The sequence below is a fragment of the Pseudochaenichthys georgianus genome, chromosome 8 (genome assembly GCF_902827115.2).
Source record: "Pseudochaenichthys georgianus chromosome 8, fPseGeo1.2, whole genome shotgun sequence".
NCBI lineage: Eukaryota > Metazoa > Chordata > Actinopteri > Perciformes > Channichthyidae > Pseudochaenichthys > Pseudochaenichthys georgianus.
The window spans coordinates 13,331,474-13,402,263 of record NC_047510.2 but is presented as its reverse complement, the minus strand read 5'-3'; the positions used below and the strand labels follow the sequence as shown (position 1 = coordinate 13,402,263).

The 70,790-nt window shown below is 41.0% G+C and overlaps 5 protein-coding genes across 14 annotated transcripts in view; 3 read left to right on the top strand and 2 right to left on the bottom strand.

The window, feature by feature from the left end:
- LOC117451597 (uncharacterized) overlaps positions 1–1,038 on the top strand; it is a 2,062-nt gene extending 1,024 nt beyond the window's left edge. The window contains exon 3 of the mRNA XM_034089984.1: positions 418–1,038. Within this exon, the coding sequence (XP_033945875.1) occupies positions 418–847 (430 nt within the window). The 3' untranslated portion in view covers positions 848–1,038. The remainder of the gene's footprint in view (positions 1–417) is intronic.
- An 824-nt stretch (positions 1,039–1,862) lies between these two features.
- Positions 1,863–3,442, top strand: apnl (actinoporin-like protein). Its single transcript, XM_034089963.2, has 3 exons — positions 1,863–1,947; positions 2,420–2,538; positions 2,646–3,442. The coding sequence occupies exons 2-3, from the start codon at positions 2,438–2,440 to the stop codon at positions 3,100–3,102; spliced, it is 558 nt and encodes a 185-aa protein (XP_033945854.1). The 5' UTR covers positions 1,863–1,947; positions 2,420–2,437; the 3' UTR covers positions 3,103–3,442.
- Positions 3,443–14,919: 11,477 nt separating this feature from the next.
- On the top strand, positions 14,920–43,316 carry ezh1 (enhancer of zeste 1 polycomb repressive complex 2 subunit). 8 transcript variants are annotated; one of them, XM_034089278.2, is made up of 20 exons: positions 14,920–15,056; positions 31,364–31,547; positions 31,675–31,800; positions 32,400–32,522; positions 32,889–33,006; positions 33,197–33,430; positions 34,492–34,594; positions 34,870–35,033; positions 35,313–35,404; positions 35,509–35,665; positions 36,733–36,917; positions 38,369–38,460; positions 38,743–38,771; positions 38,854–38,979; positions 40,950–41,128; positions 41,226–41,321; positions 41,414–41,495; positions 41,587–41,667; positions 41,746–41,830; positions 41,959–43,316. In XM_034089278.2, exons 2-20 carry the CDS (start codon positions 31,368–31,370, stop codon positions 42,017–42,019), a joined length of 2,313 nt encoding a protein of 770 aa, XP_033945169.1. In that variant the 5' UTR covers positions 14,920–15,056; positions 31,364–31,367; the 3' UTR covers positions 42,020–43,316. The 8 variants fall into 8 exon arrangements, with proteins under 8 accessions (XP_033945169.1, XP_033945168.1, XP_033945173.1 ...); XM_034089277.2 differs by lacking the exon at positions 14,920–15,056 and adding an exon at positions 29,597–29,717; XM_034089282.2 differs by lacking the exon at positions 14,920–15,056 and adding an exon at positions 29,598–29,717 and having other exon boundaries at positions 31,463–31,547.
- On the bottom strand, positions 21,256–25,688 carry ramp2 (receptor (G protein-coupled) activity modifying protein 2). 3 transcript variants are annotated; one of them, XM_034089287.2, is made up of 5 exons: positions 25,482–25,688; positions 24,823–24,879; positions 22,881–22,919; positions 22,567–22,744; positions 21,256–22,469 (listed from the first exon to the last, which is right to left on the bottom strand). In XM_034089287.2, the coding sequence occupies exons 1-5, from the start codon at positions 25,639–25,641 to the stop codon at positions 22,220–22,222; spliced, it is 684 nt and encodes a 227-aa protein (XP_033945178.1). In that variant the 5' UTR covers positions 25,642–25,688; the 3' UTR covers positions 21,256–22,219. The 3 variants fall into 3 exon arrangements, with proteins under 3 accessions (XP_033945178.1, XP_033945177.1, XP_033945179.1); XM_034089286.2 differs by having other exon boundaries at positions 24,823–24,882; positions 25,482–25,686; XM_034089288.2 differs by lacking the exons at positions 24,823–24,879; positions 25,482–25,688 and adding an exon at positions 23,149–23,783.
- Positions 43,317–43,376: 60 nt separating the features above from the next.
- On the bottom strand, positions 43,377–62,321 carry cntnap1 (contactin associated protein 1). Its single transcript, XM_034089275.2, has 24 exons — positions 61,861–62,321; positions 57,699–57,800; positions 56,599–56,792; positions 56,158–56,311; positions 55,650–55,853; positions 55,308–55,492; positions 55,006–55,155; positions 54,637–54,898; positions 54,408–54,557; positions 54,155–54,329; positions 53,747–53,853; positions 53,502–53,624; positions 52,504–52,707; positions 52,263–52,419; positions 52,050–52,177; positions 51,775–51,948; positions 51,122–51,340; positions 50,776–51,015; positions 50,427–50,666; positions 50,119–50,246; positions 49,834–49,927; positions 49,403–49,633; positions 49,272–49,316; positions 43,377–46,695 (listed from the first exon to the last, which is right to left on the bottom strand). The coding sequence occupies exons 1-24, from the start codon at positions 61,919–61,921 to the stop codon at positions 46,496–46,498; spliced, it is 3,927 nt and encodes a 1,308-aa protein (XP_033945166.1). The 5' UTR covers positions 61,922–62,321; the 3' UTR covers positions 43,377–46,495.
- Between the last annotated feature and the right edge of the window lie 8,469 nt (positions 62,322–70,790).

Below are 70,790 nucleotides of genomic sequence, written 5' to 3'. Positions count from 1 at the left end.
TAAAACAAAACAATAAAATACAGAAACGACCCATGTCTATTGGAATTCCTACCATACCTCCACATTTATCTAGCTGAGGCAGGACAGACCATATCTTGGATGGGTGGTTTTCATGTGTGACATCACTTTGCTGAGAACATCCACCTATCCATCATGCAGCGACACACAACGCCTCATTGCACATTGCATGCAGGTACACTCACTGTTGCTTAGAAGTCCACAGCAGTACTGGCACAGTCACACTCCATCCATCAACATATATTTCCGGGTACCCTGGAAAGCCCACCACTTGAAAAGTACACTGACAATGTCCAAAGAACTTGCCAAACTCTTGTTTTTCATCAAAAGTCTTGTCAGAGTGACATGTAAGTTATCTTCATTGTGACAGTAAGGGTTGTCTCTGGCTCTTTTGTGTAGGGTATACATGTCGAGTGGGTTCTGTCAGCACCCGCCCCAGCCTACGGTCCGGACTGGAAAGACCGAAGTGTGCTCCTTCACCAAGGACGACAACACTGCCACGGGCTCCGTCGGCCTGCTGACCTACGACCTGTTCCATATGCAGAGCCGGGTTTGCTCAGAGCGCCTAGCCGTCATGTTCTCTGTGCCCTTTGACCAGAACCTGTACAATAACCGGCTGGCCGTGGGCATGGTTGAACAATCCAATGCCTGCGACAAGCAGCTGTACAACATGCTGTACGATGGGAAAGACCTCACTAAGTTTGTCCGCTCAGAGACACACGGCTGTGGGCTGGAATACCATGCTACATATGTTGATTTGAGGGCTACAATGTCTGCTATCGGCAAAGCAATTGTTAAACTGGAGCTCTATGATAAAATGGGTCGTTAGTTTTGTGCTTTGTAACAGAATAAATAAACTTCATTTGATTTGCTTCACGTGACATCCATAGAAACATAGAAGGGAGAGGAAGACTGATTTTGCTGTCATCTTCTATTTGTGTTCACGGAAAGCTATCAATATCTGACAGCCAGCTCATTGATTCTCCATTAGCTTACTTCTTGGGTTTATGTATATTGTACTCTCTCTTTTGATCTGATTATGATAATAAAACATTTACACCCAATGCCTGTGTTGTGTGGGATATGTTCTCACTCAGTATGCTTTCATGATGAACAATAATCATTCTTTAATGTCGACGCTGGATCCATCTCATTCTAATGTGTGGAAACAGATGGAATATCTGCTTAGAGGGTTTTTTAATTGGCATGATAAGAATACTGCTCTTCACTGGCTTTGACACTCTCCATCTTTTCTAGTGGTTATTGTGTTGAAAAAAACACGAAACTGGTTAATAACCGGGGTCTGACCCGCTGTAGGATGTCCAGAAAGAACTTCATTTCTGACCAGGAATGTATATTGAGATACCAGATGAAAATATGAAGTTGTATGTTATTCTGTTTACATGGCGCCACGTTTTTACTGGTGCCCCTAAGGTACTAGAAATTACAACTATAACAAAACTGAAATATAAGCATAGTCCCTCAAAAGGAAATTACAGTGACAACCGTTTCTTTCAGAGATGTCTGTCTCAACCTGTTCAGTTTGCTTTTGTCTGTTTTTGCGCCATTCCACTGAGATTACCAAACCACCTCAGTCCATGTAGCAGCATTTCTGTAGGAGAAAATGGATGTGCTGAGTTAACGATCCCGGCTTACAAAACAGGTTTGGGATCCAGGAAACTGCTGGAAACTTTTCCACAAACTAAGGTGTGGCCGTTTCATCTCACAGGCAAAAACACAGGAGTATTTCCAAAGAAATGTGTTGGAAGAGGGCGGTTGCTTTCCAACTTGTATTGTGTTACAAGTGGGAGGGTTTGCTGGGGGGTGGAATATGTCCTTGTAGGAAAAGAAAAAAAACTGCGGGCAACTCCCTTCCAGGTAACTTTTTGCATTTACGGACTTAGGAGGATCAACAGAGGTTCTTAGCAGGTAAGTCAGTTATTTCATTTTTGGAAAGTACTTTATTAAAAGAACTTGATTTGACGCAGTCCAGAAAATGACTTATTAGATTAATACAAAAGCAATTTGTCGAAGCATTCAGAAGCCTGGAGGGGCATTTGTTTGATGTGTATCTTATCTGTTGATAAAAGGGCCGATCATTTTCTCCACAGTTTTCACTCTAACTTCATTATTGCATGCTACTCAGTGCTATAATTGAAGTGGTAATAACATAGACAGTCTGCAGCTATATTCAGATTTTTCACAAATCTTTTTGAAATATCATCAGCCTCTGAGTTTAGATTGCACACCCCCATGCCAGTTTAGGTGCAAAAGAGCGGTCAGGAAGATATTTAATATTTAGTAAGTGTGATCCTCCTGGTTGGAGGGGAGTGCTATTCACAGCTGGGATGTTGTTTATTTCAAATGTCTAACACCTAAATTACCTTTGCTTTGTGAGCAGATCTCATATTCCAACATAATGGAGTCAGCTGAAGCTGTAGCGGCCGATGTGCACAGCAAGAGAAGTGTTACCATTGAAATCTCAAACGTCACTAACAACTACTGCCTCATCAAACCAAGGTAAGTCCTGATATTTTCTCATGACTTGAAAGACTTGTTTGAAAAGTATGTTATAGATCCTAAATACTAAGTGTAATACATGTGTCTGTTGTATGTGCTGCTTATAGAGTGTTCCTTGAGAATGGGGAGACATACAACCCACCCCAACCTACAGTGCGCCCTCTAAAGACAGAAGTGTGCACTTTCTCTAAGTCGGGCGGCAAAGCGACCGGTGCAATTGGTGTCATGACCTACGACCTGTTCGAGAGGTCGCAGAACGACTACATCGAGACGCTGGCCATCATGTTCTCGGTTCCATGGGACTACAACCTGTACAAGAACTGGTTCGCAGTGGGCCTCTATACAAAGGGCCAAATCTGTGATAAGGAGTTATACAAACAAATGTACTATGAGAAAAAACAGAATGAGCACGGGTTTGTCAGGGAGGAGTCCACTGGGTCAGGTATCAATTACGTGGGGAAATATCTAGATGTCAAGGCCACCATGAGCCCTCTGGGTAACGCTGTGATGAAGGTGGAGCTGTGGGATAAGCTTTTCACACCCATGGGCCAGCAGTCGTACTAAAGAGCCATCATAACTAATATCTCTGTCACAGACTGCAAAGTTATTCCCTCCACCTCCACATTTACCCGGCAACACGCATGATTTAACAGATGTATTGTTGCTGACATGTGTCTGTATACCCCGGGTATTACCTCTCAGTAAATCTGCTTAAGATCAGAGTTTGGTTTGTTTATAAATCCAGATGGCATTATCCCCTCCTTTAAAGCCAAAGCCTCTGTCTGTTTCTATAGCATCCGTTTTTAAAATGGCATCTTTAGAAATGAAAATCAAAGGATGAGTCACCCGAGAACGAGGGCACGTTGCTTAATAAATCACACCAGGAGATGTTTCTGTATTTACCTTGACACAGTAGGAATAAAATAAACCTTTTCACTCCAGCTATTTGTGTTTGCGTGTGTGATCATTTATGACATGTGTGGATACAAATTATGTTATGTTGTGCATGGGTACAATCCAAAGAAAGAGTGTTTGCAATTGTTTCAGCTGGATAATTCTGAAGTGAAACTTAGATCTGAACAGAGATAAAGTTTTCAGGTTTTTTTGTATAGGGGCTGAATGAGAGCAGCATAGAGACACACCCTGTCTCTATCTCTATTTCCCAACAGAACACCAAATGTGTAAATGTAATTCCAAACTAATTTTGTAGAGTTTGGTGTAGCGTGCATTGTTGTAAGTTTCTGCCAAAGCATAGCAGACAGTGAATTATAAAATCCCGAACAAAAGGACAAATATCTCCCAAATAGTGTCTCAACAAACACCTACATGAAAACAGATAGTAAAGTCTGAACCCTTTTGGTCATTAAAATCAGTTTGAGAGCGTAGTTTAGAGAGGGAACACTAAAACAGAGTCACTTAAGTGGCTATTGTTCAAAACACATTCCATTTTCATTTTTGTGAACCAGTAAACTAAGAGAAAATTACTGGATTCATTTGCTCGTTTTTTTACATTATGATCCAGGCAGGGGCTATGAGTAAAGGAATGGCTTTAGGTACGACTGCTCATCATCTCATCACACTTACATCAAGCTTTATAATTCTTTATTTGGGGGGAATCTCTGTGTGTTAGCTCACCATCTAACAACTTGTTTTGCAGTGTTGTCAAAGCCAATTTATTTGCAGATAAAGTCATTGACGTCATGATAATGTAGGGTTTCTAAGGCAGGAGGCAGTATGAGCTCTTAATTTACAACAGAAGCAAAGTTATCCGGTTACCCTAATTCTATTCACAATTTCAACATTGCATTCCTTCGTCAGATTCATGATGCTTCTGCTGCTTTAACTGTCAGGCCACAAAGAATCCCAGATCAAAGGTTCACCATGCATTTGCATAAAGGCCATACATAATAAGGCATCAACTACGCCTGTTTAGGCTCAATCCCTGAGGCATTGTTGAGTAGTGGATCAGAGAAATAACACACATTCTCTATATACAGATGAGGGACACAAAGCAGAAACTTTTGTTTGCCACAGCTTTAAAATACGCTCCACGCAGTTTTCCTCTCTGTTTACTATACCTGCACATAAGTCTTCGTTCATGTTTTAAATGATATTGTTCCCTGTGTGTGTTTGTGAGGGATTGCCTTTGTGTTTGTTTCTGCGTTTGCATGTACAGTAAATGTGTTTGCACACTTTTGTGATGAGCATCTTTGAGTTTCGATACAGTTCCCTTGAATGCAGCCATGGGTATTTTATATCAAATGCATTCTGTTTTGTGCCATGGATTTGTCTGAAAAAAATCTTTCAAGAACCAGGCAGACAGGAGACAAAAGATATGTTACGAATGTATTTTCCTGTGTAGATAAACTTAAAGCTCCGCATTTGTGGATTAAAACTAATGCTATTTGCAACTAAACAGGACTGAATCTAGCTGTTGTCATGGTAAAATGCTGTCAAAACCCTTCAAGGATCTTAAAAGGAAAGAAAGGGGGATAGTTGCACCATTGAAGGTTTGTCTTTTCATGAAACAAAAATCAGCTGACTACACATAGCAACAGATATAGCCACTGCAATCTTGCAAGTATTTTTTGTATTTTGACAACGCTGTTGAACTGTTTCCCCACTATAAAAAGCACAAGGCTGAAGAGTGAGGTAAACATAACAACGTGCATCTCCTCTCTCTTTGTACTTAAAATCTCTTTTTGCTTCCCCTTATCATTGTTGTTATTATTACAACCTGTTACGAAGGCTGTACAGTGGCTGTGTATGTTCAAAGCATGAAACACTCCTTTAGTGAAAACAAAACTCATTCAGTGCATTTTCTGTGTGAGCCTGATCACTATTGCATTAAATATTTAGCTTCAAGTTTGTTTGAAACCCAGTTGTTCTATTTGTTTTGAAACTAAGCATTCATGCAAAATCTATTGTACAGTATATTGACTCAAACTGGGAGTGTCCAAACAGAAGCAAGAGATTATTGAATTTGAATGACCTGCGGTTTGGGTGTGAGCGGTAACTCTTTAAACAGTTGAACACACTGCTTTGCCATGCCTAAGGGTACATTCAGCAACATGATACATACTTCTTTCATCAAAGTGAATGGAAGAATACTTTAAAAGATGCCATTGTTGTGGGCCATTTACTGAATATGCTCTCATAGACTGCCATCTAGTGGCACATTCTGGTATCAAGTGTAAAACACTTGTTTAGAGCAAGTCTTGAAGAACTCATTGTACACGGATACTACAGTGACAGTAAAATATAATCCGAAGACATAGCATATAGGACATGTCCCTACCAATATCCAGTGAATTGGTTTGATTTTGAAATAAATGTAAATACATCCACTGATTTAGCGATCATGTGTGTCCAACGTCGAAAAAAAACCTTTTAAATAAAGTACAGATTCAGAGTGTTGAATGACTGGTTTTAAGCAGTAAGACGGTCTTTACCTCTTTGTTATCAGCAGACAGTTGTACTTTATTTATGTGACTCACCCTCTTCTCCTACTGGCCCTTAACAGGTAACTGGCAGCAGTACACTGTGTGTCTGTCCTGATGTGTGTCAGGCTGCCAACATACTCCTGCAGCCCCATCATCAGAGTTCAATTGCAGGCCTGGATATCGGTCAGGTCCACAAGGTCAAAACAACATAGTCACATATGTTTAAGAAAAAGAGTTGCATTGTTCTGAATGTTTATTTTTTTCCTGCGGGTCATATTTTGCACACTGTTCAACATGGTCTTATCCTGTTAGATTGTTATTTGGAACTTCTCATCTTGCAGATGTGTATCATGTACAGACAACCTGAGGGAAGACCCTTTTAGTTTTCTGCAGTACTCGTACATTATTACAAGAATCTGACCTGCCATGACGCTTCTTTCTTAATTCCTCTAAGGCTGTAGAGTTGGTGAGTTAGTAAAAAAAGAACATTGTTTACATTATCAGATTGAGCATTTAGCAGCTAAAAAGTCAGACATTTCCCTGAAGGTCTATATTATTACATGTCATTTGTTAGACGCTTTTATCCAAAGCGACTTACATACATTCAGTACTGTGGACAATCCCCACAGGAGCAATTTGGGGTGAAGTGTCTTGCCCAGGGATACAACGACATTGGGACACGAACTTGCTATCCCCTGATTCAAAGTCCAGCACTCTATCACTGAGCCACAGCCGCCTGTATGTGCAGTATGTGTCAATAGGAAACTGATTGCACACAAGTTTGCCATATTAACTGTTAACAGTGTTGTGTTCACTGCTCTTTTCCCCTAAAGTAAAGACAAAATGAATTAAACAGGATAATAATGATTCTGATTTAGCCAACCCCCTCTTGTTGTTTCCCAGGTATTTTAATTGGTCCAGCTGCAGCTCCAGGCCTTTTTTTCACGGATAAATCTCTCAGGATCTTCTTCAAACTGGGAATGACCTTCACGGTGCATGCAGGGAGAGATGCCCTGCTCCTTTTCCTGTTATTGTCGGAAAACTAAAGAATATTCCTGCCTCTCGTCACTCTGGCATGGGTTGTTCATGCTCTGTATTTCTTTGAGTTTAATGTGCCTAATCAAGCTGCAGTTTTGATGTCAAACCTACTTGAAAGTACAGTGATCTGCTGCCAGCGTGGTGTCATCCAGCTGCAGGGTCAGCTCTGACACAGCGGTGCCAGCTGCTGGATCTCACACAACAAACTAATTACTCATGTCACACGCAATGACTCGCATCGATGGGTGCAATCTTTTCATTCTCATCAAGAGTGGCACGTCTACAGTCTGCAAATGCTCAAAAATACAACAGGTAGTGAGACAAATGTATAATGCAAACATGAATGAATACATCTTTAAATCTAATTAGGTATCAATAACTCATCAATAGCATCTCCAGGAATCTGACTGACTAGCTACCAAGTAATGGTTGACCTGCTGTCACCGATGTTACCGAATGCTCCTTCATATGAAGCAGTGAAGCCACCTCCGTCCCCAGCCACACCACTGAGTCTGTCAAAGGAAGCAGCGGTTGATGTACAGATGCCATTACCCGCTGTCCTTCCATCCACTCTGCCAGATCCCTGGGACATACCAGTCATCGGCTCCTACTGGGAGAAGACCTGGAGGCCCTGACACGCTCCAGAGCCAAACGTGCACCTGGAGACGCAGCTGCTGCTCTGGGAGAGAACTGCAGAGATCACACCCAAACATTTCCCTTCTAGAATTGCAAAGATAACATATGTAACCGGTGTTGATACGCAGTGTCTGCATTGTGCTTCTTTTGTTGGATGAGACCCGAGTCAGCATACCGTTGAGCCGATCTCCGTTTATTTACTGACAACAGATATATAACAAATCAGTCGTTATAGTTTTCCCTCACACTGACTCCTCTCAAGTGGAACACATTCACAAAACGTGAGGGACACAATATGAAGGGGGGAAGTCCCCACAAAAAATCTTCTGTGTGCAGTGACTGCATTTTTGAGGTTCCGCCCACTGATTTCAGACCTAGTCAGGTATTTAAAGTTTAGCAAAGGAAGAACACAGAATTATTCAATACAAAACACTGTGTGAATATAACAAATTAATTACAAAGAAATATTTGACACCAAACAACACTGCATATTTACAATTGTTACACATATCCATTGTGTCATTAATAGTTTCTTATCTTTTGACCACACGGTAAAACTGAAAGGCTGTTAAGCCTTGGTTTTAAGCTTAGATTTAAAATGAATAACTAATTACACCAATTAATTCAGTATCTGTTTTTTTTAAATATTTACTTTTTCTTGTCAATAAAGTTCCCAAAGTTCTACATATTCCTAGTTTCTTTTCCCCCATTTTTCCTATCTTGGCTACTAACTTACTGTCAGATTTTACATAACAAAATATATCTGGAGGACTTCAGATATGCTCCCTGGTCCATTTCAGAAAGCAGTTTCAACCCCACAGCATCAAGTCGCCCTCTTCGGTGTCAGCTCAGATCATTGAATCTGAGGCCCATGGGATTGTGTTCAGATCAGAAGATTAATATCCAAGTTGAGGCATCTCAAAATGTTATGTAATTGCGCTGTGGCATAGCTGAAGGACTGGAACATAACCTATTGACCTCATGTACTCCCTTGAAGGATTCCTAGTGATATAAAACTTCACAGCACTGTTGCAAGAGATAGACAGATCTATCAAGCACACCAGTGTTTATATAATAAGCTTTACCGGTAGCTAACTTTTTAATTTATTTTCTTTTAGATTTGTACATTCCTTAAACCCTAGAACTGTCTTTAAATCATTATGTGGTTTTCTTCAGAATTAAAATGATCCCACGATAGTCGCCTGTACATCCATGTTCTCAAAAACAATTATTATTATAATAATTATATATTATTATATATTACTATTATTTAGTTTGAAAACCGATTTCAGTTTGCCAAAATGTAAATAAATGTAATGTTTTAGTCCAGCTAACTCACTGTCTCCATGTCAACAGTATACATCCTGAGTAGACAGGGGGAGTGCAGTTGTCTATGGACTAAGAAGGACTTAATATACTACAGAACATACAGTAGGTACGTTTATTCTCAACTTTATTTACTAGTTTACTGTTCTTCCTTGACCGCCATGCCATGCTGAATGCACAACATATTTTCTATATAAAGAGCTATTTGTATGTTGTAGCAATATTGCTCAAGTTGTCCAGTTAACAATGACTGAAATGACAGTCATGTTAATAATCATAATAATAATACATTTTATTTAAGTGCGCCTTTCATGACACCCAAGAACACTGTCGAATTTAATAAATACTCTAAGAAGTTAAAAGCAAAAGAACATGTTAAAAACACCAACAGGCAATCATGGAGGAGACAATCAAAGTGGACACAAATGATAGGGACAGGTGGGCACTAAAGTGAGTAGGCTAATTTTAACAAGTGGGTTTTTAATTGGGATTTGGTCGGTTGCTTAGTATAATGGAAGACCACTTCTGTCACAATATCACCTCACACCACTAGAGGGCAGGGTTTCCTGACTGAACACAAACTCGTACATTGTAAATTAACTATGGGTTTTTCACAAGCCGCAAACTCTGGGGAAGAGCCGGGACGCCAATACGGAAGTGCCACACACTGCAGTTCATATATTGGCCGTTAGGGACTGGCTGCAGAAAGGAGCAATTTCCATTGACCCCCATGTTAAAATGCCCAAATTTACAGCAGAAAAAAACATGTTTCTACCCATGGATGCAATAAATATTATTATGAATATAGTTAGGTTCCACCTTCATGATTATGGATCTGTGAGTGAATTGTTTTCTAACACGACCCTTTTATTTATATTAGGTCTTAAAGTGTTTGCATAAATTAGGGCGTGGTCACATTGAGTGACGGCTCTGTCAAGTGACTGCTGCTGTTAGCTTCTTGTCTCTCTACTAGCTGCTCCGTGAAGCTAGCTACAGGGACTCTGCCTGCTCAGCTGATCCAGGGAACACAACTTGACCACGGCCATGTTTGTTTGTTCTTCATGCTTATATATCGGACTATTGTGACTCGCGCTGCGGTTAAAACAGACGGTGCATGCATGCGGTTTTGCGGTAAGTGAAAATCGAGTACTTATTTATGTGTTAATGATTTTAATCGGCTACGTAATGAATGTTAAGGCTTGGGTTAGCATGTAAGCGAGTGGTAGCTACATCGGTGCTAACGATGCTAACCGTAGCCTACAAGTTAAAATCATAGACTGTATATATAAAGGTTAAAACGAAATAGACAAGTGTTAAGCGTTAAGTGGGATAATACTGTAGAACAAACGGCTTCTGTTTGAGGTTGATAAAATAAGGTCATCCTTGTAACTTAGAGAGATATTTTATTATGTAGGTAGGAACTGTATGCATCGCTAAGGTTAATTTAAATTGGCTATGCTCAATGTAGACAAGCTAACGTCGAAGTAGTGTATGTGAAATCAACCTCACAATAAGATGTGTGTATATTACAATTATTAATGTCATATTGCAAGATGATTACTTAGATATTACAATATGGTTGGTTGAGCTGGAGTTCATTATTGAGCTTACACGTTAATATCATAGTCATCTGAAGAACGAACCCAAACCTTGTTGTTTTTATTAATTGCATTACTAAATGGGTATCAAATAAACAGTAAGCATTGGTAACACAAAGTTACAGTAAAATAAAAAGGACCCTGACTCGGACAATACACAATCCAACATGTTCAACAGAAGATAATCAGTTATATTGTTTGTACACATGGTACTTTACATATATATATATATATATATATATATATATATCTGTTTGTTTAAGGTGTCCAGGTGATGCAGACAGGCTGGACCAGAGAGTGAGAGGCAGAACTGGACTCCTCACAGCAGTGAACTTCAGCTCAGGTACAAAGACTCTTTTTTTCATATTGTACAAAGAATCAAGAAAGATATTGGTTTAAATCAGGGGTCTCCAACCTTTCACTTTGAAAAAATGAAAGTGGCCAAGAGCTACTTGCATCGCATCGCTTACATTTATTCACATAGCACTCATCAGCTACTTTTGTGTGAAATTGCAATACCTAAAGCTTATCTAAAATCTTAACTTCACATCAAGGTCCAAGAAAACGACAATTTCTCACATATTAATATGGACAACATAGTAAGTACATCACTGAAGATTCACATAAATGTCCAAGAGCAAATTACAATGTTTTCACTTCTTATTATGGCCCACATAGTAAATACATCGCCTTAATCACCACCTTGCAAGCATCTTATGGCACGTGTAAAATAAGTGCATTCACTCTTTTTTACAGTTAGTGAGATGACTGGCGCTGCATGGAGTCTACCATACAGGTGTATGCTGGACCCACTTAGGTTCACTCTAATAGAGTTATTTACATGTTCATCAGTCGGTCTTGTTCTGTATTTAGATTTCATGACATTCATGCCAGAAAAAGCTGCTTCACAAAGGGATGTATACAGAACCAAATAAAGCAGACATGTTCAGTGCTGCTTGGTGAATGTTCTTATAGTTTTCTGGGTCTACAAGGCTCCAGAAATGTTGTGAGTTTTGCTGAGACTTAAGCTGAACATGATTTTGGAGATTTATAACCTCCATCACCACAGGATTGACACTGAACAGTGCAGTCATCTTTTCAATTGTATAGGTCTAGCCTCCCTATATCTGTGTGTGACATTTTTCCATCCTCAAAAACAAAAAACTAATACTTCTGCAGTCTAGCTGCAGCTTCAAGCAACGGTCTTCTGTTAAAAAAAGGACACTGAGTGTCTTGAATGAAGCATCACACACAGGACTTAAGTCTGAACACAGCAGACAACAGGAGTATTTACAACAGCATTATAAAAACAAAAATAGTGCATGTGGGTGCACACTTACATTCTCTGTCTTACTGTTACATGAATCCCATGAATGTATGAGATTAAATTAGCTTCATCATCTCAATCAGTGATTAAGTGAATAATAAAGTTTCTATCAGGTCACTATCAGCCTGTCACTCTTATTAGTAGTTATTTTTCATGGGGGGCGGGGTTTGGAGGAACGGAGAGGAGACGGTGATCGCGGAAGCTTTTCTCCTGCCTTCACAAACATTACACGCGTATTTATCAACTGAAAATAGCAAGAGGACATTCATACTCTGCAATCCAAGACTTGATTAAATCCACTAAAAACCTGACATTACGATAACGAGTGTTTTTCAAAAACACAAATCCCTCCCTGTGTGTCTCTGAGCCGCAGCGACGCGGACTGATTCAGAGCGGGTCATTCTGCCGTTGGTCCTGACTCCTGACTGGTGCTGCTGGATAAAGCAGACTGCTCTGTGTGTGGTGTCGCTGTGCCGCTGTCACATCTGCTCCTTGATCTCTGCGTCACGGACCAATTTTATATTCGTGTGACAGAAACCATTCTAAAATAAAAACACTTTATTGTCCGGCCGCGGCCGAAAAATCAAGAAGCAACGTTATTACGCTATAATCGATAATCGAGCGGCGAGCTACTGAAAAGCTGCCGGTAGCTCGCGATCGACGTGTTGGAGACCCCTGGTTTAAATGAATGAAGTATTGACTTTAATACACTGATATACATTCCATTAAACAATGCTAAATACTAGATCACCTACACATCAGTTAAGTTGAGGGTTTTTTCCATGCAAAAAGTTACATTTTAGATATTTAGCAATATGACTTTGTCAGCTTTCTAATTTAATGTATTAAAGGCAAAGATATTTAACACATAGTGAGAACTGCTACTATTTATCTCTCAATATTGTCTGTAAAAAACATGGTAAAAGTGATTCTTTCAGTGAGACAACAGAGCAAGCTTCTACAGTTGCACTACATTTTGATAACAGTTAAATATTATTTTGTTAATAATAACATATATTTCAATGTTGATGAACTTCATACTGTTCATTCATAATCTTATTGTCTTTGTAGCTCTGTTGAAATAAAAAGAAAACATTACAATTACAAAATAATTATATCTACAGCCTCTAAACACACAAACCCACCGCTTTCATAAATAACACACTTGTTCTGCAATAATATGTTTTATGTTTCCTGTAATTTTTGTTAGGAAAGGACATGCCTGAAAGACACAACATTTTCTCCTTCTCTGAGGGTCAAGAAGAACATCCAAGAGGAACATTAAAAGCTGATGTTATGAGATTTTAAGACCAGTAGGACATTCACTAAGAAACTACTTTTATTGTGAAAACACATCTATAACCGCCCGAAGGGATTTTGACCCCTCATATTATGCATAATGCTGCTGCTGACAGAGACACGCAGCCAGGCCCGGTTCTACCGGGGTGCATGAGAGTGCATTGCACCCTCAGTTGAGTCGTTTTGCACCCTCATTTGAAAAATGAAAACTGAAAGAAAAAATTTATCTTTTGGTATATTTGGCTCCATAGGAACACTTTGATGCACATTCAGTATCAGTGTGTGAGGTTGTGGTTGCGATGCCGATATCCGGACGCGTACAGCGAGGACTACAAAATGACAATGAGGTGACTGGGGATGTCTGTTCAACACATTGCAAACGTGAATAAATCATTTCAAATATGTATTTGTCTCCGACTGTCATTTGTACATCGTTGTTAATGTGATGTTTAGTAGCTTTAATAGCTGTCCATACCTCCAGACAGCCTAAAAGTAAGACACAAGTTGTTTACTCACAGCCCGAATGCAGCATCGAGATCCCTGGCCAGCTGTGATCCTCTCGATTAACTTGTGACAGGACTTCTGTAGCTATTCTCCAGCGAGAAAGGTTTTTATTAAATACCTCCATCCCTCTCGTCACAACACGACTCTACACTGTGCAGAAAAAAACAACATAAATGAAAATAACCTTGCTGGATAGTTTAGAATGAAACAAACAAACTATCTTCCATGGCTGATACTGATGTCACAGTGACGGGTAAACCACATACTAGTCTAGCGGGGGGGCACACGTTGAATTCATATAATGAAATTGTTATTTTATATATGTATATATATATAGGCCTACATATATATATATATATACATGCTATATATATTTATATGTATTTCTATCCTACATTGTCTAGGCTATATAAACTGGCGGAAGTGTCACAAAGTTCTTGGTTTGTGATTATAGAGAGATAGACATAGAGAAAGATCGGCTGTGCGTAAGTGAGTTGTGTGTGTGTGTGTGTGTGTGTGTGTGTGTGTGTGTGTGTGTGTGTGTGTGTGTGTGTGTGTGTGTGTGTGTGTGTGTGTGTGTGTGTGTCTGTGTGTGTGTGTGTGTGTGTGTGTGTGCGTGTGCGTGTGGTGTGTGTGCGTGTGCGTGTGTGTGGGAGAGAATAGCTGTAGGGCTAACCAAGAGGGGATGGATTCAGGAGTTGTTAAACAACTGATGGATTTTATGATCCACGATATTTATGCTGATGGCTTGGAAAAAAGAAAATTGTTGACAATTATCCTTTATTATCTTGTATGAATATATCTGGTATATTGCTCATTTTTCATAAAAGAAAAACATTTATTTGAGTTTTATCTATCTCTATCTGTCTCGCTATCTATCTCTGTCGCTATTTCTCTCTCTTTATAATCACAAACCAAGAAAGTTGTGACACTTCCGCCAGTTTATATAGCCTAGACAATGTAGGATAGAAATAAATATAAATATATATATAATATATATATAGCATGTATATATATATATATATATGTATATACATATATAAAATAACAATTTCATTATATGGATTCAACGTGTGCCCCCCCCGCTAGACTAGTATGTGGTTTACCCGTCACTGTGACATCAGTATCAGCCATGGAAGATAGTTTGTTTGTTTCATTCTAAACTATCCAGCAAGGTTATTTTCATTTATGTTGTTTTTTTCTGCACAGTGTAGAGTCGTGTTGTGACGAGAGGGATGGAGGTATTTAATAAAAATCTTGCTCGCTGGAGAATAGCTACAGAAGTCCTGTCACAAGTTAATCGAGAGGATCACAGCTGGCCACGGATCTCGATGCTGCATTCGGGCTGTGAGTAAACAACTTGTGTCTTACTTTTAGGCTGTCTGGAGGTATGGACAGCTATCAAAGCTACTAAACATCACATTAACAACGATGTACAAATGACAGTCGGAGACAAATACATATTTGAAATGATTTATTCACGTTTGCAATGTTTTGAACAGACATCCCCAGTCACCTCATTGTCATTTTGTAGTCCTCGCTGTACGCGTCCGGATATCGGCATCGCAACCACAACCTCACACACTGATACTGAATGTGCATCAAAGTGTTCCTATGGAGCCAAATATACCAAAAGATAAATGTAAACAACAAAAGAAGCGATCGAAATGTGTATCTCCTCAAAGTACACGCCCCATTCCTACCGTTAACGTAACGTAACGACTTCCCCGGTGTAACCAGTTAAACGGTAACACCGGCACTAAAGTACCACGGCACTAAATCCGCCAGGGGGCTAGTGCCAATCGCATTCACACCGCAGTACTTTCCCTGAGGCACGATTACGCTGACGTCACTTCGTCTTCTTCTTCTCTGGGTTTACTGGCAGGCCGCAAAACCACTTCACGGCGAGTACAACAAAAAAACGAGAGAAGAAGAACTACACGGGGGAGGGGGTATAAAGCCCATCCGCTGTATGAGGCGTTTGTTTACTTTCCGACCTCAGACATGATGGAGTTCATAAGGGTAATTTACAAATAAAATACCCCATTATAACAATGGACTTTATCTTTATGTATTTATTATATATTACCCCCTCAGGCTGATTTTGGAAAAGGACATCAACCCTTGTTTGGTGTTTTTCCCTTATTTATCTAAAACAAATGACATGATAAATTACTTGTGTTTATGTGTGTAAAACTTGTGTTTCTGATAAATTCAACCACCGACACCTGTCTGCTCTCACATTCTTCTATTCTGCAAATTTGGGGTGGGACACAATAAATAAAGCTTCGCCAGTTTGTTTGTTTTATTGCACAGTCAAGACATAACAATAACAGCATCATGCTGTTCCAGGTGTGTCGTATGCATGTAAATTGAAGTTAAATAACAGTGTGAAATGTAAAATAAAGTGTAAGTAGTTTCAAAACAATGTAACAGTGGCAATATATATAGCAGCAGACACGCCTTAGTGCAAGTTAGGTGTCAGTATTAAAAAACAGTGGCAATATATATATATAATAACAATAGAAAATCGTTACCACTCTTATTATTGTGGTCTTTCATTTTTTTATAGTCCTGCCTGAGTTTCTTTATTTTTACCCGGCATCCGTGTGCACTGTGCACGATTCCCAGCTCAAGTAGCGAACATCGCTCAAAACATTTGGAGTTGGGAACTGCTTTCTGTAGAAGATGCTGCATCCCGTCCTTGGAGTAAATTGCCAGAAGCACCGACACTTCCTCATCATTCCACCGCTCCGGTGTTGTAGTACGTGTGGTCATAACTGCTTTAAAGTACAAAAAAACGACTCGCTCAGGTGTGGATGTGGTTTTGTAGCGAGGAAAAAAATGGCTGCCTAACAAAACAAATTCAGAGTCTAACGGGGCGTGGTTTGCAATTCGCCCAGCCAATAGAAATAGAATAGAAATTGGCACTCTTTTGTCACCAGGGGGGTATACTGCGAAGCAGGATTTTCGCTTAGCCGGCTAAATTCAGGGAAAACTCCGGCTTTCCGGTCCTACGAAGCTGGTTCTCTTTTTAGCAAGCTAGATCTCCATGGTAATATATGCTAAGCAGCTAACCTGGTCGGGACCAGGTTAGGTTGCAGGCTAAGAGCTCAACTCAGTGAAAACACCGCCTGCTGACCAATCAGAGCTCAGTGTGCGGAGTTTAAAGCGATCAAGTCATATTACAGGAGAAAGGAAATACAGAAAAACTGCCGTCGCAGGAAAGACGGCCGGCAAAAATCACCGACTGTGTGAACGTGAACATTAATAGAATATCACCTCCCATCTTCAGAGCAATCTGACTATTATAACATTAGCGTTAAGAAAGCTTACTTAAATATCGGCCACAACATAAGTAACCGGATCAGAGTACATTAAGTACAGTCCGCGGCATATCACTTCATAATGTATCATATCTCCTTATCTGAGTCAGCTGAGCCGTATCTGGCCGTGCAACACTCACAGTGTCACATACTGTATGCAGAAGTATTATTTTAAGCAACACATAAGTTGACGAAACACTCGAGACAAATGTAATTGAAGTCAGATCGTGTTTTAGACGGGGCAGTGATATCATAAACCTGTTAATGTACGCATTCAAACACTTTTTCTTTTACCAGCTGTATTCACCTTGCAGGTGCAGCTATGTGGCTTTTATCCTGGATAAAGTGTTTAAGTCATGGATGTTTAAAGTTTAACTTCTTCATTTTTGACTAGTATTAAAGTTCACTTTTAATTCAGGAAGTATGACGCTGCGCTGTCAGTGCGCTTCTCCATGTTTGTGATTGGTCGAATGCTCCAAATACCACCCCTTTCATGTGAACGCGCACCTAACTAGATAGGACACGGCTGGCTTGAGCGATCCACTTGATAACCAGCGTCGTAGTACAGTTTAGCGAGAGCGCGTATGTTTTGGATTAGGCCAACCGGCTAACTCAAACATATCCAGGTTAGGTTGAACCAGGTTCGCAGTATAGGCCCCAGGTATCGCCAGCAGTAACACTGCATCTACTGCAGGTAATAACAGTTCAGATCATGGGGACATTACGTTACCCGTGTAGGGCTGTGCAATTAATCGTATTTTAATCGCGATTACAATTATGGCTTGCGACGATTATGAAAACAGCATAATTGACAAAATACGATTATTTTGCTGGGTGCGCTTTCGCCCCTCCCTAAAAGCCCACTCGGCCACGTGGGAGTGACATGTGTTGTGAGTGTTCAGCGCGAGCGAAGATGTCAGAACAAGAGCAGCAACTCGTTAAAAAGCAGGGTACAACTATTTCCACTATTTGCCATTACATTTCACATCGCTAAAGATATGTGCCCAGTTAGCACTGTTAGCAACCAGGGCTTTAAGCAACTTGTCAACACGTTGGACAAGCGTTACGCGATGCCGTCTCGGTATTATTTCAGCAGGTCTGCGCTGCCTGCACTATATGACAAATGCCGTGGGGAAGTTGAGAGAGATGTGGCTTCAGCCGACTACTTTGCTACCACAACAGACCTATGGTCTAGCCGAGGGGTGCCCAACCAGTCGATCACGAGATGTGTCTAAAAATAGAACAACAATATTCTGTTTTATCGTTAATGTCCTGTAACATAATCTTCCTGTGCCAGAATAATGCACTTGAACGCATCAAAGCTTTGTGATTGGCCGGCGTCACCCCATGTGTCGGGGCGTGGCTGAGGGTCTTCAGTACAGGTGGCTTGTCACCTGCCTGCGCTCATCTCTGAAACCAGACCATGTCAACAGGCTGGTGTTTCTTGCAAAAAATCTTTAAGAGATGACATGAGCAGCCCTACCAGCATTTGCCATGGTGTCCTACATTTTTTTATTTGGTCTTAAATTGTAGTTCAACATTTATTTCCTGTTACTTCTGGACCATGACGGTTGGCCAGCCTTCAACGTTTAACTGAGTGGAATATGTTGAATATGTTTTACAAAAATGTTGGCTATATGTTAAGGAGTTTTCAGTAGGTTGTGACAGTGCACTGCATCATATTTGATTTAATTTATTTTGGTCTAATTTATTTTTATTTATCATATTAATAATATATGTTTAGTATGGTTTTGGAAGTGCGCTCCAACATATTTGTTGATCTTGTTTATTGGTAAAATATTATTTGTTTTAAAGTTCAATAAATGGTCAATGAATAATCGTCCCAAATAATCGTGATTATGATTTTTGCCATAATCGCACAGCCCTACCCGCAGCCACTGTCGTGGACAATAACGCCCGACTCGTCGGCTTTTCCCGCCTCGCCCACAGAGGCGGAGCAGCCACAGCCGTCTTTGTTGCCCCAAACACCGCCACCCCTCAGCGGCCCGCAAGTGCCAGAGGACCTCGGCAAAACAGAGCCTGCCCAGGTATATTTAAAAAAGTGCCCAACTCGCCTGTCGGCTACTCATTTTGCAGCTCATTGTTTCAAAACAGAGATTGGCTGGAATATTCATGTAAAAAAGATGCCATCTTCTGCTATGCATGTAGACATTTCGGTTCAAGTAAGTCAGATGTCTTCACCACAACTGGCTACAACAACTGGTGCCATGCTCTTATAGGCTACGTGATAAGGGACTGGGAAGGCATGAATCAAGCAAAGAGCACATAGATCCATAGATCTCTTCATTTTGCTCTAAAAGTGCACCAGATTGATGCTTTTAACTTAAAAAAAAAAAATCTTCCCGGGGGAGCATGCCCCCGGACCCCCCTAGAGGAGGTGAGGACCCTCCTAGAGGAGATGAGGACCCCCTAGAGGGTGTTAGGTCCACTCCCCACTTATAAAAATAGCACTTTACCACTGCACCCTCTCTAATCTCAGATGCACCCTGAGTCATTTTGTTCTGGAACCGGGCCTGCACGCAGCTCTGCCGGGTCACAGCTCCGCCGCTGTGACGGACTGGTGAGCAGAGCAAAAAACACACTGTGTTAGACCTAACACACTTTTATCTACTCTGGAACTAGCTAAACTAGTTATAAATATGTTTATTCTTTACTGCCGGGTCACTTATTACAGGTTCAGCGAGCTGCATGAGGCTGTCAGGAGAGGAAAAGAGAGCAGAGTTTATTTTTTATTTTATTATCCAAAATGACTGTAAACTTTTGAATAGTAGTTAATCTACTATTAGTAGTTTGTTTAAATGTATTACTTATGTTGTTTTTTTCATTAACATAAAATAAATCTCACGTAGCCTACCCCCTGCAGTACTCCAACGTACCCATAGGGGTCAGCGTACCCCCATTTGAGAACCACTGGTGTAGTGGCTACTGCCCTGAATGACAGACTTTTTTCCCACTCGTAAAAAAAAAAAGGCGTATTCGTCGTGTGACTCCATGCACGGAACCGTGACGTCCGAACCGTGACGGTACGGGATGAATACGGATACCGTTACACCCCTGTGAGGCAATGTGATTAATATTGTTTTCACAACCACGTGATTGGAAATGGTTACTGACTTGCTGGAACAATAAGCTGTAACACTGAATCAGATGATATCAGAAGGGGGTGGGAACGAAGATGACCCAACTTCTAGAGAGGAAGAAGGTCACCAAACACACTTTCCCACCCAGCCCTGTCAGACGCACACTCACACGTACACACCTTTATATATACAGTCTATGGTACACTAACACAGGCCCACCCTGCAGTGTTGTGTTTGCCAGATGAGGGTGATACATGACTGCTGTCACTGCTTCCTTCACTACAATCAGCACTTGCTCAGCCAAGCAACTGCACCCCAAAATACTGCTCACATACAGTGAAACACTACCTGAAGCACAAAACAATGCCATCTGCACTCAAGGGAAACGGGTGTTTAGTCAAATACTGACAAAGGTTAAAGGGTGTGTTTGCCAGAATGATGTGGCAACTCTGTTGTATCTTAATGAACACGAGCTGGAATTAATCAGCCTTCTTTTATGTCATGACGGCTAGTTTGGTTAGTTTTCCTTTCTCTGACACTCTAGATAAGTAAGAATAAGCAACAGCCACAATCCAACAGTATATTTAATTGCTTTAAATATAAAAAAAGTATATCAAAATACATACAGTAAATGGTTTGAGAGCAGTCTGAATGTGTTTTTTTCAGAGGGTAAAGTAAGGACAATATATAAAACAGTATATAAATACACATTTTGTTACAAATCTGAAAGCCATTACATTGACTTTATCGTCATTCAAGATTGAACATTACACACAAATCATGATTCAGGTGAAAGATAAGTATTTTATCTTTGTGTCTTCTCTCAGTGTTTATCGCCATGCTGCACAGAATATTACTCTGTCTGTCTGTCTGTCTCTCTGTCTGTCTGTCAGTCTGTCTGTCAGTCTGTCTGTCAGTCTGTCAGTCTGTCAGTCAGTCTGTGTGTGTGTGTGTGTGTGTGTGTGTGTGTGTGTGTGTGTGTGTGTGTGTGTGTGTGTGTGTGTGTGTGTGTGTGTGTGTGTGTGTGTGTGTGTGTGTGTGTGTGTGTGTGTGTGTGTGTGTGTGTGTGTGTGTGTGTGTGTGTGTGTGTGTGTGTGTGTGTGTGTGTGTGTGGTGTGTGTGTGTGTGTGTGTGTGTGTGCGTGCCTGTCTGTCTGTCTGTCTGTCTGTCTGTCTGTCTGTCTGTCTGTCTGTCTGTCTGTCTGTGGTTATGTTAATAATGAGTACGCTTCAATTAGCTCATCACATGGTCATGAAGATTATCGCTGTTGGACTGGGGAAAGTGCTGAAGGGTTTTCAGCTGCTCAAAGATATACCCGGAAATAAATCCCCCTTTCTCATGGTGTCCCATCAGTAACCTAAAACCATGCCTATATACAGTAATGACTCACATCACCAGGTCCATACATCACACTATACTTATTTACCTGTCTTTCTTTTTACACATATAGATTACCCTTTTCCTCTGCATAAACACGTTTGAATTAGTGGCTCAAAGCAGGGTAGAAAAAAAACTGCATAAGAAGAGTTCCAGAGTTCAGTACTAAAAATGACCTTGTCTTTTATCAACACAACTGCTATCCAACATAATGCGGAATGTCAATACAAATACATTTTGACTTTTGCAAGCCCCGAAGCTTTTGTCATCATAACCCTGAATTCTGGGTTTTCCAGTAAAAAAAATCTAGCTCTGTTTTCACAACAGTAAATTAAGAGCAACAGATACATGTTCAGATATCGAGTTGGTAGGTTGAAAACAACAATTTTGTCACAGAATGGTACAGAATTATAACATAGATTTGATCACAGTGTTCCTGTCAGCATCAGGGAGGTTGTTGTTAAACAGAATCAGTTATTTTGATGATATTCAATCTACATCAGTGTCACCTTCTCGGTTTCCTCTGCGGCGTATATCTTAGATTTCATTTGAATTTTGGAGTGCAGAAAGGTTCAGTCCTCTGCAAGGTCACTGGTGAGATGAAAGTGCATCTGAAGCTTTTCTGAAAGATTGCTTTAGTCCTCAGGTTGGGATAGGAGGGTGAGTGTAGGTCAAAAATATGATATCCTTCGAGCAGAGCTGACCTTTAGGAGCTGCCATCCCCATTCTTGGTCTTGAGCACTACTAGGCTAACCATGAGAGGGATCAGGCAGATGGGAGTTATCACCAGGGCCATGACAATGACTGGGGGGGGGTCACTGAGCTCCTCCGAGGGACATTCCTTGAAAAACCTGGAGTGGATGTCCACAAACGTCTGTTCCACAAGTGGGTTTGGCCATGGGATCATGAGACAGTCAGATATCTCCTCCGTGCAATGGCTTAGGTTACTATAATAGCTGCAGACATAAAACATGATTCAGACATCAGCACATATTTAAAAAAATATATATATAAAAAAAGAAAATACTCCTCAGATAAACACATAATACTCACTTGCTCACATTGCCCCAAGTGCACCAGTTAGGGCTTTTCATTGATGTCATTGCGTTATCGAATTTGGGGATACACATATGTTCAAGCAGAGTGTGAAGGCACACCATTGTTGGTGCACCGAAGTATTGCTGACAGATGCTGCAATACTCCATACAACTGTGAGCATTAGTCCCACAAGCTGCATGAGTGAAAAAGAATAGAATGAGAGCGAGTTAAAGAGATGTCGAAGTTGTGGGAACATTTTCAGAAAAACTTATATGGTGATGATACAATTTGTGTGAGTATGTATAGGGCTACAGAGTTAGTTCACCTACCAAATGACAATGGTAGGGGAATGTCTCCATGAGTGGTATCTAAAACAGAGAAAAGTTATATTTAAAAAACTTTAAATCAGACATTATTGTTGACTGTTGGCAGTTCAGGCAAAACCCTCTGCCAGTTCAGTCCATTCAATAAGTTATACAATAAGACATACAGTACATAATAGCAGTCTTCAATGCAAAGACTCATGTCATGAGTTACTTTGCATGTCTTGTACTAAAGCAGGCATTTGCAGCTGTGGAAGAGAGACCACACACTTACCGCAGAGAAAGGAGAGGAATACCCCAATGAAACCAAGTGCTCCCTTCATGTCAGAAAAATAATAAAGGTGCGTTTTCCCCAACCGGCAACCATGTATAATAAACCTAAACTTGTTAGACTGTGTACAGCGAGGCATAACAGGAAACCCGACAGGATGGAAGAGTCGCAGTGTAACCTTCGGTTACCAGATGTCCAAACAGTGTTACCCGCGGTTACCAGATGTTCTGCGAAGATCTGTCTGACGGGCCTGCGCCTTGGCATCAGCTCTCTCCAACACACGTTTCTTTAGGATTTTCTTTCTTTTTAAAGGGGTGGAGGCAACAAAGATTGTCCTCTCCATTCTCCCAAATAAAAGGGAGCACACCCAAGCTGGGCTGGACTCACATCTGAAAACCCTTTACTCTTTAACTCTTGTTCTGCTTTTTAGTCTCAGTTTCTCACAGTCGAGGGCCTGGCCAGCTCACAGCATGTGATTTATTTGCCTTTTGGGCTGCCTCTGCCAAATAGGAAACATAAGTAAACATTTAGGGCTTAGCGTTTTGGGGTGGATGTAATCATGACTCTTCAGGGTGTTCTGTGCAGACAGCCATGAATTCGTTTTTAGGTTAACTTTTCCCAACCTGGAAGAAGTTATTAGTCATAGCTAATGAAGTGTTTGAAGGGCCAACTAACGGATATATTTCTCCATAAGTGTGGGAAACCTTGAGTGTGCTACATCTGTAAGGTAGTTTCTCACTGTCAACACTTGTGACTTTAAAGAGCAGTGTAAGAGAGTTAGTTTCATTGATTGAATGAAAAGTGGAATCCATGGTTTATGTTTTCTCACGACAAACTTGTCCATTTATGTCACTAAATCCACATGTTGGGCCTCTCACAACATCTGTTTGCCGAGCAGCATTTTTGATTTAGTAATGACATCAGGAAATGTGTCTTTTCAGCAGGGGAGGAGCTCAGAGTTGGGGGGAGTTGGCAGGGGGAGGGAGGGGGACAATCAGGGGAAAGAAAAAAAGGGAAGGCACTGGAGGAGGAACAGTGAAAGGGGCGCTGCTCCAAAGTTCCAGTTGTTTCACAACCGAGAGTTCATGCGTGGATCAGACCCGTTGCATGGGGTGAATGACGGACACATTCAGGAAGTTCAGCCAGGTGGGGTCTGTTCATAATGAGGTTTGAGTTAACCTCTGGTCCCAAACCACTGTGGGCCCCGTGTCTACTGCTGTTGACCCTCACCGGTGGAGACCTCCCCAAGAGTTGTTTTTGGATTCTCATGATAGGACACACGAGGAGATCTTGGCAGAAACCAGGATCACTGTGCTCTGCTTTCTGTGTTTGTCAATTTCAGGCCAAGCTAATTAATTTCAAGAAATAAGCCAAAAGAATCCCCCAGTCGACACAAGTATATAATCACTGTTTAAAGAGTCAAATAAAGCAGCCTAAATTGTATTCATGTATTTCTGTTTAGTTATTTAGGTAAGGTTACATCAAGAGCAGACCATTGACAGAATCACCTTCGGAGACTCAGACATGTAGTTTAGTCTATATGGTCAAATACAAAAACAAAGTTGAAACTTACTGGCAACAGTCTCATCTGTTGACAATAGCCGGGAGAGAAAGGGGGTCATGTTACTCCAAGTAGTTGTGGTTATGTATTATTATTTTTTCTTACAGTACACGTACCTATTGTTGGTTGTGCCGTTAACTTCTCATCCACCAGACAAACCACTGATGTACACCCTGCTGTGACAGAAATACAATAAAGTTAGAACTGAATATAGGAATAAATGTGTAAAAGTAAAAAATAAATAAAGCAGTCCAACAGCAATCATGAAATGTATTTAGACAATTGTGTATACTAAAACTGCAGCACCCAAGAAGAGTGGGAAAAGGAAATAACAAAAAAATAAACAGTAGGAACTAGGAAGTTAACAGGTCAAGGCATCCTCCCTTTGTCTGCTACTACTTTCAGGGAAATCTAGGACACAAAAACATGGTACCCTCAAACAAGAAAAAAAAATCTTAGTTAATAAATGGGAGCACCAAATGATGCCTTGATCATTAAACAAAATGTAATATTATAATGGTAATTCTAAATAACAACAACTATCATTATTAGTAAAACACACATTTGTTCATCAGCTGGCTCAAAACTATTCGATGACCCTGAAACCAAACTGTTTAACGTTCAAACTCAATCACGAGACTTGCTAAGCTCCTTTCTTAGAGCCACTCAATCACTGAAAGCCCCCCAGCATTCCTCTTGAGAGGTGAGAGAGAGGGCAAGTAAAGAATTGTAATCATAAGTGTGTAGAAATGGACAGCATAAATCGTCTACTTACCCCAGATGAGAAGAGTCACAAAACAGCCAGAAAACCTAAGTGAGGAACTAGTGGCTGTCATTTTGCCTGACAATGCTCTGTCCGTCTTCCCTGGTGGGTAGGGATTACATATCTCAACCTTTCTGCAGGAAGGCTCTATAAAACAACAGGAAGCCCTCATTTCCTAGGATGGGCGGATTCACACAATGGGACAGAAAGCCTGTGATAAGGTTGGAACTACTGTGGTCCACCATCACCCTCTCCCCCTTTTTATCTATTTATTTCTCTCATCCAACCCTGTGCTTTCAAAAAGAGAGCCCCACCCTCTCATTTAGCTCTCTCCCCCTTTATGTATTTAGCTTTTGATACATACTTTTATAAATATGTGCAATACTTAGATGTCATTAATGTGATCTCACACCGAATGGGACTAAACAAATGTAAGGCGCTGGACAAAAAAATGATTTATAATTTATTGGAATATCTGATAACTTTCTTATGTTGTGAATGTTTTGCTTCAAGTGTTCCTTGGACCAATAATTGTGTGCTGAGTAATTCTAACAACATAAAAGATATGCATGATTCTCAATTATTATGAGATATTTGTTTTTTTTATCCAAAGAGCTCCTGTTGGAAAGATGTTAAAGGTCCCATGTCATGCTTTTCTGGTTACCCGTCCCCTTGTGTGCTATGTAGGTTTTTAATGCATGTAAACGGTCTGCAGAGTCACAAACCCTCAAAGTACACCCTGTAGCGAGTAAAACTCTAACACACAAAAGACCCGTCTATGCTGCCCCAGAACGCCTCGTTGGAGATTTCTCTTTTTCCATTGTTTTCCTCTTGGGGATAGTGACGTATTTGGGTATAGTGACGTTACGTCCGCAGAGCCGTTACGTTTGGACTTCCTCACACACACACACACACACACACACACACACACACACACACACACACACACACACACACACACACACACACTCGGGACGTTGCGAGGCTCGCTGCTGCGAGGAGCGGACAGTGTGAGTTGGCTCACTGGTGTAGGGACGGCGAGACACCGCGGAACTCAGCCTGATAACACACACAAACTCCCAGCCAGGCTGCGGGTGTGTGTGTGATTCGGGCTGGGTTTCGCTGTGTCTCGCTGTCTGACGGCCACTGGGCTCACAGGGGGGGGGGGGGCAGGAGCTCCAACAAGCCGCTTAGGACAGAGAGTGAATACACATACTATACAGAGATGCTGTATGAGAAACCAATGTGAGTTTGGAAAATTGCACAATGTAAATCTATTTTAGTAGACCTCAACAATGGAATTATGATCAGTAGAAATGGCCATGACATGGGACCTTTAATGCTGTGTAACGTCTTGATTAGCAGGCTCTTAATTTCACAACTGATCATAGAGATTTTACATCTTAAAAACCCATGATGCATAGCCAATTAATAGTACACGTAAACAAGTTAAATATCAAGCATATACAAAAGCTAACAAGTCACATTTATACATATCTATAAAGGAAAGTTTATTTACATAGCACCTTTCAAGGTTCAAGGGTTCAAGGTTCTTTATTGTCAACACAAATTCACAATTCAAAGTGCTTTACAAAAAGGAAAAAAGGAACGAAAGAACATTTTGAGATAAAAAAGTAAGATAGAAATGGTCTGGCTAAATTGCCATAAATATATATCATAAGCAGACTAATATACCACCCCTGTGCTCATTAGTCAAAACCTAGTTAGAAAATACATTAAGTACTTAGAAAAATGTATAAATCTACACATTAAGGCTACAGTTACAAGTTAATGACAAAAGGTATAAACAGTATAGTGTACGACTTTGTAAGACATTTTAAATGAGGGCTCATGAGATATATTGTCTCGTTTATCCATTTTCTTTCCATGTCAAAATGTTGCTCCTACACTACGCACAATGCAACTCAATCGCAGCCATTTTGGTTGGATGTTTGGTTTGTTACAGAATATACATTTAAACAAATGCCTAAATGTAGCACAAACCCTAAAGCGAAATGAGGAGTAACATTTTTAAACTTCCAGCCTCAACAGTCACTGACTCAAGCGATATAACTTGAGGCGATAGATCATATCTGGGTTGGCTTATATTGTTATTTCTTGTAGAGCATGATTTATTCTACAGTGTAGTGCTAGTGAGTGAGGAATATGTCTTTCATATCTGTGTTGTGTTGCACCATCTGATGACAAGCAACCAGTCCCCCCCACCGCTGTATCTGACGTCAGTCGGTCTGGTAACAAGAGGCGTCAGGGATCTCCATTATGAAAGTGTTGCACTCACTCACGTCACTGAAGGATGAATGCTCTTTCTCAGCTGCTGGACCTGGGACTGAGCCAGCTAGCTCTGGAACAAAATTGCTTCCACATTTCATTTTAGAAAATGGAGGCCACTTTTCTATGCAACTGGTTGAATTTTTAAAACCCAACACACAGACAGTTAATACATTTGCATTACTCTTCAGTATTAGTGCGTAAAATAATAGAATGGATTGCCTGCAAGGAGGGGACTACTATTGAGAGCTAAAATAAGTGAATGTTTACTTGGCACATGTCTCATGAATAAATACTTCCTACATTGAATACAATAGTTGAAATTACTTAAGTATGTCATCAGCTACTTTGCAAACCTTTTTTCTGCAAGCCTTTCTCACAGATCATAAAAGCTGCACTACATTTGATCTGAGTTCCACAATAGACAAGTGCCAAGACCAACAGACAATGTTTACATTAACCACATATAAACACTTTCCACTGATCATGATCAACAGCCATGCTCTCCAAACTTATCTTCCTGTGTCTGTTTGCTTTTGTTTCACGTGTCGGTATCAACATGGCACGAGCTACTGTGGACAGGCCAAACATACTGATCATCTGAAATACTTGTGATCACTGCATGCATAATTACTAACCAATAATGCATGCATAAAGCAGAGAACCGAGAGGAGGAATTATCAACAGAAGCATGGTATTCAGAGAGAAAAGCACAGAGGCAGTCATGGTTAAGCATAACATAAGACTTAACCATGTCAAGTTTGTGTATCCAAATAAGAACATGTGTATGACATGTTGTGTCATGGGATGAAAAAAGCTGGATAGCGCCATCTTGTGTGCCAGACGAGTAGCATCTCTGTGTTTCCTTTGATCGATCAGGCTAAGGGTTTATTTTGCAAAAAGGACATTTAGAACTGTTGTGAATATTCATCAATTACCATCCATATTTTCACAGTCTTTATGATATGATTCAGGGTTACATTTTAAAGTAAAGCCAATACCCTACATTGATATTTGAATGTTTGCACTTGTATATCAACACCCAAATAAAAAAATAAGTTGAATTTAAAAAAGAGAGTAACGGTTATTTGCAGAACACTTAAAAGGAGTTGACTTGTTTTCAAATGCCACAAAGGCTAAGGTTAAAGAAAAAGTGATATATCTTATATTAACAATACATTAAACTCAAGTTGTTGTGAAGTTCCCTGTTTCTAGGTCTATCTTCCTCACCAATTGAACATGAGACATATCTCGATTTACCTAAAACTTATTTTAAAAAGTCAGGTCATTTCTCAAACACTTTGCATATTGCGTATGTTGCTATTCTCTTTGAGGTTTAAAACTAAATATAGCTTAGTCACTTTGTACTGTAAAATTAAACATGGTCTTGTTTGTGATAGTATAGTATTATGTTATATGCCATTTTGATTGTAAGTTCCATGATTTATATTATGTACCAGAACAGGCTCTATACGTTACAATACCAATTTTAAAAAATATGTATTTTTTTTTTTAAATGTTTGAAGAATTATAAAAGACAGAAATACCTATTTGAAATATTACTGATCTATTTAAAAAATGCAACATTTTAGTTAGATGGAAAATACGTGTGTTAAATATTGCTTTATGAAAAAAATATATTTCCTATTTTACACTGCCACTTTAAGATGTAGGCCTATATTGTTTAAGATGTTAATTCTGTCTCTAAATTATGCTGCTCATTATACTCATTTTTATATAACATACATTTACAATGTGCTTTCTCAAGTTTGCAGCTCAACTAGTGTAAATTAGGATGTTACGTAATTTACGTGATGGCATCAGTGGCCCGAAGACCAGCCCTCTCTCTAAAAAGAGAACGACATGCGTCGGGCTCTCCCTGGAGGAGGAATGCAGAACAACAGCGGCACTGTTTTCTAACCCATTCAACTCCACTCCACTGTAGGAGTTTTCAACTAGGTATTGATCATTTTTTATTCTTAATATGTATGTATGTATAGTTTGTTATTTGTACACAATGTGCACAGCTGGGGTAATTAGTCCTAAAGTATTTTCCAGTTGTGGAGCAGTTAATTTGTTTTGCTATTTGATAAAATTCAAAAATATTCCTGTGATATTCTTTTTTAATATTTTAATAATATGGCATTTATTCTCCGATCAAACCGAGCGTCATGCCCTCACGCATTTAGATGGCGACATATCACTCTGGACAGTTGCATCAGTTCCTGTGCATGCGTGTGAATCGCTGTGCTGTGGCTGCTGCTCCACGCTACTTTTTATTCCCAGGACGCATAATAGTAATGAATCCTCCTCGGCTAGGAAAAGGCTGTGGTCATTAAAAAAGACGTCACCCTCCTGCACGGGTTGGCTGGACAGAGCCAAGTGCGCAGATATTTGTAAGCTACAACAACAACAACCTCCAGCAGCACCATGCCCATGGATAACGTAGGGATTTCTCTGAGATCCCCTCGCCGCGCGGAGACGGTATCTGTGTCAGATCCATAGCAAACTCACAGCCTGTAATTGCTCCAGATTTTTCGACTGTGTAAAAAAATCTGACAGTGACTTGATCACGTTGCAGTGTCTTCGCACGAATAGGAAGCAAGCCGTTGATTTGAAGGTATTTAATAACTGCGACACTGGGTGAAGGCTGGAGGTAGACGTGCACACGCGTCCACTGGAATAACGTGCTGTCATTGTGGAGCTCGGTGCGCACGTCTTTGTACATTTAAATGGTAACTGTGTTGTCTCAAAGGGGCTGCGGCTACAGGACGCAGCGCGCTTCATAGCTGTGGCTGAAACGTGTGCACGATTCGTATCCAGGAACGAAATGCACTATAGCAGTTTCCCGAGCTCAGTTTGGTCTTTGTAGTTATTTTCGATTGTCTTTTTGGGCCGGATTTGAAACTTGATGTTCACTAAGGTGTTTTTGGAACACAGGAAAACTGTAGGCTACTACGCACTTTCTGCTCCGCTTCGCTTCATGTTGTTTTTTTGAAGAGGCACGCCCACTCCTAGGCAATGTTTGCAATGCTTGTTTGTGTATGCACGCCATGAGTCAATTTGTTCCTTATTTGATCCATTGCTATTCATTATTGGATCGAAGGAGAAACGGCAATCGTATATGAGCAGTTTAAAGCACCAGTGTGGAAGTATATTTGTTGCCTTTATGTCAGTTTTATTTTGCCTACAGAGAGGGGCACTCTTTTCAAATGTACTTCCAGTGAGGGGGGAATGGGGAAGTGTTATGCCTGTAATGTAGAGGGACAGTATGTTGCACTTAATGTGTGTAGTAGACTACTAATTTAAAATAAATTGCAGAAAGTCACAGGTAACGTTTGGAAACGGATGGATTGAATTACACTTTTTCACTTACAATTGAGCACCATGGACTTGTTTTAAAGCCTTGTATATTATTAGAGATTCCTTAAGGAATTGTCCAAACTTAAACATTATTCTAACATTGTCACTTGCTCCTAAACACAATTTAGGCATCTGAAAGCCTAATTTAACAACATAATTCAGCCTGTTTAATTATCTTGATGCATTGTGTACCGCAGTGATGTTGGACTTGTTTGCCACAAAGTATCTCTGTCTTTTTAAAGTGTCATGGAGGAAACAGCTACAGCAGCTCCATCCCCTGGTACCGGGGCTGCCCCCCCAACCCCAAAACCTGAGCCTTCCTCCTTTGTACCCTCCCGCAGCCTGCTAGAGTGGAGACGGAGGGTCAAGTCTGAGTACATGCGCCTTCGCCAATTAAAACGCCTTAAAAAAGTAGAAGAGGTCAAGGTGGGTCAACAAAAATATTTGTACTGTATGGGATATTATGCTGTTGTGGGTTTCATATGCTGCACTCACTACCTGTTTATGCTTTATAACAGTTTTTGTGACATGCTCTTTGTTCTGATGATTCCAGGCCCTGTTCAATTCCAACAGGCAAAAGATTGAGCAAAGGACAAATGTCCTGAATGAAGAGTGGTCCCGGCTCAGGATCCAGTCCATCCCTCTGTCAACGTCTGCAGGAATTGGGGCCAACAAGAAGGTGTGTGTGTGTGTGTGTGTGTGTGTGTGTGTGTGTGTGTGTGTGTGTGTGTGTGTGTGTGTGTGTGTGTGTGTGTGTGTGTGTGTGTGTGTGTGTGTGTGTGTGTGTGTGTGTGTGTGTGTGTGTGTGTGTGTGTGTGTGTGTGTGTGTGTGTGTGTGTGTGTGTGTGTGTGTGTGTGTGTGTGTGTGTGTGTGTGTGTGTGTGTGTGTGTGTGTGTGTGTGTGTGTGTGTGTGTGTGTGTGTGTGTGTGTGTGTGTGTGTGTGTGTGTGTGTGTGTGTGTGGGTGTGTGCGTGCGTTATTCCATCATTACGTATCCTCTTCACCCGCATCAGTGTTCTGCTCTGATTCTCACCTGGCTGTCAGGTGTTACTGAAATATCTCAGGACAAAGCTGTGTGCTAGAACAGAATCATATGGCAGCCAAGGAGTAGTGCTGTAAAAGTTAATATTACACATAGCCTGTGGTCCAGACAGCATTCTCTCCTCTCTCACGCTGTCGGGGTTAATCTTATCAAGGGTGGGGCGGCATGTCATCGATTATACAGTTATATAATTGTCCAATAATGCTGACTCAAACTCACCTCTGGTGTTGTTGCAGATGTGTACAGTGGAGTTTGGCTTCCCAGAATTCAAAGCTCAAGCCATTGTCATGAGACCTCTGTCAACAGTGGCAGCGATCCCCTTCATGTACTCCTGGTCGTCTCTGCAGCATAACTTCATGGTATGACATGAACCATACTGGGTTGTAGGTGATGCATTTACAGTGCTGTTACAGGTGCAGCATCTCACATATTATTCAACATGATCCTCTCTGAGATTAAATGGATGGAACATCTAAACATGAGTAAGTCAAAAACACACGTCATGAATCTAAATGCTCCAACAAATATTTTATTTTGAAAACATATAGTTTCACTGGCAAAATGCTCTTGTAACACTATTTTATTTATTTCTTATATTTCCAGATCAGGACCACATGCACATTTTAGGAACTACATGTTAGCTGTACAGTAGATCACAGTTGGTGGTGTGACGTATTCCATCATCAGGTCTCATTGGTGTCTTGACGTGAGGTTTTGTTTCTTAGGTGGAGGATGAGACATTTCTTCACAACATCCCATATATGGGTGACGAGGTGCTGGAACAGGATGAGGCCTTCCTGGAAGAACTCATCGACAACTACGATGGTGTCCATGGTGACAGAGGTATGTGTTGAATTCTCTTATCACATTACAGTTTCTGCACACAACCCATAATATAACACCTTGTAATTATGTATATCACTGCAATATTCAGGGACTTTGGTTTAGTATATGCTGATGATGCAGCTGATTTTCTCAAAGTGTGTTGAAAAGATAAATATTTAAGGAATTGGCTTTTTTATATGTATTCCAGAGGGGGGGTTTATCAGCGATGAGGTTTTCAAAGAGCTGGTGGAGGCCTTGTGCCAGTACTCTGACCACGAGGAGGAGGAGGAAGAGGAGGAAGCAGCAGGGGCGGTGGTGACGGTGGAGGTGACGGGGAAGAAGGAGGACGAGAGAGTGATGAGGAGCTCAGTGGAGGGCTCAGAGGAGACTAAACCTGGTACTGGGGCATTTACCAGGAGGAAGAGGAGGAGCACTACTGAGGGTGAGCATTTATGTTGAGTGTGTGTCTTTAGACCCGGCGGCAACATTCTCTGTAAACATTGTTCCAATGAGATGATGGTCTCAATTGCTAGTTTCAAAGTAAAATATAGTCCCATTTAGGGTCAAGTAGTAAAGTATACAATTAAGCAGTTCTTGCTTTATGCTATGTTGATACTGAGAGCAACAAGTAACAGGATACATGTTATTTTCATGAAAGTAGTTGACATGTAGTTACAAAGTCCAATCAGATCACGTTTTCAGCACTCCAATGACATGGTAAAGCAACACAGGTTTTGTTTAACTATCACTGGTCCCCTTTTCCCCCACTATTCCATTCCTTTAAAAAGTTGAAGAAAGTAGCTAGCCATTAGCCAGTACATTGTGCTTTTACGTGGTATGGTGTGTATGATAATGAGCGTTTGGGCAACACTTCAAAGTTGTCTCTGAAATAATGTATCTGGCCATGCTTGGCTATTTTGCCGCTTGTAGAATGGGCATGGCGTTAGGGTGGGTCTACCTTGTGATTGACAGGTTTCTACCACAGCCAAGGCTTCAACACTGTAGTCCTGAAACCAGTGACATCACAGTGACTATGTCCACATCTTATATATGGTCAATTGTTGAGGGTTGCAGCATGAACAAGGCTGTTACTGTTCCTCTCATCACACTGTCGAGCTGCCACAAGGTCGCCCTGCCACAGCAGCCCTTGCAAAGGCATTGTTTACTTCAAAGCTGTCCCTGTGTCCCAGCATGGGTACTGTGTGTGAGGGAACCTGTTTGTCTACGACACAGATATGGCTCTAATTACAGAACCTAATGGCCTTTGGTACCAAGCGTTATGGGACTAAATGTAGGCACACCTGGCTACACAGTCATTCAGGAACTGGTACACAAACACATCCATGAATGAGGGGCTTCATGAATAAAAGATACTGGGAAAAAACGTCTCTACCATTGCAATATATTTATACGATTTTAAATAAGCTCCGTTTGTGAATCTGTATGAAAAACTGATGTGTAATAGGTTGTTTGCATAACCAACTTTCTTTCTGTCTCTCAAAGTGAGGGACATGTCCGGCAGCAAGAAGGTCCCCAACGATAACATATTTACAGCCATCGCCTCAATGTTCCCTTACAAGGGCACCACCGAGGAGCTGAAGGAAAAGTAAGAAAAGTGTAGTGCACACTGAGAATCTATGTCCACAATGCTGAACAGGCCGTTGCTTAGTGTTCACCATGGAGACGCAAGCTGTCAGGAGGGAAAGTAATAATGGTGGCTCCCTCTCAGGCTCTCTGACTGAAAGGAGCAGTCGCATCAGCATCTGAAAGAGCTTTACTGGGGGGGGAAACAACTTAAACCAGGAACAACTTTAATTGATACTTATACCGTGGTAAAACTACATTTGTGATATATTGCCAGTAAAACTGTCCCCTCCACAGGTACAAGGACCTCTTGGGTCCCCCCCGCCCTGTGATGCTGCCCCCTCTCTGCACCCCCAACCTGGACGGTCCATTCGCTAAGTCTGTACAGCGGGAGCAGTCGTTGCACTCCTTCCACACACTCTTCTGCAGACGTTGCTTCAAATACGACTGTTTTCTCCACCGTAATAGTTTATATTACATATTACGATCTTTTTTGATTTCCATTAAGATTTTGATTAATAACTTGAAATCGTTATATATGTCTTCCCCGACTATTTTTTGTGCCTTAGGTGTTTTATTACATTAGTTCATTTGTGAACTAATTACCTGAGGTAGTATTCCGATTGGGTCAGATGTTGTACACACATGTGCATGTCATTTGTATTAAGCAAGTAATTACCTTTCAAAGTATTCTCAACCCAAAAAAGAGAATCACTATATTTGTGTTTCTTTTCATAAAGCTTTCCATGCTACACCCAATGTTTACAAGAGGAAAATAAAAGAGATCCGCATAGAGACTGAACCATGTGGTGAAGACTGCTTCCTGTTACAGGTATGCCAACGTTACAATTGTTATCTTCCTTCATTTCTGTAGCTCATGCTATATGTTGTTTTCACTCTTTGTTGCTCTTTCCATTCCCTGTGTTTCTTCTGAAGAAAGGGGCTAAAGAGTTTGTGGATCAGAATATGTTGCGGTCACAAAGGTCTCGAGGGTGCCGAAGGCAGCAGCGTCCCACCAGCTCCAGCTGTCCCGGACCCTCTGTGTCTGCTGAGGAAGTCCAAGAGAGTGACCATGGAACCACCTCCTCCTCAGGTAGGACTCCGATCTTCCAGGTGCTGCTTTTCCGATCACAACAATTGACAAGACAAAAGGAAGTATCGGAAAAGGTTCAGTGTAAAATGTTTCATTCTAGTTTTTCTTTTACAATTACTTATTGCTATATATTGCGTATTCATTTGAGATTTCTGTGCCTCATACAGTGTAGACACAGTTATTTAAATGTGTTTCTGAGTCACTGTGTGACGTATTGGATGCATCATTTACCATAACCTCCCCCAAATCCCTCCTTTTCTGGAAGGCTGTCTGCCCCAACTGACTGCAGCCCTTTAAAAAACGGAATGTGGCCGAAGATCTTAGCCGACAAGTGATATGCTGCTGTGTCTCCCCTGTTCCAGCTCTCTCTTGCCAGGCAAAATAAACCAGCCATTAGTTTTGCATGCTTCGGCCCTAATATAAACACTTTGTTCCCGCTCCCCCTCCTCCTACTAGGTTTTTGTTTAGCTTTTGTTTAGCCTTTCTGTTGAAATGTACATGTGGAGAGCAGCGGGAGGGAAATGAGAGCAATCTCCTCTTGCTCTTCATTGTCCCCCTCTCCTCTGGAGCTCTCAGGTTGTTGTTCTTCGCCATCAGTGCCTCACTGGAAGTCTCTGTTAGTTTGGGAAAACGCTCGTGCTCAGCCAGTGACTCAGCAGACTCTCTTGCACATGTTGAGATAATATGGTAAAAACAGATTGTCGAGCAGATTAATAAAGATACTCGGTGCTCCAGCATGTGGCCACAGCATTGCTTCATTCAGCCTGTTGCCAAGCAACATTCGGCTCTCTTCCTCGAGCTGTGGGTGTTTGAGCATCAGTATTGAATATTCAAAAAGCACACACACACATTCAGATACTCAAACAATTGTTTTCCTAGTAAAAGCCATATGTGTCAGTAGGGTTAAATGATCATGACTCGTGTGTCCGTGGGCAGATATATAACTGTTAAAAGCCTTATGCCAAAACAAAGTAAAAAGTGTGTGCAGATTAAACAAATATCAAACAGACTCTTTGCCAAGAGTAGTTGGACAGTGAAACCAAATTGTTTGTCTGTTTTTGTAACAGAAGAGAATTCGCGATGCCAGACTCCCACCAAGCTGCGTCCAGCGGTTGATAACGGGGAGCAGCAGGCGAGCTGTGCGGTCCAGTGGAGCGGGGCGGAGGAGTCACTGTTCAGAGTGCTGCACGGCACATACTTCAACAACTTCTGCTCCATCGCTCGCCTCATCGGCACAAAGAGCTGCAAGGAGGTAAAATGTGTAAAGACCCAACAGTATTCTTATCTCAGAAGATGGTAGGACAAGAAGTACACCGATTAAGCGCTGTCATCCTCCAACATTGTCAGAATCACGATGGACGTTTCAGCAGAATCAGTGAAAGCATCGTTTTTGTCCTATGGATTCTTCTTCCTTTACTCACAGTGCCACTAAACCCCCAACACTTCGTACTGACTGTGGTATGCTAGTAGTGGCTAATCATGTAGCTTGGCCCACTTTTTAATTGGTCATCTTTGGATAAAAAATATATTTCTTCTGGAGCTATAAAAGGCTTTATAAAACTACTCTCAGAAATACTGTGAACAGATTTTGATGTTAAAAATAAAAAGTTGAATTCCCCTTTAAATCCCAGATGCTAAAGTGAGATCGAGTCTGGAAATAAATGTAACACTTCAAAACACTTCAGTGGAGCCGAAAACACACACACTTAAAACAAAACCAACAAAAGGGAATGCAGACAAGTTGGAAATAGAAGCAAAAGGATTCATGTGAAATGAGGGTTTATTTTAGAGACAGCCCTTAAGTACAGCCATTGTGAGTCATTAGCTATGCCACCTGCACTTCTAATGTTATAATAAACAACTGCATCAATCTGAAACTGATGCATAGTTATGGAGACACCATACTAACATTGCTGATTTCTTTTGCGTCAGTATGAATGTAATAATGCATGCATCCTGTGGTTTTATGGTATGGATAATTGGAATGACTACAGAGAGAATGGCATGTGGCACCATAAACACGTATGCTCACCAGATGTGGCATTGCTCATATTCTCTCATGGTGTTTTTCAGCTTCAGACATATAGAGACTTATGTCCAACACGACGGAAATCGTATGGGCTGTGGGGAAAAGATGACAACCTCTAATTCTATTACTTTTGAGCTCAGTAGATGTGGAAAATAACGATGTACCATATTTAGCACATGTTGAAGCAGCCTTACCCATTTACATCCAACCTTGTAGTACCTTAAGTTCAGAGATGGATTGGATGGACCTTTTTGTATCCAAAGGGCCCCGCCCACTGCTTAACTGAGCTTAACGTGTGTGTGTGTGTGTGTGTGTGTGTGTGTGTGTGTGTGTGTGTGTGTGTGTGTGTGTGTGTGTGTGTGTGTGTGTGTGTGTGTGCGTGTGTGTGTCTGTGTGTGTGTGTGTGTGTGTGTGTGTGTGTGTGTGTGTGTGTGTGTGTGTGTGTGTGTGTGTGTGTGTGTGTGTGTGTGTGTGTGTGTGTGTGTGTGTGTGTGTGTGTGTGTGTGTGTGTGTGTGTGTGTGTGTGTGTGTGTGTGTGTGTGTGTGTGTGTGTGTGTGTGTGTGTGTGTGTGTGTGTGTGTGTGTGTGTGTGTGTGTGTGTGTGTGTGTTACAAATCTAACTATAAGCACGATGTGTTTTTATTCTTATGCATCTTATTTGACTTTACCCACAGGTGTACGAGTTTGCGGTGCAGGAGGCCCTGATCCATCGTGCTCCTTTGGTTGATACGGGCATCCCGCCCCAGAAGAAGAAACGGAAACACAGGCATGATATCGCCACTTATTCTCCCTCTTATGCACAACCTGCTCTTAATGATGTCAATAGGATAATAACCTAATTTATTGCAGAAAGAAGATAGGCCTCCCTCAATTTTAAAGTACAGGATTAAGGTCACACAGAGTTAAATCCAAACTGCACTGTTGCATTTGGTCTTCCTGACACATGTAATGGTTTTTCACTCAACAATCAATGACAGGCACTTAACAGCATCACTCTGGAACAAGGCATAAGAGTGTTTAACCCTTTTGTGTTTGTTTAATGTGGCAGGTTGTGGGCAAAGATTCAGCTAAAGAAAGGTACGTTCACAGAAAAAAAGAAATCTGTAATACAACACAGTTTACTGTCCCAATCTGAAAGGTGTGTCCTCTGTTGCTCCAGATAGCTCGTCCAATAAGGTGTACAAATACCAGCCATGTGATCACCCCGAACATCCATGCGACAGCACCTGCCCGTGTGTGATGACCCAGAATTTCTGTGAGAAGTTCTGCCAGTGTGAGCAGGAGTGTGAGTGTCACCTTTCTCTTTCACCAGAGTGTATTGAGCGCTTCTTTCTTTCTGACACACACACAAATACATAAAAGCTCTCTCCGCCTTGTAATGCTTATTGTTTGTCATAACCTCATTTTCCACCTAAAGCCCTTTTTCCAGTAGAGCAGGGCAGCAGAATGTAAAACGGTTCTGCAGTATTCTGGCAGCAGTCAGAGGAGAACATGTCCTCTGGCCATCATAGGTGGGTGTCTGTTTAAAACAGAGCTGCATTCAAAATGAGGCATTCGCTGCAGCAGCAATGACCCAGAACTGTGTTTTCCAAAATGGCCACATGGTGGAGGAATGCATTCCGTATTTTGCCCTCGGGAGAGTTTACAACAGAGAAAGGGGAGAAGATGAAGTAAATATTGTTGCTATGGTTTGGAAGAGATGGTTTCCCCTCATTTGTTCATCTGTTGTGGTTCAGTCATCTTCTCTCGGCCCTCCTCCTTACCCGACTGTTGCCTCGCCTTTTCCCGTAGCTGAAGAGAGCCCGGGCCAAACAGGAAGCAGCCCCCGGTTGCACATGTGTGTGCTCTGGAGACTTGCAGAGAAATCAAAGGGATATGACAGGCTCTGTGCCTAATATTCAACATCATCTCCAGCATCAGTATGAGTCAGACCGCTCCAGCTAAACAAAGCTTGATGATACAGACACATACAACTCACACAGGCTGGGAATGGGAGGAGAAGACAAATGCTGCCTTCAGCTTTGTGTTGTATACAGTGTTTCCCGGGCAGAGGCTTCTGGAAAGACATTTGGGTTATATTTGCCTGATCCTTCAGCTCGCCTGCCTGCAGGGTGTTGTGTTTCACTCTGCAAAATTGTATTTCAGCATATCTGCCAGCAGAGGTCACTGAGTGATGGGTTTCTCAGCATTACTCAGCTATTTAGATTCTGTGCTGCACAACTGCTTAGGAGATGGAATTAATTTCCATAGCCAAACTGTTTTCTGCTAAGTCATATCATAAAGATAAGAAGTACTTTACTGATCCCAATTTGGGAAATGTGTGCATTGCAGCAGCATCAAAAGACAAGGCATTGTACATTAAAAAAATTAAAAGACTAGAAATAAACAATCCAAAATGTAAACATCTCAAATAGAAATAAAATAGCATTAAAAAAGTAGAAAATATACATTTCATTTCATTTAATCGTTTATTTGAACCCGGACAATGCACATTAATGATCATTTTAAACAAAATAATGCTTTCAAATGTAAAAGAGCCGGATTTTAGCTTTGAGCTCATTTCCATCCGTAATCCCGTCACATACAACATTTATGAACATATAAAGCAGGATATTATATATACATGAAGTGTGTAAGGAATGGAATATTACATTGAATATACATTTAAAATGTACAGTGTGACTTTAAGTCCAGTTGTCCAAGAGAACCTATGGAGCAGAGAGGTGATTTGTTATACGGAGCTATTGCAGTCGGCAGGAATGTTTTCCTGCATCGGCCCTTGTGACGGACAACAGTTTGTTCATGTCCTCCTCTCCACCACAGCTTCAGAAGGGTCCAGCTTGATGCCGATGACGGAGCCAGCTTTCAATTGTCAGAATCAGAAACAGGTTTATTACCAGATTTTAGGTTTACACGTACGAGGAATTTGATTTGGTGTCGTGGTGCATACATAAAAGTAAAACAAGAATTAAAAACACAGGTAGAGAACAAGACAAATATTAAGAATAATACAAAATATAATAAAATATAACAGTATTTACATTGCAATGGAATAAAAAGGAATAAAATATGGAATAAAAATCGGCAGTAATTAAAAGAAAACAGATATTGTTGTACATTTATGCATTAATGTAATGCATAGAGTCTGCATTGTCTTTCTTTATTCTTTCTTTTATTCTGCTTTTTTTTTTTTACTATTTAAACTTTTGAGCGCATCCCCTTTCAGAGCAGCTGTGTGTGTCCGATGTGTTTTAGGCCAGAACCGCTTCCCGGGCTGCAGGTGTAAGACCCAGTGCAACACTAAACAGTGTCCCTGCTACCTGGCGGTGAGGGAATGCGACCCAGATCTGTGCATGACCTGCGGCACTGCAGAGCACTGGGACATCAAAATGATCTCCTGCAAAAACTGCAGCATCCAGAGGAGACTAAAAAAGGTACACTAGGTCACGTGAAGGTCTTTGTTTTTAAGCCTTTTATTCTGGGGATCTCATATGTGTGTGTGGTGCCCTAACCTACATCTGATTCTCTCAGCACCTGCTTTTGGCTCCATCAGATGTTGCCGGGTGGGGCACCTTCATCAAAGAACCAGTTCAGAAGAATGAGTTCATCTCTGAATACTGCGGAGAGGTAGGACCATGGGGTTTAGTCATATTTTATAATATATAAGCTCTCAAGTGGATTTAATTGTGTTTATTATTCCTTTGTGTGTGCATGAGCAGTTGATCTCGCAGGATGAGGCAGACAGACGCGGAAGGATCTATGACAAATATATGTCTAGCTTCCTTTTCAATTTGAACAATGGTTAGTATTCCCAATTCCTCCTTTTATGGTAACCATATCACGGTTATGGTCTTTAAAAATAATCCTTAATACACGCTATGTTTCTGGGTAGACTTTGTTGTGGATGCCACTCGAAAGGGGAACAAAATCCGCTTTGCAAATCATTCAGTTAATCCTAACTGCTACGCTAAAGGTAATATTTATCTTTGCTATGTTGTCAGATGTGAGTTCACAGGATTTGTCTTAGCTAAGCTGTTTGCTTCTCTTGCAGTGGTCATGGTGAATGGAGACCACCGCATTGGAATCTTTGCCAAGCGAGCTATCCTGCAAGGAGAGGAGCTCTTCTTTGACTACAGGTAGATTCACAGGCCTTTTTAGTGACTCCAGCCGCTTCGAAGTAAAACAAAAAAGAAACGGGCCACTGTACGTTAAGCCTGAATGACTACCTGTATATTAACTCAGACACTTCATCTTCTTTTCACAGATACAGCCAAGCGGACGCCCTCAAATATGTGGGGATAGAGAGGGAGGTAGACACGGCTTAGCTGCCTACCTCCATAACCAGCCCACAAAAGCTCAGCCACCCACTAATGCTTCTGGCCCTCTTTGTAGCGTCACATCTAGAAGACGAGTTTCTATGATCAGCCGCTGTCTCTGCCCTCTCTGTTGCACTTCTAAAAATAGAGTCCCTCCCTATCGTTTGCTCCCTGCAGACATCATTCCCTCGTCCAGTGACAGCAGTCAGTCTCCCTCTGCCCAAATCCACCCACTACCTGCAACAGTGTAGCCAAGCTTATGAAACTAGACTATATGAAGTGGAAATACTATTAATCCGTATTGCTTACTGCACCACGAACATCTCGTTCTGTTTTTTTGTTTCATCAAGTAAAAGCAAAGAGGTCGTGGTTACCCATCCTTAAGTGTGTTACTGTACTTATAGACCAGCTTTTATTTGACCTCTACATTAAAGCAAGCTTTTACATAGTATATGATAATAATCAGTGAAATGCATGTGCTGTCTCTTGGATAAGCGAACCAATAAACATGTTAGCATTAGCTTCAGTCAGAATCTGTGCGGTCTCAGTCTTGCGGTCTGTGTTATGTTACCCACTGGCAGTTCTTCTGAAGAACTTGACCAGGTTTGACGGCTTGTGTTCCTCTTTGAATCTTTTTCAGCGGCGAGCATCACCACCACATCGTTATGGTGAAATAAGATATTGTGCATTTATATAATTGTTCTGCAAAAATAGGCAACCAGACAAGAACCGACTGACTGAATGTAACCTCTAGACGATGGTGAAGAGATCTCATCCCTCTTTTCATTTGTACACATAAATCCATTCTGTCAGTACTTTGAGTAACGTACACACACATCAAACATTTATTATCATACTTTCATGATCTTGAGGCCTTTACACTTTGTGAAGGATATAACTAATACATTAACAAGTCACAGTAAATGTCTTCCTTTTATAAATAATATAAGTGCCAAATGATTTCATACAGAAAAACGTATGAAAAACGTATTGCATAATTAAAAGATGTAAAAATTAAAGGTGACCATTTCAAGGTTATAACTATGGGGAAAGCAAAATGATCAGTGTTTGACCAAATATTAAAGTCCCCCACATGTGAATGTAAAACATCTTTCATCATCTCTCATTTGTTCTATATGTCCAGATTTGTAATGCATCCTGTTTTTCATTTAAAATACATTCAGTCCCAATTTAAAATGAGATCCTTCTCAATAGGGATGAACAGAATGGAGTTTACTGCTATGTACAGTGTATGCCTATAAAAATAAAAGTTTAACTTTATACATTAAAACATGCTGCTCTGGTCCTTGAGTGTGTTTAATGTCTCTGTGCAAAACACATCTTACCTAAAATAAAACATTGACAATTCATTTAAGCTTCTTTTATTGAGGTGACGGCTCGGCGTTGCCTTGATTCACACCAGTAATGGTCATTTACAGTGAAAGTATTACAAAACCAAATCGAGCTGACTGACAAAAAGAACAAATCCTACATTGCAGTGTGATCACAACGATCGTTTCTTGTACTCGTTGCAGAAGAATTCGGTTGATGGTGCAGAGAAGTGGAACTACTCACTCTGTTGCTTTATCGTCTGTTTTCAAACATGAAATCATTGTTGACAGGGTATCTGCAGATTCACAGAAAGTATGAACAATTCTTAAGGCCTTTTTGAGAATTAAAGTGTTAATTGAACTCAGAATAGAAATAGATGCAAATCATTTGAACCCCAGTTTAATTGTATGTCCCTTTTTAAAAAAAAAAATGTATTCTGATGTTACTGATAAGTTTAACTTCAGGATGCATTAAACAGCACCCAAAACACATGGAGTGAAATCAGCAGATACCAAGTCCGAGCTAACAATATCCTTCTGACCCCCCTCTACTGGCCATATTATCTTTATCTCTTTTATTCAAGCCATTGCCTCCATTATAAGAATGCAGTATGGATGCTTCAGGTTCAGTTCAACACAGATTCCATGTGCTTGTTAAATAACACCTGATATCTGGAGAAAGAGGGGTATCTGAACCACATCCAGGTTTTTGTCTCCATGTACTTTACTTGCACTACAATATGTTTGATAGTTGGCATCAGTGCACATATTCGTTTTCTAAACAGAGTTCTTATTGAACAGTTGTATGTTGTATCTTGGTGGGCAACCTACAAATGCACGAACATCTAAACATCCCATCAGCTTCACATACACACGCTCCAGGGACCACGCATGGATTAACTAGCTATACACTGACTATGCTGAATGCTTATAGTCTATTTACCAATGAATACAGTGAGGTGTATACATTCATATCATACAATAGTCGACTCCTTCCTAATAGGCAGCAAAGCATATTTGACCCAAGTTTGTTGGCTTACGCCCAATATGAACTTCAAGTGGTGATTGTCCATTTAACAAAAAAATACACATTATTCTTCCGTCAATCACAAACCAGCAGTTTCACTGTTTTCTCACTTTTCAGTATCATTCATTTCATTACAGCATTCTTAAAAATATAGCCTGTTCATGCCAGTTTTGGCCAAATCTATACATTTTCATACAGTATTAGCAAGTCTTGTCTTTACAGTGTTAGCCGTTTTTACATCCTTTCAATGTACAGTTTTCGCACAGTTCTGTAACGGAAGAACCAAGTGTTGAGCTTTGGAGGTGCTACAGAGATCAAGTACTGTACTTTCTTTTTCCTGAGCATTCTAGAGAGCTACCGTGAGTGAGTTTACTTTCAGTGCTAAGCAGCCTACAATGAAAACATCCAAGAAGGTCATCACTGTAGTGTCCGCTCATACATTGCGAGTCAGAGGATTCACATTCAAAGCACTCCCGTTAACTGTTTTGTATAAACAATAGGAATATAAAAGTCGCTAAAGACGTATATAGTCACGTATACACTCATTAAATCCTACTTGATGCAAATTAAACATCATTGGTGGCTGAAAGAAGCTCATATTATTTCATGTTACTGCAAAGTGCTGTCATGCTCTACAAATGCATAGCGTATATGTTACAAATGTTTAGCTTTTTCCCTAGACAATAGTGTTTTTCTGTCAAGGAGAGCGGCGGTGAGTGATGATAGCCTGAAGCTTTGGTTGCACCACGTATCGAATGAAATGTCATCTTGCTAGAGAAGAAAGATTTCATAAGAGTAGATAGATTTCAACTTTCCACTGAAAGCAGCTAAACAAGCAGCAGCAGCAATAACAGCGTGTTCAACTACTGTTCTACAGCACTGTGCAAAGATATTAAAGCAGTATGAGAAGTTAGCATTTACACTTTTGTGGTCCTCTGTACATGTTATTGTGTGTGTGCATGTGTACTTATCAGTATGCTTCTCCATATGGGTACAGGGAGCAGCTGTTTCCTGAAAGATGCTTCTGATTGGGGATGAAAGGATTGTAAAAAGACTGATTCTTTTTTTAGACTGTTGTTAGAGATTTCTGCCGAGTCAAACTCTCTGTAGCACCGAGCTATTGGTTGCTAGGACGTAATATAAGCAACCAGAAGCAAGACAGAAGGAATGATATCTTGATTTATGTTTAGCCTGTCCCCGGTGAGCCTCACCTCAACCTTTGAATTGTTTCTGAACCAGACCAACATCCTGTTAGCTCTCACACCTCGAGGAGTATCATATCATCACGTTATCATTTCCGAAGCCCCATAGTGGAGTGTGTTTTAGCATACTGTAATCGGCAAAGCTGCTATCTACTGACACTATGGCAAATCTGAACCACTTACATGTGCCATTCTGTATAGGTAATGCACTGTTATAGGCTGCAATACAACAAGTATAAGCGTAGACCTCTTACAATCTTAATATGCATCATCTCAAAGCTCCATGCCAGTGTGTTTGTCTCTTCGGTTTGTTGTTATGAACATCAGCTTTGTTACAGTGATCTGGATTTTTGTCACACTGGGTTAGTTCACTCGTTATTAGATGTGTTCACTGCTCAAACCCAAGACAGATTATAAACAATAAGGTCAAAAAATGGCTCCTTTAAATATTGTCATCAAAAGGTTTATCTTGGATGGCAATACAGTTAGACATTGGTCGCTTAAATTAGTCTAAATGGCTCAGGAAATCAATAAAAGGGCTAGAAAACATTTAACTGATGTCCCAACTGTAACTAAAGATCCCCTAAAATCCTGATCCCACAGTGTCTAATCTGAACGCAATCTGAATAAACTATTATGCTAATCCAGATTAAGCTTGCTTTGATGAGGCACTTCAGTATTTCACCCTGCAATACAGTGTGAGACTACTCACGCAACATGGGGCTTGTTGTGAACTTTTAACCCTTACCAAAATACGTACTATATGGAGCACCAGCTGTCTGATCCAACGGACTCAAAACAAAAATATAAGAACAAAGGAATTAGAAAAACTGAAAACAGGTAACTGTGGTTGTTGTAAGTGCTATTTCCCTCCTCCCAACCCCTATTCAAACCCCACCCCTATGATCCCAAAAGTCCTGTGTTTTTAGTCGCTCCTGAACTCTTCTTCAATTTCCGGGAGGTTCTTTTTTTCTCTCCTCAGGGTCTCGGTCAGCGGCCTGGAGCTGCTGGGGGAATCCAGGTTCTTGGGTTCATTGGTGCTGTAGCTGCCCTTCTGCTGATAGGCATATACATAGATGCTGTACATGCCTCCGAAGAGCAGCAGCAGCGCCAGGATGACAATGACTGAAGGATAAAAATAGCACAGTCAGAGTTAATTTGCAACTCAATGAGAAAAAAGGTGCTTCTGGAAATGCTAATGAGGAACAGGCACTGTTTGACTGAAAACTGAACATGTAATCTAGAACATCCTAGTCAGGTTTTTAGTCCAAACGGACACAGGGAATATTTACTGCGACTTAATCTTGTAAATTATTTTTCTGCAACATAGTTGATGGCACTCTGTATTTAGTAATTTCCTTCACTTCACATCCAGAATGAAAACAAAAGCAAGAGCAGAAGTATTACAAAATGAATCCTAGATGATCATTGACTGTGACTCTAGGTTTTCAGCCCTTTTGCAGTTTTATGTTCCCCATCATTTGCTTTGGTTTCCTGTCACACTCCAAAGACATGTGGGTCAGCTGAGCTGGGGACATTAAACTGCCTGTAGGTGTGTGTTTTGTTGTCAGTCAGTGTGTCCACTGTGTAATGGACTGCTGAGATGTCTTGAAGCCTTTGTGCCCATATCCGCTGGTCTCGGCCCTTGGGTGTTCATAACTCCAATAAATCAGAATCAGATACAGAACAGTGTTTACTCTAAACTAGGTTTTCACTGCAATGAGGTGGATATAGTTGAAGTGAAGGAAAAACATATTCCTTAACTATTGTTGTGACAGCATTTGATCATGAGCAATATTGCTTTATCAACTCCTTTTTAAAAAAAGGGTGACAATTCTCACTCATAACCATTTTATCCTGAGCATTATATCAAACAGAGTTGTCTGATAGCTACGTTGGTCGAAAGGGCAAAACGTGGTATATTCACAAATAACCCTCTCAACACGTGACATGGATACAATATTTTATCCTATTAATTTCTAATGACCATGTGTTCATGTCACGTGATCGCAAACTTTTCCAGTGAGAAAAAAAAACATGGCGAACGGCCGATTTATTTTTAGTGGAAAATCCTAAATTGTAGGATAGTTTGGCCGTTAAAATGCTTTTTGATTACATTTCTAGCGAGAGGTTTATATTGTACTTTTAGAATCTACTATTCTATTATTCTCCATTCTACTATGCATCCTATAGGATCCACAGTTTGATAGATATTAGGAAAATTATTTGAGCCATGTTTTTTTTTACAAAATATTGTATTCATATCACGTCTTTGGATTATTTGTGAATTTACTACGTTTTGCCCTGTTGACCAACGTAGCTATTACACGTTTTTCTGTGAGACTGGGTTGCAACCGATAACCTGCAGGAACCATTGTTTGGATGATTGAAAAGCACACCAATTCCATGCCCTTCATTAGCATAATACATCTGAATGTGAATGATCTATTAAAGTGAAGCCTGGGCCCATGCAGACTAAATATAGCTGATCCGGTAAAGGTCTCAGACAGAGATGGAGCAGGGACTCTGTGCTGCAGTTTAATCCTGAGGCTCCAGCCTGTCCTGCTCATCGGGGAGAAGGGCTCTAATGTTGTCCGTCATCTTTAATACTTTACTGCCAAACGCTCGTCTGCTCTCAACACTCCTCTTGTAATAAAGTGCAGGGATATCATGGGGATTATATAGTGGAAGGGATTTATTTATATTGATGTTTTCCAGAAATCCATAGGTTTACAGAGAAAAACACATTTGTCATTCCCTCATCAGTTTCATGTCTTTCATATATGTTATTTTTTAAATCACATATCGTTTCATATCAAAATGATGAATTACACCATAATCAATTCATATAATATCATTAAGAAAATCTACCATGTACTGCACAGCTTCAATTATATCCCAATATGTTTTTATTGTGTCAAAAATATATTTTATTTTATTCGTTGGCCTGTTGCCTTTACATAATTGATCTAACACTATTGCAATACTATTTTGGCTATTGATTTGATTGTGATCAGGGAATTAAGGCTTTATGTATTGGTAATGTATTCATTGTAAATCGTCTATTGACTTTATGTAGCATATGCAATGTAATCTAAGCATGTATAGACATTAAAGGAACCTGTCTTTACGGATATTAGTTCACATATCTTTTGCAAAGACAAATAGGTCTATTCTACTTCAATTAAATGTATTAATATACTCTAGAAGATTAAATAACATAATCTGACCTTGACTGAGTCAAATATAATCATTACATTACATGTTACTTGTTAGATGCTTTTATCCAAAGCGACTTACTAAATAATCTCCTCTATTAATGTATTAGAAATGTCTTGCTGTTTATTTTTCAACAAGTATGATTTTTGGATTTTGTCCCACTTGCAATACATTTGAAACTGCAGTCAGATTAAAAACCAAAAGCCCACATTGGACCCTGACAACTGGGCTCAATTAAGGATAAGAGGATTTTAGGAAAAAAGGAAAGATAATTTAAAACGGCTGATTTGTGTGATGTAGGACTTGCCTCTCTCTCTCGTTGTCAAACAGCATAAGGGCAAAATGCATTGCTTCCAAATGAACTGAATGAAGTGCAACATTTTAATTTACTGGCCTTTTTTTATTCAGTCATTCAGAAACAAGCAGATATGCAGTATTTATGTAAATAGGGCAACGTCTCATCAGAGAAAATGTAATCTTACCTGTTATCCAAAACAGGCCCAGGTCATCATGGATGTAAATATATTCTGAAAGGAAGAGGTATACACATAAGTGGATGAACATCAAATAATATTTGTTTTGTACTGATGTATTATGGGACATAGAAACTCACCTATGGTGGTAAACCAGGGGTCAACCTCCCATGGTACATAACCCAGGATAGGAGGGAAGGCGCCACAGTTGGACTCAGATACGTAGCCTTGCGTCGTTACGGGAGGATCCGTTTCATTTGGACGGAAGAAGGCCTTTAAGGGCGCGTAGACGTTGTATCTCACCCCAGATATGCAGCCTATGAAGCCTGGAGAATTATGCCTCTGGATCTCATAGTCAATGTCACCAACCTCTGAAAAGCGCAAACCACATTTGTTTTGTGTGTTATACATGTTTGTCTATTTATTGACCAATAACCTCTGATTTGCTGTGAAGGAACCCCCTTAAGTACGAGATTCTACATCTTAACGTTTCTTTCTGGGATAATACATTTCTGCAAAACAATAAACATATGGCTACTTGTTCTCATCAACATATATGTTAGACATTTACCCATCACTCTGCCCATGAACATGGACTTTGGAGAGTCAAACCTGGCATCCTCCACTAAGGTTATCTTTTCCACTATGGGCTCCATGTAATCCACCTGTGGACAGATCAAAAAACAAAAGGATTTTGTGAACTTGAGAGACAGCTAAGTCGTTTCTAGTCTTTAGGCTAAGCTAAGCTAAAGGTGAACAGCAGTCTATGATTCCTCGAGACATGACACCTTATTTCATTAAAAATAACATAAACCCAGGCCAGAGTTTACACAGTTAGAGCAGTGGCAGTATTGACCTGTGTTTTGATGGTTCTGTTGTGTCTGGTTATGTTGACGTAGTGGGGGTATCCATCTGCCAGGTTACGGTGAGTCAGCTGGTACTTGTGTGTTATGAGCCCCAGCTTATACCTCAGATCTACACTACCTAAAGGGAGAAAGGAAACAAGATATCAAAAAGAATATAATTTCCTGTTAAATAACTACTTTACAGGAACTTTTGTGAGCATTAGAGTTTCTAGTCAATGTTATAAATCAGATTTTTTACATGTGCCTTATAAATTCCAGCTTAGAACATTACTTCAAATAGTGTTTGAGTTGCTCCTACCATCGGTTTTGAGGATTATAGCAATGTAGTCTTGGACAAAGGAGCTGATGTAGAGCAACACAGCTGGCTTGTGAACGGTGCTGAAACTGAACTCAATGTCATCTGCTGTGTCATTGTAGCCGAGGCTGAAGTTGTCGTAGTGCGGGTCGATCCAGTTGGCCCACGCTGCTTCATCTGTTATAGGCTTCTTTCGTATGTTGTATTTCAGCCACGAGCCAATCTCAAAGCTGGCTCCAATGTCTTAAAAAAGATCATTGCGAAATTAGATATCTGTTGAATCATATTGCTGCAGATTATATCAGTTACTATGTTATGTGTCAGGCCTCTGGAGAAACATGAATGAACTCACCTTTATGGCAGTAGAAACCATCGAAAGCTGTGTTGTTACAGTCACAGGTGTAGGAAGCATAGCCCTCTATACACTGGCCACAGTTTCTGCATGGTATGGTCGCATTGAGACACTCCCCAGTACAGTTCCGCCTTATACCCTGTTCTTCATTTACTTTCCCCTCTAGATCAAGAGTAACCCCGTTCATTCGCAGCCCTCGAAGACACCCCAAGAACGGTCTCAGGGTGCGGTTAGCAGCACCTAATACAAAGAAAACTTGTATCAGTTATTCTTATTTACTCAAATTCAGAACATTACATTCAATTTATGTCATGACACATTTTGAAGTTCACCTCAGGCAACCTACCTACTACAACAGGATGTGTGAACTTCATGGTGACGAAAGTCTGACCTGGAAAACGCTTGACAGCCCAGGGCTGATAATCAACCTTGATTCGGGCCAGCTTCACATTAAGCTCAGCCTGAACAAAGTGCCACTCGTTGTCATTGAGTGGAACAGGGGAGTTTAGTGTCACATTTACAATGCCATCGCCAACCATAAAAATAAATGCAAGGTTATGGGTGGCTGGAAGAGAGAAAGACAGAAAGAAAATGTTTTAATAAAATATAGAGATTAATCAATAAATAAGATGAGGAGAATAGAGGGTATGCACAACACATCATATTGCAACCTGGCTTATGGTAGTAGGGTAAACTGGGAGAATTATAGTCAAAATAACACATATCTACTTCAATTAAATGCAGTTGGACATGCCAATGATCTTTACAACTTACCAATGAACCCATAGGTTCTACAGCAATGATATGTCTAACTTTCTTGTTGCTCTTGCTACAGCAGTTTTAACCATTTTCAAAATTGCTCTACTGTACATTTGTTGTCTATTTAGGATGTGTTTTGTTAGGATTCGCTGAAACTCAACACTTAACTCAGTGACTTTCGCCTACGTTGACCTCATGTGCATACCCTCTATAGCTCCAGTAACAGATGATTCAACTCACTATTCAGCTCTAGTCGTATAAAGTTTCGAAGTTGGTCATCAGAATTCTCCAAGAAGACGCCGTGGTCACGATAGGTTTTGAAGTGGAAGGAGATGTCACAACTGGAGCCAGGCCTGAAGGTGGGGAAGGTTATGTATGTGGGCTTGGTGAAGGATATGGTGTTCCAGATGTTTCCTTTGGAAAACATTCAAATATGTATTAAAATAAACAACTCTAAACACTTTCATAGTACTGAACATCACTGTTTGAGCAAACCCCATAAAATGCAAACTCACTGTCGCCATGGCAGCGAAGAGGCCCAACAGTGTATTGTGCTTCTGAGCCGGTCCTGTTGGTGTCCCCGATCACCACCTTCCTCACGGGCAGATGGTCTCTCCAGTCCAAGTAGCCCTTATCTGAGTACCTGTAAAGACACAGTGTGGATGTAAAGACTAGCTTGTCACTATCGCAGATACAAGTTAAGCCTGCACAATGTGTCCTTCTCTCACCATTGTCTATAGTCAGCATCACAGTTGCATTGAAACTTGGGATCGGTGCAGGTTTGGTTGATAGCGCAGCCACACTTTTGGACCTCTCTGAATGTTCCACCCCAGTAATAGTGACTCACATTGTCACGACCAATCCAATACCCAAAAGGTCTTCCATCTATTTTGAAATAGAAAAGTTGTGTTAGCTTACTATTTCCTTGTTCTTCATGTGCAAACTACCAAATGGACTAATCCAACTTGCTGGGGGTGTTGAGGAGACGGGACTTGTAGCAGGAGTAGTCGATCCACTGCTCGCAGTACACAGAGGTGTTTGCTAGAGCAGATACTTCATCCCAGGAGGCGTTCCAGTAGTTGACATTTCCGATATACGGCCGGTCTATTGAACTCCCAGTCACCTTGGTACCATCCACGCGGTCATTTAGAATCACTGTCCAAGCTTTATATGCTGTAAGGAGGCATGACATATATAGGTCGTGGTGATTACATTTGAAAGGAGAAAGATGGAGGGAATATTAATGTAAGAAAAATTAAAAGAATGTAAAGCAATTTAATGTGAACAGAAAGGTGAGGGAAAGAAAATGAATACTTTTACAACACATTCTGAGATAACTGCTGAACCTATCTTGTTTCATAAAAACGTCTAATTTCCAATTAAATGGCAATACTTTTGTGCACTTATTTACATTACAAATACTCTGTTTTGTCACTTTTGCACTAGAAATAAATTTTAACAATGTGTTTAATTAAAGAAAGTATCGAAATACAACCACAAAAAGCGATGATAACAGGTGATAAGAATAAACCATTTAAAGGAAAGAAGGTTGGTTTCCTGTAATATTCTTGGTTTTGCTGTTCCATACATCTATTTCCATAAAACAATTAACTTCATTTTTTATTTGTCTCTTCTCTCTTTTTCTCAACCTATAGATGATAATTTCCATGTGTTTGGTCCCTCTGTCTTTGGACTGTTTCCAGTTGCTGATATATGGTGGTTTAATGTCCAGCCAATTTAGTGTGATTTTTGATGTATTGATTTTTGATGTATTGATATTTATCTCGTCTTCTGCGACATTGTCCTTTACTGCCCCCAACGTTTTTTAACACCGAACAGAAATTATAAAGAAATCCCATGATATAACATTACGTATTTCTCATTACAGGAACATGATAACCTGAGGATTCGGCTCTGGACATAGGGCTGATGGAGCTGTATTTTATTAAGTGACAGTAATAACTTACACTTCATTTTGCAGTACACTTCAAATGGTTTCAGAGGTCCACTGAGATCAGGATCGATGGTGTAGTTTCCAGACCAATACTTGCCACTGAGTCTGTAGGCCTCGCATGACTCTTTATAAACAGCTGTTGTTCGAGAAGCGAGATGATCAATTTGTTATTATTAGGAAGAAATATAGAAGGTGCCAAGTGTAATCAACTGTAAAGCAATACTTATTACAGTGGAAAGATTGCCAGCCAGCACTTACACATGTGACACACTTCTCCTTTGTAGCCAGTGTTCTCACACACACAGATAAAGTCATCCCAGGACTGGATGCATCTGCCTTCATGTTCGCATGGATTTGGATTACATCTGTAAACCAAAGATATGATTATACTCTGTATGTTGGTGTTACAAAAGTGAATCCAACACACTTACATTATACATTCTCTATTTTTGTTGTTGATTATTTCTATTTTAAGAGACTTCGGGTGAGGTTTTATGACATGAATCTTTAGGTGACCTAAGCATACCTGCCTTTATGACTTTGAAATTAAATAAAGGCATAGACCAGAAATGTGCGAAAATCTAATATTGTGCATCCCGGCCTGCTATTAATAAAACTATATCGTTCTTTTATACTAGGTATTTCAAATGAAAGAATATTTCTTACCTGTCAGCTATGCCACAAGTTCCCAACAACAGCTCAGCATAGCGCCCCCACTGCCGTTGCAGAATAATGTCGATATCAAGCTGTTCATTGTCTATAAAGATGTGCTGCATGCAACCATGGAAGCGGTTCAGCTTGGTCTCACACTTCCTTATTGTGTTATTAGTTTTGGGACAACCTGAGCACAGGAAAACACATTTAAGAATTGGATGGTAACAATGTGTACGTTTATTTTGATCCAACATGATCCACTCACCTCCAAAGAAATAGCGGTCTCCTGTTCGGATTGTGAAAGGGTTGGTGATCTTCAGTGGAGAGCCCTCCTCTTCATCAATTGTCAAGGTCAGTAGGTTGTCTCTGGCTGCCAAATCCACTGTATGCCAGTAACCATCATTTAGCCTGTAACCTAGAAATGAGAGATTGCCTGTCATGCTATGTTTCTACAATCAGATTCAGTACAGTGATCATACTCATTCAAAACCCACCCGCAGCAAACTGGAGTTTCTTTTTGCCCGGTTGGAATATAGTGACGTTGATCTGTCCCTCGCTCAGGCCTAGCTCAAGGGCACCCAGGTCATCAGCAAATCGTGTGAACATAAGCAGCCCAGTGTAGTCCCATGAGCGGAACTTAAACTTCACAAACAAACGAGGCCTTCTGAAATAGCCTGGCACCTGCAGGTAGTTGTTGGGCCCGGCAAAGGTCATCGGTTTGAGCAGAATGTCCCTGCAGGCATAATGCATCTTTTTCTAAGGGGGAGAAAAAAAGATCTGACCTCAGTGACATTTAAAACATTTCCACTGACAAAGTAATGTTGTTTCACTACAATGAATGGTGATCTCCATGTTTTGTATACCTTTCGAGGGATGCGGATTTCAGGTTCTTCTCTCTTGGCCATGTAGATGATGTTAATGCCATTGATGAAGACGTTTTCCAGGCAGCCCAGGAAATTGGGTGTAGTGGGCAAATGAGGCAAGTTTTGCTCTATGACACCTCCGACATATAACTAGGAGAGAGGTAGAAAATCAATAATGTATTACTCTTTCTTGAGGCACATAGTCATCAATCATCATGAACCATTCAAATGAATACTAAGACCTACTGTAAAGAGGCGCTATTATGTTTTTGGGGTTTTTCTCTTGTGTTGATATGAGGTACCTGCGTATCCAGATCCAGGGTTGTAAACTCTCCTTTGCAGATGGCTGTGACTGTGTGACTGTCCACTGTGAAGTTGACCTGTCGACCTACGCGCTTGATGGTAACATAGTGCCAGTGTAGATTGTCAAGCAGGCTGCCAGCAGTCAGTGTTGTTCGACCATCGACTTTATGTATTATACTGCTTCCTAAACAGATGGCAAGGACAGGGGGAGGTCAATAAAGAAACCTATGCTCAAGGTATTATTGTAGAACTTTGTTAGCGGATGTCATTGTCTCATAGGCCAATATTTGTTCCGCTCATAACTCAATAAGGTCTCTTTCAACAAAGTACTGGCGCTGTACCTAGGCTGATGTGCAGGTAAAGACGGCCTCTCTTCAGCTCCAAGGTGAGGAGGTCTCCTTGAATCCCCTCACTGTGTAACAGCAGACCATCCTGCTCCAGGGTCTTGAAGTTTATGGCAATGTGGTCGTTTTGTGTGCGGTACCTCTTTTCTGGGTACATGTACACGACTGAGTCATCGCCGTTGTACTGTAGCACATAGGAATCTGCAGGAAAATATCCCAATATTACTAAAGAGGATGGGATGTGTATAGTCTTGTGTAGCACTTTTTAAGGGTTAAAGGATTATCTGAATAAATGCTACATGGCACTTTTCCTGGAGCTCATCAGATGTGTTTGCATGGATGTTCCAGAGTAATGCTGAGCTTAGTCATTTATTAACTAGTAACATATTGTGGTGTATTTTGTGGCATAATACTTAATACAATTAAGAACTTGGATTTCAAAATGTCCCTGGATGTGAATCAGAGAAAGTAAATCCCTGGGTAGAGAACATCAGTCCTGTTTTACCGTAAGGGCAGCCGTACAGCTCCAGCCTCACGCCGATCTTCCCTCCGTCCTCGGTGTTCCACGCCTGAGGCAGCAGACGAATGTGTTTAGCAGTAAATGCGTAATGGAAGACATTTCTCCTCAACTGATAATAATTCCAGTTTGCAGGCATCGTCTGCAAACAGAAGAGAGCGGGACACAAGGGAGATAGTTATTGAGTTACTGCAATGCTGTTCACGCCTTATTAAGGGGCCGGAGACAAACTGATGATGAGATTAGCTTTGTCATTGTTGAGAGAGATACTATGCTGTGCTGTCTTTGTTTCTGCAAGGGACAATACATACAAAAACACCCATTGAATGGGAAATCGGCTGTTTGGATTACATCTGTCTCGTTCATCCTCTCCTCATCCCTGTTACAGCCCTCACCCCACCCTAATTATTCTGGCTCAGAGACACCTACAGAGTTTCCTCCCTCCATGATGTAGGGGGTCCAGGAGTCCGGTCGGTCTCCATAGAGCAGCGTGTACTTGGTGATCCAGTCATATGAGTTGAAGGTCCCCTGGGTGGCGATGGCCACTAGTCGGTACTTCCTGCCCAGGTCTACCTGCAGCCATGGCTGCCTGTCCCTAGGGGAGGGGGACCAGCCACTGCTGCCTGAGGGGGGGAAAGAAGAGCTTTTTATCTGGAGGCAGTGTACTAAATATGATACAGCTGTCTTTTTCCCAAGACTAATACAAGCCAATAGGGAGACGGCACAAACGTCATTAGACACATAATCAGACTACATTATTGTTGATTAAAAATGTTTTAATCTCATATCAGGACTACAGCAATATTTTGGCTAGTCTACATTAATTGAAAGCTGAGTTGAACTACTTAAAAAAACTAAAATGTTGACAATTTTTATTTACTAATACTTTATTAGAATAGTTATGGTTTTCCTTGACTTATGAGTGTAAAATGCAAATACTTTTAGTGAACTTAAGATTGACAAAATAATACAGGATCATGTTAATTATACCCTATAAAATAACAAGGGCATTTGACACAGGGCGAAGACTAAGAAAAATAAAAACATTTGGACAAGACTTGTGATTTTGCAGATAACACAACACAAAGCTAATGTATAGCTAGTAGTATCCAATGAATACTATTGAGGGCTGTATATATCTGTAAGCAGAGTTTCCAACTAAAATCCCACACATTCACTATAATCGTTGCCTCAACTGCTGTTATGTAATGTGAGGTCAATATCCTTTGCTAAAGTGAAAGTATATACACACATAAAGCAAATAGTAGATTATCTATATGTTCACAACCCACAGGGAGTTTAATAAGTCTCGATTGGTAGCATACAGATGCTCGATTGTTGGAATACTTTTTAAAGCGCAGGTGTGACTAATAACATTAATGTGCCTTGACATGTGAATGGACCATAGCTGTTATTTATGCTAATAGCTACACGTGTGCTTTTCCTGCTGTGATAGGTCAACACATCTGCAATTAGATAGTTCTGTGAGGTTAATGGTGTGAATCTATGGATTCATTTAGACGACTTACCATATAATTTGGCAAAATTGGCAGAGTAAAGAAAGTTATATCTGGAGGAGGCCAGGAAGGAAGAGGCATAGAGCCCGGAGATCAGTGGATCAACACATTCTCCTGCAGTGACAATAAGAAAGACGTCAAGGTCAGAAGTTATTGCAAGATATTTGTCATAATGCAGCATTCACACATTGCTTTCAAAATAATACAGTTCTGGGAAACAAAGGCTGGCACAGCCGCACAGCTCGATGAGAGAAGAGCATTTGAAGTTTCATTAGTGGCTAGTGCACGCTCCATTAGACATAAAAAACAAATTTGTCCAGAACCATACAATTAAATCAAAGCGTAGCACAAAGTCTTTCTGCTGGTAAAGTGAGATAGTGAGGTTACAGATTCATGTTACACAGTAAAGCACAGTCCCTAAATAACCTTCTTATTAAGCGGTGAACCAAGGCTCATACATTTCCCCTGTGCATCATCATCATTTCTTCATGGGATGGGTGGAACGAGCTGAGACATATCACACAGACAACTTCTGATTATGCTATCTCTGAGATAAACTACTGTGAATGTCATTGTCATAGGGTTATGCAACACCCCCTATCTATTTTATAAAGAGGTCTGGTCCTGTGATGTTTGGTGTTGCAGACACCGAATACAAATGTTGCTGCGTCACATGAATATCTTTGTGGGTGTGTGTACGTGCCTGTCAGTGTCTGCATGTCGGTATTTTCTCTGTCGTTCCTTCATGGGCAGTAAAGTCAAAGGCAATCTAAGGTTGTCGCTTTGTCATGTTGAGTTGCTATTCTGCATTATGAGACTGATAAGACCATAGCCATCTGCTCAGACTCGCTCTCCAGTCCATGGCTAATAAAACTGACCATAATTCTACCTAATCCTGCCTGTGTCACTGCTGGGGATGAATGTCCTCGCCCCAAGCTGCAAGAGAAGCACTGTCTCATTTTAAGAGGTGGAATATGCTCTCTAGCCACAACAGATTTAATATAGATAGACTGAAACAGATGGGGTTTTACTTGAGTATGAAAGTAAGCAGATACAAATAAATCGCAATATTTTAATCCACAGAGAACCAACTATAATAGAAATAAGGTAAATAAAAGCTGTTCCCTATCCAACCCTCGTCTTCCTCCTCCCTTATTAGTATGATCTTCTTTTAACACTTGGAGCTGTTAACCGATAAGCAGATGTTTTGTCATTATAAATCATTTTCCTACAATTGCAGAGGTCACGGAGCACAAGAAAAGTCTACAAACAAGAGCAGTTAGCAGCATGTGTATGCAAGCTGCAGATAGAGAGAGTAGAGGAAGGGTGCTGCATAGAGTCTCATTTGAATTTACTTTGCGAGGCAGGGAAGATTGAGTGATCATAACAATTCATGCAGAGAAGAACTTTTGTCAACTGCCTAACCGTTAATCTTATATAACACATGAAACATTCTCGAGCCATACACAATACGACATGTTCTGCCTCATCTGGAGAGAAGGGGTAAATCAAATGAATTCTGTCACCTTTCGTGCAAGGACACGCTGCACATTGGAGGTAGCATGCTGAGCAAGGGAAATGTGACCTTGACTTTCTGCTTCTGTCTGCCTCCCTAAGAGGTTTCCTCCCCATACTGAATCTCCTGCTATGTATACTGCGGATACTCTATCTGCCGCCTCACTACTTCTCTGTAGAGCCATTTGTAAAGATCCACTGCTCAAATGGCTAATCAAACAAAAATATTTAGTAGAAGCTCTGCTGCACTTACACAGGCAGAGTCAATTTGCCACTAATGGGTTTAAGTGTATTGATCTGTTTTAATTCCTCAATCAGTAGGGTAAAGGAATTTTACTTAAACATGTGGTGAGCCCCATCCTAGACTGCAGCAGGTTAACCCAGGCCACTCAGCAGCCCCTCCTCACTGTCACGCACTCCACCCCCCCACTGATAAAACACCCAGCTTCTTCCTTCACCCTCTCTCTTTATCTTTATTCCAACTCCTAAAATAATCCACTCTTTCCTGCTCTCCCTGCGTCACATTACCTCATACTCTCACTTATCATCTTGCTTCTTTTTTTTTTACTTCTCTCTCCTGGAGTGGGCGTTGTCATGATGCAGCAGTAGCTAAAATGTACCTACAGTATAGCCCGTGCAGAGCATCCAATCACCAGGTTTTCACCCCTTTTCTTGTGACAGCCAAAGCCCCCCCCCCCTTCTCTGCAGAGTAGTCTCTTCCTCCATTTATCGTGTATGGGCTGTGGGAAACAGTGTGGCTGCATAGAGCTCTAGCACCACTCTTGCTGAATCATCAGTCTGCTGTAAGTGTATAGGCTGCTATGTCTGGGCTGACACATCATTACAGCAGGTTACACATATATATGCAGAGATGCACCTCCTCAGCCTGTCACTAACCTTTGACGCGTGACCGCAGGGGATTCAGGCAGAAAACCCTGTATGTCTGAATGCAGATGTCCAGCAACAACATATCAACAATGCATCAGGATTCTGATGCAAATACTGCAACAGAACAGCAAAATGGTAGTAAAATACAGCAAGCTCTATTGAAAGAGGTGTAATAAATCATTCATACCCAGGCCGGCATCACAGTGGGTGGTATCAGACCACTGCCTGAGATATAAACACAAACTATGCAGGGTATCACATTCCGACATAAATCTGAAATAAGATGTCAAAGATTCTTTGTCTTAAAGAAACAAACAGCTTGGTTTTGTCCCTTGATATCAATTCCCCTGACAGTCTCCTGATTCCTGGACTGCTGACTGAATGAACACAGCATGAACTTCAGATGTATGCATTGACATCACACTCTTCCATACACACACACACACACACACACAAGTAAGTGAACCTCAGCACCACCCCAGGCTGGGCCACTGTACTCTGATGCTCCATTTTAATCTGGCAGAACTCCTGTGCAATTCCACAGAGCAGATAACATATTGGCCAGGCCTGCAATAAAGTACCAACAGGATATACGACAAGCCCACAGACCATCCATTTACTGCATAGCATTCTGGGATCCAATTATGTTTACCAACAGCCAGTCAATTGCAGACTTTCCTGTTCATTCACCTTTTAATGCTCTTCACAATAACGTATAATAGTACAGTTCACTCACAGAATATGTGACATGTCAGCAGCATGGAGTCATAATTTCCAGTCAATAACTGTACAGAAAAAGTGCACAATATAATGTATCATTATCACAGTAATACTGTACACAAAATGTTGCCTAGAGTAAGTCACATGACAAAGCATCCCTCCTTCCTGATCTTCAACTGATACCAACTGAGTCATGCAATGCGCTGTTTTGGGATAGTTAACAACCTGTGAAGTCATCATGACATCACTCATAAAGCTTATTAGTATGCATACAAGCTTTGTGATAGAAATGTAGATCTAACATTTCCCCTGATCTAATTTTGACCTCAAACACATCCCATCACTGCCCAACTAAACCCAACACATGACTGCTTGTGTTTTTATATCCCTGCAGGTGAATATGAGCTCTTCGTGTGCACCATGCAGTGATCTGTGGACAGGTGGCGCAGGGCTTCCCAAAAAAAGTACTGCAGTGGGCTGGTCCCACTCAGGACGCTGTGTCTCAACCGCTTCTTTAAAAAATAAGATCACATTTTCACCACAAAACAACATGATACACGATGTGATATTAAAAACAAGATAGACTCCCAATTATCATCGTTATTTTGAGAAGAAGTCGAGAGATAAAGTCGCACGCGGCAGAAACTTGCACGCTGGCCGAGGGAAAGCACTGCAATGCAGACAGTGCAGCGCGAGGGGATCACCATGCGCACCTTCCGCAGGACCGACGCGGTTATCTTCCACACTTTAGTTCTGAGGTCCCATATAATAATGCTTTACTGAAATGCCAATAGCCAATACAACCAGTGAATATAATGATCTGCACTTAAAGGATTTTCCCGCAACGTGCCCTTCACCGATCGCAACACCTCTGGCTACATTTCCCCCCCCCCCCGGTGGTATTTTCCACTTATAACCGAATTACCGAGTTAACTTCCTCTCAAGCATACAATCAGACGTTAAACAATATGCATATACGGCACGTATAAACACTTTAATACTATTCAAACAGCCGATAATAAATCAACAATTTCAGTTTCACAGGACTTACGTGATGAGCAATGTTGAAAACTCAAAAATAAGAGGCATATGCTCAGTATTTTGCAAGTCATCCTTCACTTAGGACACGTTTCTCCGTACAGGCTATCTTATTTAGATCGTAGATTGTTCTGCAGCATCCTCTCACCCCCCTTTGGCCCAACTTTAACTCGCGCAGCTCCAACTCCTCTTCCCGGGTTCTCGGGCAGCCTCTACCGGGGCGGGGACGCGCATTGGATGCTGGTGCTGATGCTGTCCTTCGCCGAGAGCGCGCACTTCTTCTTTATATCCTTTAATAATGTTTAATTCACATGTCCGTCATGGAATTCTCTGGCTCCGGGCGTGATAGGATTCAACATAATTGTAAACAAGCCGAGAGTTTGAATCGGTGGGTTTCTGGTGTGTCCCTCTCGCAGGATGCAGAGGAGACTGGAAGAAGGCAGGACAAAAACAAAAACTTTTTCTGTCTGCCACAGAGTGATAGTATTTTTCCAGAACAATTAAGAAAAATGTAAGTTGTCTTTAACCTCCAGATAAGTCTTAAAGAACTTGTCAAAACAGCAACTTTCCTTCTGGGATGTGGCTCAGTTCAATAATGGACTAAATATATATTCCTCTTCTCTTCTTCCAGGGCATATCACATCGTCCTTTGGCACACTTTTCAAGGCTGCACACTGGAGTGCACTGCGCTAGTGAGGAGATGGTTAAGAAGTCTTTTGGTCCAATAACGTAGATCTGAACTTGTATCCAAAAATAGGATGGAAGTCCTTTATATGCCGCATCAGCAGCAGAACCGTTTAGAATGACAATCTCAGCAGAGCAGCAGGCTGCACAGGTCTACGGGTTGTTTGTCTGACCTTGTGCAGGTACTCTGTTCCCACCAGTGCATCAACAAACATTCATTTTAGAGGATGATGATGCCAGCTGTGCCTGAACTCAGACGAATCCCTGCACACATACACACACACACACAACTACATGGGGGTGGAGGCTGGGTGAGACAGTGGCAGAGGGGGATTTGTAGCAATGGGTAGCACATTGACCACAAAATAAAAAGGCTTTTGGGATTAAGAAGTGGGTTTATGGGGCTGCAGTGTGTCAGTGGTGATGTGAGATTGAATGCTTGGGCCAGCGTGGGATTTACCGTGTTTTCAATCAAATCAGATTGTCAGTTTGTAAGCTCCCTCCTGCTCGCTTCCCCCACCCCTGAAATTCAGAGTATACAAATATATCTGCAGAAATAAAACAATGGCAACAGGAGAAAAAATACATGGGAGAGTAAAGTGGGGCATCAAATCAGCAGGGGAAACTGCCGATGTGGCCCACTGCAGAGGTATCTAACTGACAGGTGCAAAATCATTTGGAGAAGTGAAGTTCAATATGTGGCTAAACCAAAGCAAACAATATTATTTGTGTTCTGTATTTGGTTGTCTCTGTTAGACTAGACAGAATAAACAAATAGATATAAAACTAAATGTTTTCCTCTACTGACTGTTGCTCAGTTCTCCTCAGACAACATTTACAGTAAACATATGCACCTAAAGACATTGTTTTTAGGCTGGATTGCCATCTGTTTCCCTAGTGACCTTTATATTCAACCTTATAGTAACCAATCGAGACAGGTTCAAAGGACACATAATAAGGTCTGGTTGGGGTTAAACCACACATCTGGGAGGAAAAACAACACAAAAGCTCAAGTGATAAACTGATAAACAAGAGCATCCAGACAGAGACAGAATCCCCAGCAAACATAATATAATGCAGGGTTCCAATGTCAGCCTCTCTCACATAGTCCATTTGGCACCATGTTTTCTGTGAAATACCTCAAATATCCTGTCCTAAAATCCTCTTATTTTCGTTATGTGAATAGTTCTGCCAAAGTGATGCAATAATTTCAACTATGCACAATGAAGGCTGAATAGAAATAAATCTCTAACACATTTTCAAATATGGAAGAACACTACAATAATTCACTTTGTATTCAGCTGCCAATTTAGCGGATACAAATGACATATTAGTGTAACATTTAGGTGGAAAAGAACACCATTTGGTAGTCATTACCAGATTAAAAAGCTTTTAAGTTAGGTTTTAATGGATAACCATATGCTGACAAATATGAATGAATGGAAAATGTGAATCATAAGAGGGATAAACCTTAATGCAAAATATGGGTTTTTCCTGAATGTGCATTTAGACTTAAATTGTAATTTGCAGATTGCAGCAGCAGTTTCAGAACCAAACCACAACTGGCCACTAGGTGTCAGATAAAGCTCAGACATGTACTGTATCTATGTTTTTTGTCAGCTTACACCATTTGACTGAAAAAACTCTTTACCACAACCTATTCATTGTATAACTTTATTGTGCAGGTCTTATATTTAAAATAACCGTTTTATGGTTCAGAAATGTATGAACATGTACATACGTTATCAATAAATTGGCCAACGACCTTTGGTTTAATGAAATGAGAATGCCAGATTTGAAATATGATTGACTTTTCTTACTTTTGTATTGATTTTATACCTACTTTTAAGTTGAAACAAAAAAAAATCACACTCTGTGTCCTTCTCTAACGTGTTTTAAAAAAAACACCCACAGGTGGATGGACATGTGATGGCCTTGTTTCTCACAGGGTTGTTTTTTTTAATCAGATTGTACTTTTGTCAGCCCCCATTAGCATTGTGTGTATTTTCCATAGGGGTTCCACTGTACTCTGCATAGGACATGTGCTGAGGGTACAAGAATGAAAACACACATAAACACTTCTCACACATAAATCGCCAAACCCACAACCACGGGCACGCAGACACTCACAAACAGGGGTCAAGACATGACTTGGGTCCAGATGTTTCCAAGAGATAACGCTGCTCTGTTTTTACGGATGAGTGACTTTTCATGAAGGTGGATGAAGGATTCTGACCAGTTTTGTATGATGAGCACGGGCTTTATTTATGTCAGCAGCAGATCACGCTGATGGTGGCTATTTGGTAAATACTTGTCAGAAAGTGGAGAATTCAGCAAGATTGTATTCTGGTTGGACTCTAAGATAGTTGTTTATATTGGCCACCAGCTATGGGAACCTAATGTCCCCCTATACTGGTGCGTGAGCTGCTGTAAACAGGGCTATTAAAGCTCTCAGGTGTCCTTACACTGGTATGACCTCCTGCTGGTGAAGGCCAATCTCAGCTGAAAATAAGCCCAGACTGGGATCCCACCTCTGAAGATCTCCCCCCATTGTTAGCTCAACTGGTGTGTCCAAGACAGCTGATACAACCTGTGTGACCATTCACACTTCAGAGTGGACTCTCCGACAAACTCAGTTTATGACACAGACCGCGGGGGGTTATGGGAATGTTACAAAAACCAAAAACTTCTGCTGAGGGTCTTTGCTTTCTTTCCAAATTGAGAGGAAATGTATGGCACAGTTGCAAATTGTGCTATTTAACCTCTATTGTTTGAATTGTTTTGTTTTCTACATTCATATTTTACCGTATTGTAGTCCTACTATTATAGCCTCATTGGTCTTTGTGTTATCCATTCGTCTACTGTAAAGCACTTTTCACTGTAAAGCCTTGTTAATGTCAAGAAAATATGATAATAAAGTAAGAGATCAACATGCATTTGGCTTGTTCTTATTCTAGTCCCGTCCTCCAGCCAGTTTAAAAGGCTATTCCTTTGTGTTTGCCTGGTCAACACAACATAAAAGCCTGTGAGCCTTTTCATCAGATTCTAATTTACACGTTAAAACAACCGAGTGAGGCTTCTGTGCTGATGTACCGGCACTAGAGCTGCTATTGTACTCCAGTTAATGAACACACGCATGCTTTCATACATTTTCAAAGTTAATTTATTCAGAGAGGAGGCGAAGAAGCTTTACACACAACGACAGCTCCACAAAGACAACAGCACTGACACCTGGATTAAGTTGAAATACTGAAAACAGCTGCGGCCTAGTGGATATGCATGGGGCTGAGACACTTTTGTTTCTCATGTTTGCTGCCAACAAGAACACGCTCACACACACACAAATGCAGAGCCACAACCAGTAATACACACACACCACCGGGTTGTGTTTCCCTCACGCAGCAGACAAGCCGCAGTTATTTAGTCTGCCTCCCAGTTTGTTTGCCCAATGTCTTCTCTCTTTTGTTGCTCTGCCTTGGGCTTTGTTTAATATAAACTGCTGACTGTGACAAATGACAACTGCAGCTGGGAGGTTGATGAGTGAGAATGAAAAGAGTCACGCCGAGTGACAACATATGAAGGTGGCCAGGTTGGATAAAAAGCAATGTTTTAGTGTATGTGCTCAAAAAGCGACTACTGAATGAAACTCTATACACATTCAGTTCCAATAGGATGCTTGGAAGTCCTCCAAACTAACTTGGACATGAGTTTTCACACGTTGGCAAGCATGTCCAAAGCAGTAATACAACGGTTGAATCAAAGGTCAGCCATTTCTTAGAAGTTCTGCTGGCCCATTTCTACCATGGACTTCGTTCAACACATACACACACACTCTCTCTCTCACACACACACACACACACACACACACACACACACACACACACACACACACACACACACACACACACACACGCACGCACGCACGCGCACACACGCACATTGAGGTATCTGGACAGACATGCAAAACGGTGTCCTTCCCCTCTCCAGATGAGTTCCTTGGAGTACAGCTTAAGTAGAGTACCTTTGGCAGCAAGGCAGCAGAACGGCTTGTCCTCTCCATACTGGGCCCCACTCCACACAGCCTGCAGGTGGGGTGGGGGTTGGGGCATCTGGAGTGCAGTTGATGGAAAAGATTATTTCTTATAAAAACTGTAGGAAGTGTTAAAGACCAGTTGGCAATGATGTCATACTAAACACTTTATTCATGGGGGGAAAATACTACCCTAAAAATCAGAAACTCCTCTGCTTCCTCTGGTTGAAGAGACAAAGAGAGATGGGAATTAGTGTTGGGAGAAGATATTGTGCCTTGTGGTGAAATATTGGTGAACAAGCCTAGCCACAGGCGAAGCCCATTTGGATTTGTGGTATACAGTCTGTATGTGAGACAGGATGTTTGGGGTAGGGGGAGGGTGCAGAAATAAAATACAGCCCTCCTCTTCGCAGGGTTCACCCTCTACATCCATGAAAGTAGGAGGTCACGGCACCTAGCAACAGCCTGGATGAAGTCCTAAAGGAAACATGAGACAACACACAGGCGGACACGTACATACACAGTTTATATAGCCACATACATGTTCCTAAACACACCCAGATTAAACTCACTTTGTTGACGTGATATAAGGTTGTTCTAAAGTTGCAGAACAACAGTTTAGCTGTTTAGTGTGCATGTGTCTATATGACTGATGTGATTTTTTAGATCCAATCCCTAATTTATCTAGAAGGCGGCACATAACAAATGTTTTGTCTATTCATGACGCCAGTTGTTTACTTGTTGCCATTTACAACTAACAGAGAATTGAAAAAAAAGGATGAAATCTTAAAATCTTGAGGTAAACTAATTGATGTGAAAACATTTCAAACAAATCAAATAATTATCAAAGATTTCATTGTAAATCGTTGTCTTCGGTGTCTTAGTTTTCCTGAGTCTTGTTTTGAGAGTTCCTGTATACAAAACATGTTTAAGTGTACAAGATCACAGGAGTTTGTGGCTGTGTCCTAGGTAAGTTACCTTGTAAAGACACCCATATCCATTCTCGCAAATGTAACCAAAGGGATAGAAGTTTACTCAGTTGCTCTGTGGAGGGCTGATGCCCAGACTGAGGTAAAGCAGTGGGCACGTTTTCCATAATCAGTAATTATACTGCTTGTACTGCTAAGAGCCACTCTCAAGGCTGATATCTAAACACAGGAAACACATGCGAGGCCGAAAAAAAAACTAGAATCCATCGCAAATAGCAGGCCATTTTCAGTCATTCCACAAATCCTTTGCATATGTCCATGTTTCCGTAGGTCATGGTGACCCGCAATGCAAAATCTCTGACATTAATTTGCACACAAAGGTACGCATACTGATTCCTGCCTTCCTCTTAGATTTGGATACATGTGCTTCTCTGCAAAAGTGCACACAGAACCTACTAATTCGGCACAGGTTTAGATTTGGGCAATGTGTCATCAATTCTGTACTCAGCATACTTTCACACAGTCAGCAGCCTAAAAATAGCTGAAGGACCTTGGCTCTCTGCCCAGCCTCCCTAACTGTCAATACGTTATCTTCTCCTTGCACCAACACTCAACTGTAGTGCATACAGTACCACAACCATTAACCAAATACCACAAGTTAATTGTAAATTATTCTGGACTGCCTTTAGTATGTGGTGATAAACCAAGCATCAGTACTGTAAGTAAAATGAACAGGAATAGGTTTAAGCTAACGTGATTGCTTGCTACTGTTTAGAAATCCCAAACTAGGAAGATCAGGATATGAAGTGCAATATGTAGGTTGGGACACCCTGTCTGTTCTTTTATTCCCTCCTTGATGTGAAAAAAGCAGACAACATGAGGGCGTATATCTGCTGTTTGTTTGCATTGCCGGTTGTTGTGTCTCCTCACAGTTTAGTCTCAGCCCTCCTGGCTTTTTATCTTTTTTGGTTGACTATTCAGAGCATTCAATCCCCCATCTTTCTTTCTGCCTTTCTGATTCTGCTGCAACGCCTCCTACTTGGCTTTTGATGACGGTTACAGATAACATGGCTTCTCGTATTGTGGCTCTCATTTTCCACCATGCCGAGGAATGTCTGCATTCAAATTGCTCTTTGCTTATCTTAATACAATAGGCTTACATCTGTAAAAAGAGCAATGATTATATGTTTCTTGGACAATTGCATTTGGATGCCCATATGCTGTACACTAAACAGCTGTATTACACTTTTTCTTAAAAAATCACTTAGAAGGACCAAATCAGTCTTTGTGATTTTTTTTCACTCAGTTGTATAACATAGCTGTAATATGCGGTCAATATTGAATCTACAGTCTAATGGAACCAACGACAGATGCCTAAGGTATAGAATGTCACTCGGCACATAAAACCTGAGATACCTCCATCCAACACAATTATTCATCCATTGCAAAAGTCGTGCTGGCAGTTTACGTGATGACAGGCAAAGCCAGTGTACAAGAGTCCGGAGAGTTAAGGGTTACTGTAATGAAGCCGAGCAAGGGGAAAAGGAGGAATGCGAGGGGTTAACTGGGGCGAGAGGGTCAGAAGTTGAACCTGGGAATGTTTTCTGCAGCCTGGCCTTCCCTTGACACAAGCCTGTGTGCCACACAGTCCCCATGAACAGATGTGCCCACAGCCAGGGTTAGAAACACCTCCCTGTGGTGTCCCTGATACTGGTAAACACTGTTCCTGAACACAGACAGTACTGCACATGGCATCCATGAAAACTTAGCTGCATAACCAAAAATCATGTTCCCTCTTTATTTTATTACAGTAAGCCTGCGTGTGACTCATTGCAGATGAAAGTAGATCTTCCGATTTCTTTATCATCCATTTCATTAAATGAATCTTCGTTCATAATTTCATCCCATGAAGCATGTCTGTCACAAACGATCCACATGCACAGCTGGATATTTCACAGTGGGGACTTCAGGTCAAGTGGTGCAGTAGTTTGGGCTCCCTAGCAGCCATATCCCATTACATGAGCCAACAGCCGTCAAACAGCAGTCCTCTGTTCACTAACCCATAGTCCAAATCTCTGCTCGACCCAAACACACTGGGCTTGGGGAAGAGGGGATGGTGGCCTGGCAGGATGAGGGTTAAGTTCAATGCTAGACACAGCAGGGAGGAAATCCTGTCTGAGTCTTTGCTGAAGGGTCGCTGGAGGTCAGTTCCTATACTAAATCCTTAGTTTGGGGTTGTCAGATAAACGTTGACCTTGGACCGGACTTCTAGAGGGAAACTAGTAGTTCACTCAAGACAGCGCAGCTGTTTTGAATAGAAAACAGAGACTATTATTGAATCTGTTCTACTTGTGCCTGCATACCACATTCAAAGCCTAGTTTTCAAAACATCTCCTTAAAAGCTAAATTCCCAAAGTACTCCTTAACCAAATCATTACATTTGATGAACCATTACCAAAAGAACATGTAAAAAAAGAACATAACAAGCATTCAGCCACCCAAATGTGAACATGAAGGGAGCTCCTCATTGGCCAAGATTTCACATCCCTTTATGTTGACAATCAATCTGGTTCACCAACATAAGAGTGTTGCTACAATGTGGGTTTCAGTGAAATGGGATCCTGCAGGAAGTAACTCAAAGGGGAAAGAGTGGGAGACACAGCGAGAGGCACAGAGTGAGTGAGGGAGAGAGAAATTGAGGGAACCGTGCACTGCTCTGCTCTGTCTCCAATCAACCTGACATGTGTGACTTGTGTCTACGTCTCTGTTTGAAACTCCACACGCCAATTTCAACAAGCAGTGTTGTGAGGAGTGGCAGGCAGGACGTGGGTAGGACCAGCCAGAAATGTAAAAAAAAAAATCCAATAAAATCAATAAGATGAAGGAAAGACTTTTATGAACACCATAGTTAAGATATGGTGAAGCTTAAACGTAATACCAACTGTTTTGCTCATCAAGAACCCTATTCTCATTGTGCTTTAAAAGTAAATCAACTTTTTGTTATTGTTGGACATATCTGAGAGAATCTCACAGCTTCACAAGAATCAACATGTTATAAAAAGCTTTTAATAACTTGTATTTTATACCAGATTCACACCTCTCCTCTGGCTCAAGGCTAATGTTCATACTCGGAGCCCAACCAAATAATTTGCCCTTCTCCTGATCTAGTGCTTCAACTTGACACACTGTATCGGGTTATCTTGTGTGTATCCAAAAATGTGTGTGTGTGTGCGTGCGTGCGTGCGTGCGTGCGTGCGTGTGTGTGCGTGTGCGTGCGTGCGTGCGTGTGTGTGTGTGTGT

Excerpts from the sequence above, each read along its gene's own strand:
- apnl (XM_034089963.2), top strand. The coding sequence starts at position 2,438 with ATGGAGTCAGCTGAAGCTGTAGCGGCCGATGTGCACAGCAAGAGAAGT. Across the intron at positions 2,539-2,645 it reads TACTGCCTCATCAAACCAAG|AGTGTTCCTTGAGAATGGGG; the intron begins GTAAGTCCTGAT and ends TGCTGCTTATAG.
- ramp2 (XM_034089286.2), bottom strand. The coding sequence starts at position 25,641 with ATGAGGGCTTCCTGTTGTTTTATAGAGCCTTCCTGCAGAAAGGTTGAG. Across the intron at positions 22,745-22,880 it reads TCCCCTACCATTGTCATTTG|CTTGTGGGACTAATGCTCAC; the intron begins GTAGGTGAACTA and ends TCACTCATGCAG. Across the intron at positions 22,470-22,566 it reads ACTTGGGGCAATGTGAGCAA|CTATTATAGTAACCTAAGCC; the intron begins GTGAGTATTATG and ends TTATGTCTGCAG.
- ezh1 (XM_034089278.2), top strand. The coding sequence starts at position 31,368 with ATGGAGGAAACAGCTACAGCAGCTCCATCCCCTGGTACCGGGGCTGCC. Across the intron at positions 33,007-33,196 it reads TGGTGTCCATGGTGACAGAG|AGGGGGGGTTTATCAGCGAT; the intron begins GTATGTGTTGAA and ends TATGTATTCCAG. Across the intron at positions 41,668-41,745 it reads TCCTAACTGCTACGCTAAAG|TGGTCATGGTGAATGGAGAC; the intron begins GTAATATTTATC and ends CTTCTCTTGCAG.
- cntnap1 (XM_034089275.2), bottom strand. The coding sequence starts at position 61,921 with ATGACTTGCAAAATACTGAGCATATGCCTCTTATTTTTGAGTTTTCAA. Across the intron at positions 52,420-52,503 it reads CCGTCTCCTCAACACCCCCA|ATGGAAGACCTTTTGGGTAT; the intron begins GCAAGTTGGATT and ends ATTTCAAAATAG. Across the intron at positions 50,667-50,775 it reads TGGTTTCTACTGCCATAAAG|ACATTGGAGCCAGCTTTGAG; the intron begins GTGAGTTCATTC and ends ATCTTTTTTAAG.